General features: G+C 35.9%; 1 protein-coding gene across 1 annotated transcript; it reads left to right on the plus strand.

Annotated features, from left to right (window-relative positions):
• Positions 1 to 10,317: 10,317 nt before the first annotated feature.
• LOC133834635 (probable membrane-associated kinase regulator 6) lies at positions 10,318 to 11,729 on the plus strand. Its single transcript, XM_062264309.1, has 2 exons — positions 10,318 to 11,170; positions 11,307 to 11,729. Exons 1-2 carry the CDS (start codon positions 10,492 to 10,494, stop codon positions 11,312 to 11,314), a joined length of 687 nt encoding a protein of 228 aa, XP_062120293.1. The 5' UTR covers positions 10,318 to 10,491; the 3' UTR covers positions 11,315 to 11,729.
• The last annotated feature ends 60,360 nt before the right edge of the window (positions 11,730 to 72,089 follow it).

Raw genomic sequence — 72,089 nt, forward strand, 5'->3', positions numbered from 1 at the left:
ACCGAAGCCCAGCAGCTCCCCAGGCCCACGGTCTCCTCTTCCTCCCACCTGCTGAGCCCCACAGTTCCCCAACAGTTCCTCACGTTCAGCTCCTTCCAGCTGCCAGCCGAAGACCACTCACTCTCTAGCAGCAAGTTTCGATCCAACTGCTCACCTCACCAGCTTCTGGGCCGCCAGCCACCAGCCTGCCCAATGGGCCTGTTCCACTCCAGCCCGCCTGGCCCAACTCTAAGCTGCCTTCAGCAACTCCCATCTCCACAAGCCCAGAAGCTCCATGGCCCAAACCGCCCCAAGACAGCCAAGCTGCCAACATAGCCACCAAAAGACTAAAAAATCACATTTTTCTTCCCAACATTTGTCTTCTTTTCACTCAAATATCAATTCACTATTTCCTATTTTTCTTACCTAAATAAACATTCCTAATTTTTTTTTACCCTACTTTTTCACTAATCTTCCATCCAATCAAACATTTCATCTTTCCAATACCCTTACACTTACCCTATTTATCCTATCACTTCCCAACACAATTAAATTAATCAATTTATTTATTTTAATTTGATTAATTTAATCTCCATATTTTGCCTATAAATAGAATCTTGTAAGACCATTGGGGGGGGGGGGCTCTTCTTCATCTTTTCAACCTCTTCTACACTTCATATTTTTCTCTCTTCTTTTCACTATTTTCTCTCTACCATTTTCATCTTTTGAAGAGCAAGTCAAGTATGTTATTTTGTAATTTTTATTTCAATCCAGTTATGAGCTTCTAATCTTTTTCAAGATTATTAAGAGGATGATGAAGCAAAATGTAACTAGATAGTATTTTTTTTATTGTATATTGATTTTCCATTTGTGGAACATTGTTTATGGATTTTTCTATCAAAGATATGCATTTTTAATCTATTATTGATTGTTAAAGCATATTACACTTAGTTCTTCATTATGCAAAAATATGATATTCTTTGATTAAATGTTTTTCATTAAATTGTTCACATCTAATTCTTAGAGCATAAGTATCATATTTTGCTTAAACATAATCTTTTTGATTTTTTTTGTAGTTTCATTAGGTTGTAACACAACTAATGCTTAGAAATTATATCTTATATAAGTGAAGAAAAATCCCACATTTTTTAAAGTAACTTGTGCTTGAATAGAAAATGTATTTTGAAAAATATAGTGTGAACTATATCAAAACTTGGGAATCAATATACTTATAAATATTATTGAACTTGCATTTTGTGGATTCTAATATCTTAATAATCTTATTTTACATATCTCATTTGAAAACCATTTTTCTATTTAATCTTAAATCTTTTTATTACTTGTCTCTTATTTTTCTAAAACAAAATCTCATCAAATATTTGGAACTAGGTTAGAATCTTCTTGCTTTGTTTGAAATAGTTTCTTTTGATGTTAGTCAACTCTCATGGGTTCGACCTCGTACTTACATGAACATTATATTCCGAAACGATTCGTGTACTTGCGAGCATAAATATTAAAACACCCTCTTTTGGGTTCAACAACCACATTTTATCTTTTATATATTTTTAGTAGTTATTTTTGATATATTTTGAGATTATTTTTATAATTTTAATCTATTTGTATTATTTTTCATCATTCATATTTTATAAAAATATTTTTTTTACATAATTATTTGAAGAAAAAAAATCTGAGACCTTCATTATCATACTTTTAATTCCAATTTCTTATTTTTTTCTTCAATTTTTTTTAATCAACATTTTATCCACAGTAACTGGTTGTCACTATCAAAATAATTTTGATTTTTTTTTATGATAGTAATCATGTGCTACTGTCAATTTTTGTAGTGATGTGTGATAACTGGTTATAACAATAAAAATCAGTTTTTTAAGTGGTGTTGTAGTAACTAGTTACTACTACAAAATTAATTTTGATTTTTTTAGTAATGTACCACTATCAAAATATCGACTGAATTGTAACTAGTTACTTAGTGAGATTTAGAAGAAAAAAAACTAATATGAAAAAAATAAACTAAATTGATGTAATTGTTACAGCTAGGTTTGAAAAATAAAATACATATGAAAAAAAAGAACCAGTTGCAATGGTAAACGATTTCTTAGCCAAACTTGGAAACAAATAGGATCACAAACAAAAAAACTAAATTGGTCATAATCGTAACTGGTTACAGATTCAGAACTAAAAAAAAAAACCAATCGCCATGGTACCTGGTTACTTAGTCAGTTGTGAAAACAAAATCAGATATAAACAAATAAATCAAGTTAATCGTTATTGTAACTGGTTACAACTAGATCTAAAAAAAAAAAAATCAGATATAAATAAAAAGAATCAAACGCCATTGTACTCGGTTACTTATACAGATCTGAAAAAAAAACCAAGAAATCAGAACACATCATGACTGTAACTTGTTACAGTTAGGTTTAGAAGGAAAAAAAATAAAATATGAAGTGCAAAATCAGATTTGAAATAACAAAACTAGATGTGAAAAAGAAAAAGAAGAACAAAGAGAATAAAAAAAAACTAAATCTGAAGAAGAAGAAGAAGAAGAAGGGCGGAGGTACGTCATCGCCAGGGGTGAGGGCGGAGGTACATCATCGTCAGGGGTGGGGGCAGAAGTGCGTCGTCGTCGTAGGGGGTGGAGGGCTGAGATGAGAGAACCAAATTGGGGAGGAGAGATGAAGAAATGAGAAAATAGAAAGATATTGTGAGGGAGAGAAATGAGAAAGTAAGAAAGAGTTTTGTGTATTTATGATTATGGCAATTTATTTTTTATATACTACAGAATTACCATATTTTAAACTTTTTTATTTTCTTCAAAACTTATTATATTTTGTATAATTATTTTTTTCCAAAAAATATAAAAACTATATTTATTTTTGCCATATTTATGTAAACTTCTCTTTTAAAACATTCGAATTGGTGGGCCTTCTCTTACTTGGTTATTGGGCCAATACATTTTGATTTGATAGCTGCAACTTCGATGGGCCAGCGATGAAGTGTCCAGTGGGCCAATGTGCAGATCCACAACGATGATGAATGGAATTCTCTAGCACCATCATGTCATAAATTATTATGATTAAGTTTATTAATACTAAATTAAATCATTTGTAATAAGTTATATAAATAAACTTTAAGTAAGGCAGAGTCATCTAATTTTTTTTACAACATGTTTATAATTTGGATGGATACTATTGAATAGTACAGTGATAAATGTTTAGTTATGTGATTTTTGTTTTAAAAAAAATTCTTTAGTCCCACTTCCAACTGCCAAAGGTCCACCATTAACTAAAGTCAACTGCTCCTAGCTTGTAAGTAATAAAGGGGTGGAGCCAACCAATAGCGGTACTAATTCATTACTGAACTATGAACTGGACTGTACTCGAATAAATAGAGAAAGAGAAATTAAATATACCCTCTCTTTATTCTATTTTTTTACTGGTTTCGAAATTTTAAACAGAGGTTTGAATTTTTCTTCTTTCAAATAAGAATGGGAGATTTTGAATATATATATATATATAAATATAAATATATATATATATATATATAATATGACAATTTTTATATTGGGGCTTCATTTTAAGTTCTATCAGTGCGACTTTTCAGTGTTCTCGACTACTGAATAGTTTTCAGCACGATTTTTTTTATGACAGTGTATATTATAGTTGTTTAGAGCATCTTACAAATTTTCAGAAAATTTCGAATAGTTTACAGTACCGAAAACTAGTTCAAACATGTTGTTCTCCACGCACATAAAAAAAATTAGCCACACGTGCAACAACATGTTTGAACTTAGTTTTCGGTATTGTAAACTATTCAGAATTTTCTGAAAATTTGCAGGATGCTCTAAACAACTACAATATACACGGTTATAAAAAAAATCGGGTCGAAACTGTTCACGGGTCGAGAACAATGAAAGGTCCCACTGGTAGGGCTTAAAGTGAAGCCCATATATGAGAATTGTCCTATATAGGAGCTTCACTTTAAGCCCTACCGGTGGGCTTTTTAGTGTTCTCGACCCGTGAATAATTTTCGGCACGTTTTTTTTTATGACCGTGTATATTGTAGTTGTTTAGAGCATCCTGCAAATTTTCAGAAAGTTCAGAATAGTTTACAGTATCGAAAACTAGGTTCAAATATTTTGCTTTCCACGTGCATAAAAAAAATTGGTTACGCGTGCAACAACATGTTTGAACTTAGTTTTTGGTACCGTAAACTATTCAGAATTTTCTGAAAATTTGCAGGATGCTCTAAATAGCTACAATATATACGGTTATAAAAAAAATCGCGCCGAAAACTATTCACGGGTCGAGAATATTGAGAGCCCAACCGGTAAGGCTTAGAGTGAAACACATATATGAGAATTGTCCTATATATATGTGTGTGTTTTTATTAAAAAAAAAGTATGTACTTTTCAATAAGAGTTGTCTCACTTCTCTCTTGGACCACCACTGGTCCTAAAAGTTGCTAACTTGGTTTGGTCAGATGTAACTATATCCATAACTTGACAGCAATGTTCATCACCATTAGTAACTAGTTAAGCAACTAACTTGGTTACTATCAGAAACTTAGAGACTCATTTTGAAAAATACCAATCATCGTTTGAAACACTGTAGAACTCAATTATTTGCGGCGAAACTATAAGTTCCACTTAAGTACCCATAGTTTTTTTTTACAATAAAATAATATCTAAGATTAATTTTTAGTTGAATTGTAAGTACTTGCCATTACCTTTGTCAAATTAATTTAAAGAGACATTTGCAATAATACCTTTATCGCTATTTATTTACTCTATTTCATTATTTTATTTTTCAACAAATTTTGATCTTGCTAAAGATCTAAATTCCTATCAAGTTGTAAAAGTCTAAAGAAAAATGTAAAGAACAAAAATTTCATTGAAAGAACCTAAGTTGTGCTAAAAATTACACTTAAGAACCCACCTTTTTTTTCACTGCAAAAGCACCAAACATCAACATGACAGCCGCATGTACTTGCCATTAGATGTTGATGTAGCAAACATATAATTGGTTCAAATAATTAAATTATATTTATTAGTGAATAAATCAATTAAAAATTGAAAATATTATCTAGAAATAATTTTAAATTGATTTATTATTAAAAATATTTAAAATAAAATTGAAAAAATTGGAAATCTCCAAACTTTTTGTCAAAAACTAATTTTTTTTATTTATTTGATAAAAAGCTATTTCTTATTTTAAAAATATTTAAAATTTAATTTGGTTGGAGGGAACTAGGATGATTTTTTAAAATTGGCGAGCATCTAGACAAGAAAAATTTGAGTTTGAGACCGAGTGTTATCTAATTTTCTTTTGGTATTTAAGTGTAATTTTTCGCATAATTTAAATACTTTTCATAGCAAATATCCCTTGAAACTAATTTGCCACGTCAATGTTTAACGGAAAAGCTACCGACAAATATCTACTATGCAACTAAAAGTTAGTTTTAAAGTGTTTCTGCCTTAAAAACCACCAAGTTACTTAATGTACAACTTAGATACTTTTACCACAAACATCTCTTATTATTTTTCTTTTTAAATATATATAAATTTGTGGAAAAAAACCAGAACTACTTTTACTTATGAATTAGATATATATATATTTTTTATGGTGGCTATTGATTTTTTTCTTCAATAAAAGTATATAAATTGATATTATTTCTGCTCCTTTTCATAGTATAGTATCTCTTTCCTCACAAAGAGTCTAATGAGATATTACTAGCTTAGAAGAAAATTGTAGGAAACAAATAAAATAAATAAGGCCAAAAACTCAACGTTCCCCCCCTTTTTTTTTCACCAACAAAATTAAGAATAAATAGAGAAAAAGTTGGCTACTGCTTTAATGGAAGCGGTTGTTATACTACTCTCTTCTTCATATGATTCTGTTAGCGTATTCATTGAACTAAAAAAGTTTTAATGGTTATCATAATCTTATGAATATAAATTAAATATATATATATACATACATATATATATATATATAAATCATTATAGTTATCAACAATCTAATAATTGTTGATTTAATCTAAAAAAAGCCACCACACACACTACTCCTTTTCTCTCATTGATCACTAATCACTAAACACAACACAAGTGAGAAAAATCTTATCCCTTTGTTTTCCATCATTTATAAGCCATCCGTGATTGCATAGTACTATAATTTGATTATTCAATTTTTTGTTTTGGTTAAATAAAGAACATTCTTTAGAGGATTAAAAGAGCATTAATGAGGGTTTGGATTCTCTTGTAATAAGTTGTTGTCTTTAAAAGGGGACATTAGGGGGGAACCAATGGGTTTCAAGTCACTCTCCTTTTCTGGCTTTTGTCACAAAAACACCTCAGTTCATGTCCAAGTCTTTCTCCGACACCATTGGGGACCCCTTGTCTGCTGCTATCTCTTTATTTTTTTTTAATAAAAATTTATTGAGTCTGTAATTTGAAATTTTTAGTCCAAAATTTTCATGAAAGTGATGTGTCTTTACCAAAAGTTTAAGCTTGGTTCAGATTTCAATTCACCACCACTCACATGGATAGTGGTTGAAATTGCTCGAAATTTGCTTACCATGAGAAACTTTGTGATATTTTTATTTATTTTCTTAATTTTAAGCTTTGATTTTTGCTGTTTAATTTGGGATAGATCCATTTTATATTGTTTTTCTCTAGATTTATTCGAGGACAAAAATGTAGATATATGAGTCTGTCTGGCTGTGATACTCATTACTCACTCAGCTCAGGATTGCTTTGATTTTATCTTTGTGGGTGCTCAGTTGTGGAATTTTATGTAAATTTATTTATTTGTCCACTAAAAACTTAATTTGTTAATTTTGTCAAATGTCAAGGTAATCATGGTGTTCCAAACATTCTTTTTCTTTTGTCTTTCTTTTGGGTTCATCTCAACTTTTGGACCCTAATATAATCTATGTTAGTAAATATATGTATATATATATATATTCTTTTCCAAAAAATAAATATCCTCTATTTTTCTTTCTCTCATTAATTACTCTACTTCTACGAGCTTTTGTGGAATTATTATTATGGCTTTTCCTACACTCCTTAATACATTTTTAAGCAAGAAAAATAGTAAAAATTTAGTCAAATACTATATAATAAACAAATTAATTTAGAAGAATATATTATGTACTTGAAAGGATTTCATAAATTAAGTAATTATATAATATTTGTTTTTGAAAATATAATTTTAAATTTGTTGGTGTAAAATGTGAGAATGCGAATGAGATTTTAGGCTGTAGGTTCTTTTTTTTTTCCTCCATTAATTTAAATGTTAATATATAAACATTGAATCTAATGATTAATAGGTCTCCAGAACTTTGATCTTTTTAAAAGTGGGTTGGGACCATACACCTGAGTGAAAATTTAGTAATGAAATGGAAAAATATTGAGAGCCGCCGTAGCGATATATATTTTGCATATAGCTCATTTCGTTAAATAAGATTAGGGAAATATCATCATCAAATACTCCCTTTTCTTATAATTATAGTGATTTAAAAAAAAAACTGTTTCAAATGATCCATTTAGTCTGCAATTTGAAGAGAAATTATAGGAAATGACCCAAAATAAAGCCATCAAGAAGCTAATGTCCTCATTTTTTAAATTGTAGATAAATGACCATTTTATATTGTTGATTACCTAAATTGCCCAATTGTATAATTTATTTATTTATTTAAGACTGTATGATTTTAATATAGTGGTATATGTATATTAATTTTGTTTAATTAGTTTTTATTTTAAAGTTATATTGATTTTTTAAGTTTTTTATAAGTTGTTGGTATATTATTTTTCAATTAGTGTATATATTTTTTGTGGTATGATATATAATTTTTTTTGTGATATTTAATTTCTATTTTATTATACATAGTGGTAGTATGTAATTTTGTATCATGGTATATACATTTTAATAGTAGTATATAACTTTGTTAGCATAGTATATACATTTTTTAGTAATAATTTTGTAAGTTTTGATGGTATATTATTTTTCAACTCAGTATATATATTTTGTGGTATGGTATATCATTCAACAACCCATAAAAAACGAAAAAAAAATTAAAATAACTTTAAAATAAAAACTAATTAAACAAAACTAATATACATATACCATAATATTAAAATATTTAGAATAAAATAGTAATTTTTTAAATGGTGTATTTGGTAATATGTGATATTAAATAGATGATTAAGCTATTTTACTACAAAATTAAAAAAACATGGACATTTACTTACTTTCACACAACATTAATGGTCATTTTAGTTAATTTAATTCAAGGAATGTCAACATTTGATATCATGGGTTTTTGTGAAGTAACGTTTTGGTACCATGTGTTTACAATAATGCTTATTTGGTACCCTGTATTTTAAAATCGTGCATATTTGATACCCAGCATTTTAAAATCATACATTTTTGATATACTAAAATCAAATTTAATTGATAAAATTTTGACAATTTAATCAAATAGCTCTCAATTTTAAGAGTTTCAAATTCAAATTTAACTACCTAATTACATATAATTGATGACAATTTGGTTATATTGATAAAATTTTATTTATAAAATATCTAAGTTTAGAGTACCATATATGTATGATTTTAAAATACACGATACTATATGTGCAATACTTAAAAAAAAAGATACCAAAACAATGCTTTGCAAAAACAAATAATATTAAATGAATAAATTCCCTTAAATTAAATTAACTAACAAAAATTGATAATCAGGAGCAAAATTATGGAGAACTACTAGAGCAATTTCTTTCTATGAATTATTAATTTTGACAATTAGATTGATCCTTAGTCATTCTCGTTGACTAGAGGACATGAGGAGCAATGTGAAACGAATAAAAAAAATAGAATTGTGATATTTCAAATAATGTAATAGTATTTCTTAAAAAAACATTAGAAAATTAAGTATTTTTTAAATGATATATCCAGATAGATAAGATTTTATATTATATGAAATTAGGAAGAGAGAAGAAAAAAAAACAAAAGAAGAAGAAATTATAGGTTTAAGATGGAAGTTGCTATATAATTAGTTGGAAATAAATATATTATAGGCAAATCTGATGTCGACATACACAATTGTGTAAGGCATACGCCCCATATTTAAGCATGATTTCGCTCCCCACTAAATTGGCAGTCCTCAACTTAACTATATATAAAATTAATGCTTATGTCAAATGGTTTCAATTATTCTTTGGACTTTAGACTAAGAGAGGTAGCACTTTAAAGTCCAACCCAACCCAACCCAACCCAACCCAAAAAGGTACTTAATATTAAATATTTATATGCGTTTATTATGTCTTATTCTGATACTTTACTTAAGTCACTCGCATGTTTTTTTTCCTTTCATATTAATGATTTTTCTTCACATACACTTACTTTGGGTATTAATTTTCATTTGTAATTAATTAAGAGGAACATTTCAGTTACATAATGATTGTTCCATATACTTTCTATTGTGTTATGATATTTTAGGTTCAGCTTTGTGCCGTAGTAGTTAGGATGTAGGCATCAGACTGGTGAAATCATCTTCTCAAACGGACTAATCTGCCCAAAAGCATAAAAGTTTGATGACAATAATAATAATAATAATTGAAAACAAAAATCACATTAAAAAGATAAAGACAAAATAGAGCAAGCTAAGCATAAATCAGCATATAATTGCGTACGATAATATATTAAAATAGCTTTATGAAAAAAAAGGACATTCCCAATTGATGTAAGAATTGAATCAATTCCCATTTCTCCTAACTCTAACCAGTTAGGGACAATAGAACATGCATGAACATGGCACCCATAAACCCAAGTTTTGTCATAATACACTTTCCAAATATGGTACGATGATCACAAAAATATTTCACATTTAATTTAATTTTTATTTAATTCAGGTAGGCTTTCACTTTAAAAAAGAGAGTATGCATGAACTTGTTTTGTAGTTCAAACTGAATATATTCTCTCTTCTTTTTTTCTTCTTTTGTCTTAAGGGAAAATTTGATAATACCCAATTGATGAAAATCAATGTACACATATAATTGAGCAAGAAAAAATTATTTACATATTTCTTTATTACATTATAGGAAAAATACGTTTAACAAGAAGAAGTGGGGTAAAATTAATTAGTATTAGTGATGCAACAGTACATTATGGATGCTTGTGGGGACTCAGTATTTTATGTTTCTTTAAATTTTTTCCCCTTTTCAATTATAATAAATTTTAGTGTCTCTTGCCAGACAACCACATATACAATTGTTGGACAGAGAGAGAGAGAGAGAGAGAGAGGTACAGATATAAATACATTAGATATATGTTCCATATATAATAAGAGGGGCCTCAATTACCTTTGCCATTGTCCAGTACCTCTTTCTCCTTGCAGTGTATATATCATAACACTTTTTTTTTATTCCCTTCCTCCTTTCCATACTGCTCTTCATTCATAAACCAAAGTGTACTGAGTATAGTTTTTGGTATAGCTGCTATGGAAACTTCTCATCAATCTCTTTCCATTGAAAGCTTCTCATATAGCTGGCTAGTTAACCTCAAAGTACCATCTCTAGAAAGCTTAGACAACTCTCTTAGGACATCTCTTGATGCATCTGATGAAGCTAATTCTTTCATTGAGATGGACCCTAGAATGCCACCATCCAAGAGATTCTTCAGAAATTCTCAAGATTTCAAATTTGATTTCCCTACTTCACCTTCTCCTTTAACTTTTGTTCATGCTGATGAGCTCATCTCCAATGGCTACCTCATGCCTCTTTTCCTTGACCCTTTAAAGATGGAAGTGTATGAGGCTTCAAGCTCTAATGAAAGCATGTCAATCATCAACTCATTGCATTCTCCCAAACCAGGTGTCCCAGCTGATAATTCTGACGCTTCATCATTGAGAAGGTGTAGGAGATTGTTGTCAAGGAGGATAATTCAAAAGTACTTGAATTTTCTTCGGCCATTGTATCGAAGAATTCGCGGTCACAACAAGGCGAGTGCTAAAGCAGCTGTGCATGTTGATAAAAGGGGAAAGAACCGAGTATATTCTTCAGAGACTGCCTCTCCAAGAATAAGTGTAGCTTATTCTGCTGATAATGATTGTTGGAGAAAGTCTTGTGATTCTGATAGCTCAATTTATGAGGCTGTTCTTCATTGCAAAAGATCAATAGGTACTCACTTTCCCATGTTTATTATTTACTAATCATACTATTTGGTCATTAGCTTTTATGTGCTTCATGTCACTATATATGGAATGCTATTGCTTTAGGGTGTTAACCTTTGTTAAAACTTTTTCTTATTTTGCAGGAAACTGATCATGATTTCAGGATTCTTGTTTGATGAAAAAAGAGGATAACTGAAGAGAAAGAAGAGGAATGATATTAAGAAAGGAACAGATTTGGAGAATCACATGGGAAGAAAATGAGAGGTGATCACAAGAGAAGATCATCCAGCCACTTGTTCTTTGTCACTATCCTTTTTCATTTGTTTTGATGATAATGTAAATTTTTGTCTATCGAACTATCTAAAATGGCTAGTCATGGAAAATTCTGGCCTTAGCTAGAAAGAGGGAAGGGAAAAAAAAAGGACATACATATATATTACAAGATTTTGTCCTTTCTCCATTTATGGGAAAGAAATTAAGAAAGCACCTACTTGATGATGAGAATCTTCCTTACTAATAAACCTGTAAATTTTCAATCTAGTGAATGATCATGATCATTTTGTTCATATCGGCACCTTTCAGTTTCTTTATTGAAAACAGATCAGTAATTATAAACACCAGAACAAATTTCATCCTATCTTTTCTGTTTGCTAATTGTAGTACTCGTGTAATTTTAAGTCTAATAAATGTTCACATTTTGTAACACCTCTCACAATTAAGAATCTTATAATTGGGAAAGGGATATCTTAGGCAAAGCTCCTACACATATGTCCATAATTAAGAGATATATAAATTTTTAAATCATAAAAGCTTTAGTCGCATCATATCATAATTTCAGGGGGGGAGAGAGAGAGAGAGAGAGAGAGAGAAAAGAATCTCATTTCTTGTAAGAGTCCCCAATATAGATCACTATCACATTAATTTATTGAAATTGACTCCACAAGTAGCCTAACTTATGAAATAATGGAATAAAAAAATAATAACAAGTGTTCTATGTGTTACTTCACAATAGTATAGCATATATATATATATAACATTAAACAACAAACTAGAAATTACTGTGTAATTGTCCAAATCTAAATGTCATTCATGTAGTATTATTAGATGGGCTCATTCGTTTGTCATTTCAATTATTTATATGTTTAAGGATCCATCAACTTCCAAGCTTATTACATATATTCCTGGGGTTCTCTACACCTAATTATCTAAACTATGTAGTAAATAGACTTAATAGGATAGTACCATGTCAAAGAATAATTACCAGAGTGCTAGGTTACTATTATATTTGATTCCATGGAGCAATAGAGTGACACATGATTTGTACTATCTTCGGCCCCATCTTACTAATCAATAGTAATATGGTAGACCCCTTATCAAGTACTATCAACAAAATAAACTCTAGTCTATTTCAGTAAACATAATCATATATGGAGGTTCCCTCTGTGCCCATTTCTCCACATCAAATCTCTGTACCAGAAAAAATAAATAACACGTCGTTTACTGTTCTTGCAAATATTCAAAAAACGTGCTTATTATTTCACCTTTTTTTTCTTCCAGTTGTAACACAGTAGTACTGCATCATTTTTGCTCCAGAAGTTTAAAACTAAACAAGATCATATGTTTTAGGTTGTTATTATTATTAATGATTATTAATCAGAATTATATATGAAGAAAACTTTGTTTTTGGATGTAAAGGAAAGAAGTAAAAGAGCCTTGGATAAGAAGAATATTATGGTCCCCTAAGATATGGGGTCCAAAACTGTGATGTTTGTTTGAACTTTAAAACATGGCCGGCCATTCTTGAAATCTCTTGAAGTTCCCTCCCCCCCCAAAAAAAATTATATATATATATATATATATTTATACACAAGCTATTTCTAAATAACATATTTATATAAATTGTTTAGGTGGCCCGATATGAACCATTGGGTGAGTAACATAATGGCTAAGAATGCGAATTTAGTAACATGTCATCAACTATGATGGGGGAGACATGGACAAAATGTGCTAGGAGAAGTGAACAAGTTTTGATAGCATTGCTTCTTGCGTTTCTTTCTGCTTAATTTTGTCCTCCTCTATCCATAGTTTCTCCTCTTCATTGCCAAGGAAGAAAAACCAAGCATAGCTTTATTATATATATATATATTATTACTATTATTATTGTTATTTTGTAGCTATTATATAAATATATCATCTCACTTAGCTTGGTGGGGGACCAAAAACTCGTACATGCTACTTGTCTCTGATATTGGTCTTTTTGTCACTGTAGCAACTAACATGTCACAGCTAGCTCTTTTCATTACTCCGGTTGTCATCAAAATGTTTCATTGTAGTTATTTCGCATATGGGTTTCAGTGAAAATATCTGCAGAGAATATTAATCAAGAAATGATTTTGTATTTTCTTTTTTCTTCCCTTTTGGTTGATAACTAGAGATTGTAACGCAAGTCACTTAAAGATATACATGGACAATTGCTGACCAGTAAATGTAAGGAAAAAAAAAAAAAGAGGTTATACTTGACTTGTTCTGATCTAGTTTTGTTGAGTGGGAATTAAGAATTGAAGATTGTTCTCATCAAGTTGTAATGGAACCAAAATCCTCGACAGATTATTTATCAGACAAGTTGTTTGGAAAGAGAATTATGGTATAAGGCTTAGTTTGAATTTGGAACGACTTGGGGACACATTGAATGGAACAGGCCACAGAATAGGTACCTTGTTATGTGCTGTTTGCTGTGACTTGTCGGAGCCATTTTAGCCTATATAATCACTGGTGCAAGTTCCACGACAATGAATATTAATTGCATGCATATATACGTATATATGTATATATATATATTTATATATGTACATGTGTGTGATAGAAAAAGTCTTGGCAAGGTTCTTTTTTTTGAGAAACAAGCCATGACTATCTTTATGGGACAATGCATGGGACAAGGGGAGTTAGTACAAGTTTTTCATTGTATTGTATCAATGTTTCGATTGGCGCCATTGATTGCATTAATGTTGTATGTCTCGCTAAATGTGTAAATTTAGATTAGATCTGAAAGATGGTATCATGTATGCATGTTATAGAAAAAAAAAAAAAAGAGTGAAATAAAAACAAGTGACAGTATTTCACGGACTCCGCCGTTGAAAAATAACTAATAAGAAATAAATTTATATAGACATTTGTCAAGATTTTGATACTATATATATACAGTATTTACTAGTTTTGCGGTTCTGGAAAATAGAAGAGATGAGTTTGTCAATGTTTGCTCTGCCTGTTCTCAGACAAGAACGAGAAAAGAATATAAATCTTGAAACAACCACAAGAAAAAGAAACATAGAACGAGGACACTTTAAACGACACCGAGAGACAAAAATAGAAAAAACGACACTGTGACCAAAAAAAATAAACGACATTAATATGGAAAAAACGACAATTGCCAAAATGCGTCTTCAAATGAAAACACACGACAACAAAATCAAATAAAAAGTTTAATTTTCTTTTAAAAAATATGGAACAAATTTACACACTTTACAAAAATATACAACAACACTTTTCCACCACAAAAAACAAGACATTTGCTTGCGCGTTTTTGCGCTGGCAAAAGCTGTTTGGCGCCGAAAAAGAGTGATTGCGAAGCTCCGTTAGTACTAGGACTTTTGTCAGTACAAAATGAAATGCGTCGGCAGAAGAAGGACACACTGAGAAAAAGTGCTTTCCACGAAATAGGGGAAAACACTTTCGTCGGCGTAATATTGCACTGACACAAGTCATCACCTTTGCCGGCGCAAAAACACGCCGACAAAAGTTAGACTTCTGCCGGCTTGATGTTGTGTCAGTAAAAGTTTACCCTTTTCCGGTGTGACATTGCGGCGGCAAAAATTAGTGCTTTTTACCAATTCAGTTTTTTGCCAGCGCAACTTTACGTCACGAAAAATAATGTTAACTTTTTATTTTATTAAATTAAAACAAATTATAAATTATTTATTATTTAATCATTTTAATTTCAATATATAATTTATATTAAGTTAAATTAATTAATTATTTAAAAATAATTAAAACTACTCTTAGCATTTATATCAACAATATTTTCATATTTTTTTTTAATTGAGATAAGGTTTCCACAACTAAATTAACTTAACCCATTTATTCCTATATGCTGGGGCAAAATTAGTTACGCACTTTTTCTATCTTGGTCTACAACCATTAATCATAAAGATTCTAAATTTAGTGTTATTATATATATATATGATTTGAGTACAATTGATATCTACTCTTACCGATTTAGGTCTAAATTAATCATTAATTTGAAAGGGATTCGTAAAAAAATAAGACATTTCAAAAAATAAAAAATAAAATAATTTTTTTTATTGTTCCATATTTTTACCAGCGTAGTTTTCATACTTTTGCTGGCGCAATTCGTAGATACGTTGATAAAAGTATTAACGGTAAAAGTCTTGGACTTTTGCATTTGACTCGACTTTTACCGGTGTATTAGTAGTGTCAGAAAAAGTTCTTAGCTTTTGCTGGTACACGTAAGAGATGCGCCGGTAAAAGTACATTTTGACGGCGCCTTTAGAAATTGCGCTAGTATAGATCGGTAATTGCCGATGAGAAAACACGCCGGTGAAGGGCTTGACTTTTCCCTACACATTTAACGAACTGTGCAGGCAAAATTACCTTTCCGAAACGCGCTGGCAAAATTCAATTTTCTTGTAGTGTTTTTAAAAATTTCCATATTTTACAATGAAAATTAAAAGTGGTTTCTACCCCGATACTTCTACTGCTCCGATTGATTACACCCAAACTCTAACAATGGCAGATTTCAAACTTGAATATGTCCATCCTCCATCAAGCTTTGCATGTCTGCACTTTTTGATGCTTCAGCTATTGATTAGAGGGCCTGGTTACGACCCAAAAAAAATTCTTAATATCTTTCCTCTTTGGTGGGAGCAGTGATTTAGTTCTTGCATATGCTTCGTCATTTGCCCAAAATCTGGTTATGAAATCACTGTCACTAGAAAGCAAAGAAGAATTGCTTTGTGCTTGCATATGCTATTGATTAGAGGGCTTGATTACAATTCAAAGTTTTTAACGTAAATAAAGTTTTCATAAATACATTTAAATTATATATATATAATAGTTTTCAATGGTAGTTAAATTTTAATAACCTGCTAGAGAAAGTTTAAACGGTCATAACATAAAAATTTCTATTTGTATACTTTTACTTTAAATATATTTCCAAATATAGAATTGAATTTATTATTTATCAAAATAGAAATTATGTAATTATAAAAAAGATAAGAAATTTATTTTTGTAAAGTATTTTACAAATAAAACCCTTAAATTATTTCACTCAAATTTCCAACTTCCCAAAGCTTTCAAATTATCAATCTAAGTAAAGTCATAAGTGTCACAACTGTGATCAAAGGCTGTGACAGATTTGTAATATCCATAATTTGGGTGATCAAATGTCAAACTTTGACTTTTGTTGGAAAATAACCATTATAAATGATCATTTAGTTTATTCCAAATAGTACCATAATTATAAGTAAGAAATAATGGATTAACTCCTATAATTATATATAAAAATATTAGTGATAGAAGTAGGATCATCTATCATTATACATAAATATTAGTGATAGAAGTAGGATCATCTATCATTATACATAGAACAGTAATATTCCCAAAGATAGTCACCAAACAATTAAATTTAATAAGTCATAAAACATCAAAATAATAATTCGCATCCATCATTTATCATTCCTAACTTTTAGATAGCTAATTTAGAGATACAGACCATAAAGTTCCAAATCAAATACATATATAATGTTCAAAAGATAGGACTAGGACACTAAATAGAACTAGGTTAAATACATTGGCTCCATCATTAATTCACCTTCCACATTCACATCACTAGGTTCCTAGAATGGGAGAGATATATGAGGTGAGCTTATGGAGCCCAGTAGGAAAACAACTTATATCATAGGACCCAAAAAGTTTAATAAAACCCTCCATGGTTAGCTTTGAAAACAAAACATACATCATCACCTATAAATCAAAATAGAGAGAAACCACAAATAATTATAAGAGCGTAGCTACATGTGCACATCATAACGTCCACTAGATCCTTAATTCCCGTTACCCTCCATAGGAAAACCGACATCCTGAATCGAGTAGCCGGACCTGATAACCACCACAAGAGGGAGGCTCATAACACTTCTTGTATACAAATGCTAGGTCTTTATACTTACAGGTGAGTGGACACCAGATCTACCTATGATGATGTAGAGACTAGGCCATGAAACAACAACATACCCAAATCATGATCACTATGGCTCTCATTAGTATAACCAAATGCAGGTAAACATGAAAAGCAAGAAACATATTCCCTTTATACACTACAGGAAAATAGGTCTACAGCGACGAATTTTGTTGTCGCTGTAGATCCAGAAGTCGTCGTTGTATGTCTACAGCGACAACATGTCGTCGCCAAACCGGTGTCGCTGTAGGTCCGTATGTGTAGCGGCTTGCAGCGACGAGAAAACGTAGTCGTCGCAGTAGAGTTTTACTACAGCGACGACATGTCGGTCGCAGTAGGTAATCCTTTTTTTTTTGTTGAACTGGGATATTGCAACGACATATTGTAACTTTAGGTGATTACAAAATTAAAAAACTTGAATTTCAAAGACTCCTACAGCGACCACATATCGTCGCTATAGGTCCGTGGATCGCCAACATCTAGAGTGACGACATGTCGTCGTTGTAGAGTGTCTGGGTTTATATGCCTTCAACGACGACATGTCGTCGCCATAGGGTCATGAAATCTTAGATTTTCGTATTCAACAAGCACCCTACTGCGATAATATGTTGTCGCTATAGGTATATATATTTTAAAAAATATAATTAATTATATTTTATTTTATAAAATATAAAATATTAATTAAATAAATAAATGAAACCAATTTATTTAATTAAATAATAAAACCAATTTAAAATTAGTATAGTCTCCAAAATTTAAAAATCAAAACATAAGTAGTACAGTTTCCAAAATAAAAAAAGCAACACAAAATATTAATAAGTTTAAAAGAATAATATAACCAAACTAAATGTCATCTAAATTAATCCCAAAGTCATCATCATCGTTGGGCTGTTGTGGCTGCTGTGGTGGTTGTGGCGGCTGTGGCTGCTGTGGTGGTTGTGGCTCCAGTGGCTGCTGTGGTGGAAATTGGCCCGAGCCTGGAAAGTTCGCCATCATGGACTATTTCGAATTTGTAGCTTGCATAAATTGTTGTATTTCCTGAAAGTTGTTGTTCTAGGTCATAATGGCTTGACTGAAGTGTTGAACCATGGACTGGAAAACCTCAGCTGGTACCATTGATGGGCCGACTGTGGTGGATGTAAATGGTGAATCCTCTGATTGTGAAGATGATTTGGTGGTGCCTGAGGCAAAGGTACTAGTGCCCTTCAACTTGCGTCCAATACCTTGGTTGTGGCCACGACGTTGACCAAGTACATTTGAGGCGACTTGTGCTCATCGAGAGAGATCACTTCCTGCTAAAGATTCTGATTGGAATTGAGATTGGGATTGGGATTGGGATTGAGATCGTGTCTGGACTTCATGCTGCAAGGCATACTGCAGTTTAGAAACAAGACAATTAATACATAATATAATTAAGTAATAAACATAGATACAAAACTTGGAAAGTTACTTACATATGCATCCTTAGCATTCGTGTTCACCCATCCACGTGTCCGATGATTGTGCATCTCATGGAACGTATCAATAATGTTGGGCAGTTCCTTAGTCTGAAGATTCATCTTTAGAAAATAAAATATAACAAAATATCAGTTAAATATTGAAATTATTATTAAGATAACTGAAAATATTTCAAATTATCTATATATTTTTATTTACCTTCTTAAATCGAGCAGAAGCTTAAGAGGTCGATCCATGGAGACTTTGATACTTCTGTTTTGCTATATTGGTAGCATTTTCCTTTGAGCATGCAATGAACTGTGGAGTGGTGAAAAGGTCAACCAACTTCTACCAACTCTCTTTGTCCATGTCCTCCGGTGGATTCTTTCTGGCTGTCTCGATATCATCATACCCTCCATGTTCATCAGAGTATTTTTTCTTGCAACAAAATCTATCCTTGTAACTCTCGCTCAATTCCAATCTCTACCAGTCACCACTCAGGGGGAGTTCGAGAATTTAAATTCCTTAAAAAAAAAATAAACTGTTTAGAATTTTAAAATTATAAAAAAACATTACATGTGAATAAGTTGATAAATTTACCTCAATCTCTTGCATCAATCCTATCTTATGCTCATCCGGAACACTCTGCCACGAGTCATAATATAATGGGACATGGTGACCAATAAGGTTACCAATAAGTCTCGTGAACCATGTTCCAAAATCACCAACTGCTTTGTGGGTTCCCTCCTTCAGATCAAATTGTAGAGCCAACAGATCTTTATTGTCATTGACGAACTGCTGCAAATTTTTAGATTGAGACCGACCTCTTCTTTTCGCGGCAGCTGCTGCATATTTTAATTAAATAATAAAATTAAATTGAGTAAAGTAATAAATTTTTTTCATTTATTGATAAAACATAAATTAATTATAATATATTACATGTCTCACAAGAAGTAGGCATTCGTGTAGGATCTGGATGAGGATCACCCGCTCCATCACCGCCATGAGAACAAGCAACAACAACAGACATATCTTTATAGTTTATATAATTATTAACTTAAAATCAATTATAAAATAATAGTAATAAAATGTAGAGCATTTTTCATTAAAATTTCGGTAACATTTGAAACTATTGAAAAACAAACATTGTTGAGAAAAGTCATATATTGATTGAAAAGTCTTGAAATTAAAACATACACATTAAACATACAACAAGAATATGCATAAGAAGATATTATTCTTCATCAATGTCTATTCCTACATCATCATCTATACTTTCTAAATCATCTTTACTAATTTCGTCATCATAATCGTCATTGATGAAATCATCATCTACATTCGGAACAGATAGAGACGTTTCCCCAATTATGCTGGTGTGACCAGGTCGATCCAAAGGCATAACTTCTAACTCTCCTAATTACACAGTGAGTACAAAATTTGATGAAGTACTATCATGCACGACATCAACCTCATTATCATCATCAATACTTGGATGATCCCAGATCTTTCGATGATTGACTTCTTCTACTACCCTCCAATTTTTGTTTCTTGAAGGATCTTCCAAGTAGAAAACTTGTTTTTCTTGAGTGGCGAGAATAAACTGCTCGTTCTTGTACCATTCAGAATTAATCATGATACTAATTATGTTATTCTTAGTCACATTTCGACCCTTGCTTGCATTAATGTTGAACCATTTGCAACGAAAAAATACGATCAAGTAACCATGGGAATAGCATAACTCTACAATCTCCTTAAGTTTGCCATAGAAAGTGAAATCATCGGTTTTTGGCATCGAAACTCCACTATTTTGAGCGGTACTTCTTTCTTCACGACTGTTAGGAAAATATATATTTGCCTCAATGGAAATGGTAAGAAAATAAAACTCTAGACAAAATATTACAAATAAATATTGATTGATTAAATAAAGTTACAACTCTATGCAAAATTACAAGTAAATATAGAGAAAGAAGTAGAAGATGATAGAATATAGAAAATACAACTCTTTGACAAAAAGATACAAGTAAACTTGAGATAGTAAAATGAAAGATGTAGATGAGATTACAACTCTAAAACAAAAGATACAAATAAAAGAGAAAAGAAGAATAATAGGAGAAATAAAAAAGCAAAAGAACAAAAGAATAAGAACAATAACAATTAACAAAGAACTCTCACTCACACAACCAAAGTGAAGAGTGTTGGGGATCACCAACTTGAACAAGGTTTGAAACCTTTGTACAAAAGCTTATTTCCCCCTAACTCAAGCACTAAGGGATCTCTCACAGATTTTAGAAATGCTTTCTGGAATAATCAAGCCTCAAGGTGTTTCTAGCCAAATGCTCTAGTGGATAGAAAAGTTGTGTCTTACAAGTGAGCATTAGGCTCCTATTTATAGAGTTTTGAGACACCATTTGAATTTCAAATTCCACCAACCCCCATGTATGTTACCAATGATTAATTGAATGTTTATGAAATTAAAATAGAGATTTGGGAGTTACTTGGCTGTTGGAAACGTTCAAAATTGGATAAAACCGAAGTTTGGAAAATGTTGTCAGCCGTAAGGTCGCGGCCTAAAAAACACAGGCCGTGGCCCACGATGTGTTTTTGCCTCTTGGGCCGCGGCCTGAAAAACTCAGGCCGCGGCCCAAGACATTTTTTCAGCAACCAATTTTCCAACTTTGCCAAAACGTTCCAAATTCATTCCCACTTGATTTTGTAACTTTCATACACATTATGAGAGTTAAAATCACATCTCTAACAGTCATAACTCTTGTGACTTTAAGAAATTCATCTCAATATTGTGTAGCAACAAATTTACACAATAATGGGTAATATTTGGAAGTTACAAATTTGTGATTAAATTTGTAACACCAAATATGTTATATATTTGGATATTTCACATATATCTAAATAATGTAACTCTCTATTATATGTTACAATATGTGACACTCTATGTCATATTTATTTAATATAAAACATTATATTATAAAATAATATAATATTACATTATATTATAAAATAATATAACAACGACTATGTACCAAAAACTTCACACTGTTAACAATGCAAGCAGTGTAGGAGTATGCATTCTGATTGGACCCGTTTGCTAAAGCAAATAATACATCAGTACACTCAGTTGATTGTACTTGTCGCAAACAACCCATCTATAGAGTATGACACATAAAAAAGAAAACATAATGAGATGAGTATTAATTGATTTGAATTTAGTAAGAATTCTACATTTTCGATACTTTATCTTCAATTTAAACCAGCTAGGGAAATATTTTTGAAGATTTATGTTTGAGTTTTCTCGAAGGCATTCACTGTATAGCACGAGAATTAAGGTAAGATAACAGTTGGATATGAATTAAATTTAATGAATTCATATATGTGTTGAGCTACATACTCCATATATGGTTGAATTTCAGGGCAATTGTTGAGTGTAAACCACTCTGCTTCTTTTTGATGAAGATAGTAAAGGGATATGATTTTCTTTTTGCTACTTGGACGACATAGTGATTCAAAAACCGACAACTGTCTTTTAGGAATAACAATATCCGCATTTCTTTATGGAAGATTTAATTTAGTCTCTACATCATGAAGATATTGCCAACAAAAAGTCAAAGCTTCATTGGCAACATAACCCTCCGCTATAGAACCTTCAGGGCGCACCTTATTCCTGATATAATTTTTCAACTACTTCATATATCGCTCAAACGGATACATCCACCTCATGTAAATTGGTCCTCCGAGGATAGCTTCTTGTGATAAATGAAGAATTAAATGAATCATTATGTCAAAAAATGCTGGAGGAAAAATTAACTCCAACTTGCACAAAATTTGTATCATTTGATCTTCTGCATTCTCCATGTCCTTAATAACCAATGTATGAGCTGTTCGTTGCGGCCAAAAAATCATAGATAGTCTGTAATTGTGATGCACGCATTCTGAATAAATTGTTCATTGCGGCGTCTCTGGTTTGAACTCCTTCATCCCACAACTCCTTCAATTCATCTACCACAGGCCTCAAAAAGACATCCATATCCTTCCCAGGTGATTTCAGACCAGGAATCAATAAGGTCAACATGGATGATGACTCTTTCATGCATAACCAATAAGGCATATTGTACGTGCAGAATATTACCGGCCACATGCTGTAAGATAGACTTATGTTACCACATGGATTAAAACCATCAACAACCAAACCCAATTGAACATTTCTGAGTTCTTTGGCAAAATCTGGATATCTGGAATCAAATTGTTTCCAAGCACCCCCATCAACAGTATGGTTCATCACATCATCTTCTTTCAATCATCCCGTACTATGCTAGGTCATATCATTTGTTATATGCCTTGAGACATAAAGACGCTTCAGCCTAGGAGTCAAAGGAAAGTATCGCAACACTTTGTGAGCAACTTTCTATGAGTCTAAGAAAAAGAATGAAGCCAACATCTAATTCTCCTCTGGGAATGCAAATTTCATAAACTTCAAAAGTTCATCAAAGGAACTATTTGTCTATTTATTCATAACCTTCATGTGCATCATCTTCACCAAAAAGTTCAAGGAAGACAACCAAGTACAACTAGGGTATAACTCAGCTTCGACATTTTGAAACATGTCATCAAATTGATTATCTGCACTATTGCCATCACCATTTGAAATTCCTTCATTTACACATTCTTTGTTAGTGTCTTGTTCACCAATAACATCATTGATGATGTCAATCATATCATAAGTCACTGGAGCCCCGTCGCCCACTACTGAAGGCATATCAACTTCACCATGGTAGGTCCACTCACATATCGCTGCAGAAACTCATATCTGTGTATGTGAGCCTCCACCACAACCACTTTCTGATTCAGCATATTGATAAACAGAATGCATGGGCACCCGACTTCTCCCGAAGCATTCACATGATTCTTGGCCATTTTTATAAATGCTTGAAGAGCATTTGAAAACTCATTGGAGTTACGTCATCTATTAGTTATCCAACTCTTGCCAATCGTCATAACTAATTCAAGTGGAAAATAAATTATCACAAAGTGAAAATCATAAAAAACTACCTTTATTTGCAAATAATTTTTTTTATCACCAAAACACTAATTTTTTAAAGTAAATTATGAAATCTTATTGAACCTTATGAATAAATTATTAAATTTTATGCATATATATTATCAAATGTATTATAAAGTTTCATTATATAAACAAATATTTAATTATAATTATTATTATGTTCTTTAATAATTATCAAATTCTTATTATAATTTTTACTTTTTATTTTTTTAAAAATAACAATAAAGTTTTATTATTTTAATTTTAACTTAATTTTAAGAGTAAAGTTAACTTATTTACCTATTTTATCTACATATATTATCAAATTTTATGAATATATTATAAAATTAATTAAATAAACAAATAATTAATTATAAATTTATTAATTTACCATTAAAGATTATTATTTTAATTTATACTTATTTTATAAAAAAATATTAAAAATGTTTTATACTTGTAAAATTATTATTTTAATATTTACTTTATAATTTTTTAATTGATTTTTATTAATTGCTTTAAATTTTTTTAATTAAAATATTTAATCACACTAACTTTAAAACTATTTTGTAATGTTTAGTTTTTCTAAATCTACAAAAATTTCGGCAGCATAACGACTGTAATCTAGCATATCCCAAAATTTAAAATTTGCATAAAAATATATAAACCAGTAACAGAATATACATAAAATTTAATACAATCATTTAAATTCACAAATCAATATATTCTTTATCTAATCTAACATATATATAATTCAAAACACAAATTTTATTTAACCTAACATATATACAATTGAAAACAAAAAATTAATCTAACCTAACAATTTTTCATAACTTAATATCAAATTAATTATAAAATTAACAAACATACAAATTTAATTTAAAACTATTTATGTATACAAATTAACTATCATTTGTTGACGCCGTTTTTCGTCAACAGTGAAAGAAGAGCACGTAAACAATAATCAGTAATGGCCAATAAAAATATGATAATACAAACATGATTTTTTACGTGGTTCAGCAGTTAAATCTGCCTAGTCCACGAGTCTTTGTTATTAAACTCAAGATGATCTCTGAAAATTCTTCAAGGATGAATTCTTCAGAGTTTTTTCTCAAGATCACAAAAATTTCGTCCTTTACAATGGTGCGTGACCTCTCTATTTATAGAGAAGATTTCAGAATACTATCCCACATATTTCGGGTAGTTACTCTATATTTGCAAATAAATTAAATGGCATTAAATGCCTGCAATCCGATATAAAAGGAAACGTCCCCTGAAGACCAGGGGGCGTATAACTGATCAAATAATATCCCTTGATTGTAGGGGATTTACAGTAATAAATGTAGACCGCATCTTGTTATTGATGACTCATTAGGATATTCAAAGTTATTATCCTATATCACCAAGGTCATATTCTCCCAGGTTTCTTACTGACTTTCGAGCTATAACATATCCCGAGGCCACATGACTTCGAGCTCGTACGCGCGTCAGGCTCGGAGCCCCTGATTCGAGGTCATTCTCGAGAACAGATGCACCTCAGGGTCTACCTTTCGAGCTTGTGAGGATTTCGAGGCTACCATCTTCGAAGTCGTCTCTGTTTCGCAGGCTCGATGTTTAGATTTCGCACATATTCCAGACTTTACGAGTTCATTCATTATGACTCCAGCTTTCGAGGTCACAATCCTCATGGCTCGAAATCTGGGTATAACATCTTGCCCCCTCAAAAGTATCTATTCGAATCCTATGAGAAGGAAACTTTTGAACTACCTTCTTCGGGAACCGTACTGTCACATACTTGAGAATGGACACGTGTCAATTGGGTATTGCTTATTCAGGGTACTCGAGTACCTTGGAAATCTGCCCACGATCATTCGTCTGCCACCTTTATGGTACCATCATATCAGTAATCCCTATCCGTTGGATCTTGCAAGGATTTTATTCAACGTCCCAGATTAATCCCCTTTTTCTGTCTATATATAAGACCCCATTCATCATCTTCCTTTTATTTTTTCGTTCATCAGAAGAAGGAACAAAAACAAAACCAGAAACTCTCTCTGAAAACTCCTTGCTTGTGCATGTTCTCTCAGCCGAAGAAGCAAAGGACCGCCAGTTTGTTCGAGATCGTAAGCTCATACCTGCAGCCTCTCCTTCAATCAACGATTTCTCTGCAATCGCCATTATTGTGTAAGTGTCCGATTTTTATTTTCCCTTATACCAGTTTCTGCCCATATTGTTCTTGTTATTTTTGTGAATGTACTAGTTTATTTTCTTAGTACGATACGTTAGGGAATTTTTGACCGATAGGCTTTCACATTTAAGTCTCCATACTAGGTTTAAACCACTGGTTCCATACCCAGTTTTGGTGTTTGAGCAAGATCTCTTTTTTCTGGGTTTTAAAATTTTAAAAGACGTATCTTGCACACCAAGATATTTGGGTGCAAAACCTTGGTTTTGAAGAATGCACGATACCCAATGTTACCTTTTCTGAATAATCGCCACCTTTTTTTCCCTGATAATTCGGGATTTTCAAAAGGTTATGCCCACTCTCCTCCTTTTTCCCGTAGAATACACGTTCTGACTCTTTAATAGGGTCTTAATATCGAGCTCGTTTTGTTCTTAAACTCTGAGCTTCTCCTGTCGAGCTCGTATTTCTTGGACTCTTGCATGCATGGCCCTCACCATTTTTTCTTTCTCGCTAGATGTCACAGAATCTGGAAAGACGGTGGGGGTCGTTGCCGGCAATCCCTTACTCGCCCAAAACCCCGAGTCCGGAGTCGCTGTTTGCTCGGAATCAACGTCGAATTCGTGAGTACAACCTCGCGCGCGAACAGGAGGATATTCGAGCTCATTATCGCCGCCAAATAGACGAGGTCATAGAGAAGAAAAGGAGGATCCCTCGAGAGGCTATTTATCCAGAATCCAACTCAGGGCCCAGGCCGATCCCACTTGACCCTAAATTGACAGTGACCGTTGTGTACAGCCCGGGAGAGCTCCAATTTTCACTCATGGGGGAGCCTTCTACCTCGCAACCGAGGAGAGAAATCTTCGAGGCCGAGCACTATTGGAGCTCGGTTACCTCGATAAATCAGGTAACTGATATTCTGGCTTTCCATGGCCTCAGGTTGTCAAGCTCCTTGAGATGTCGAGCTCCGACCGCTAACGAACGTAGCTGCTATGCCCCAGGGACTGGAAACCTTGACAACAGGCTGAGGTACGCGGCATGGAGTCAGAAACACATGAAGGCAGGAGCGCTATTGCCTTTGAAGTCTTTTTTCAAGGACTTCACAGATTTTGTTGGGTTGGCTCCGTTCCAACTCAACACCAATTCTTACAGGGTTCTATCTGCCCTGAGGTCATTATACCATGAGCTGAAGTGGGAAGGACCTTCGCCGCAAGAGATTTTATATCTCTTTTGTCTGAAAAGTAATCCCTCCCGAGCTCGGGGAGGAGATGGCTTTTACTACCTTTTGAGCTATCCCAAAGAGAAAAAGGTATTTGAGGATCTCCCTAATCATCCACCTGATTTCAAAAAAGCCTTCTTCTGGACAGATGGCCTGTCCCCGTCTTGGTGCTACTCATTCAGGCGGATTCGTAAGTATTCCAACCTTCTTTATCTCTGTGCTCGGGTTCTTATTTGTAGGTTCGTACTTAGTTGCAATGTGCCTTATTTTCCAGCCAATTTTCTCCGCCCTATACCCGACGACGCCATGAAGGAGCATAGGGAGACTCTGCTCCAACTCCCTTACGGCCGGAGGTCTCTCTCGTACCTCTTACACGAGAGCAAGCTCCGAGATTGCAGGCTTTTGGGAGATGGCCAGTCCACCTCGGACTGGTCCAACAAGAAGTATGATCATTGGGAGCAGGTGCCTTTGCCCATAGGCATCCTCCCCCCGAGGAGAGAGGTGAGGCCTCCACCTCCAGCTCGCCATTGGGGAATGAGGCTAATGATGAAGCCTCGAGCTCAGACTCGGATGAAGAAGGTAAAGTCATCCTTAGCTCGAGAATGTGGTCCCCCACCTTATTAAAACATAAACCCGATAGGTTAGTTTTATGCCCGGATGATAGATACCACTTCTACATATGGACTCGGGTAGACGACCGAGTTCATAGGTTTGATAGTTGGCTCGGGAAGTATGACACCATGTACAGTCTAAATGAGGTGTGGAACGGGATAGCCGTCCAATATGGGACCAATGATTATAGGGACCTTTCGAGGTTGACGCCCACCTATAGGGAAGGTACTCCCCCCGCCTCTTCTGAAGATGGGGGGATTTCGTGGTCCCCGAGCTCTAGTTCGAGGGAGAGTTCCAGTTAGGTCTTTCTTTACTTGGTTTTTTTTTTTTTTTTTTTCAAGTTTATTAGCATGATGTCTAACTTCGATTGGAACTGTGCAGGTGCCATGGATCCCGACCTTGACGCAGTGCTCTTTAGTGATGAGGGAGCTGGAGCTCAGAAGAGTAAGCACCGAGAGCCTCGCGGAGGTCCGACCGACCATCCAAGGTCCCCAGACGCTCTGAGAAGACCCCAACGGCTCAGGCTACTGTGAGCACAACCGAGGAGCCAATCGTCCAGGTTGATGCATCTGGTTCAACCGTGCCCATCTTGCTTCCTCCAACCGATACTCAAACAACAGTCGGTCGGCCTCCGAAGAAGCCTTCTGTCTCCAAGGTCCTACTGCCGATGGCCCGACCTCATGTTGAGGAGTTCGTGCTTGATGGTGCTGCTGGGACCCAAGGGGCTGTACTTAGCTCGGACGTCCTCTCTCGAGTGGGTCAGAGTTTTTCAGGCTTCGGCGCCGACCATTGGGACCTTGTGCACAAGGCCTCAGACTGTAATACTCTTTATGATAAGAGTATCGAACTTACTGTCGCGATAACCTTCGCAAATCTCCTTTAATTGTTTGCGTCCCAGCTCGTGATCTAATTCATTCTTTGTATTTCAGGCCCTTGTCGTTTCAGCACAGCTTAATTATAAGCTGACCAACGAGGTGCACACGAGTATCTCTCTGGCCCAAGAGTCGAGGGATCTCCAGCTTAAGATGGCTGATGAACTCAAGGACTCGAAGACCGAATTCGAGAATGTGAAGACCCGTCTCGCGGAGCTGGAGAAGACGAAAGCCGAGCTTGAACAGGCGAAGACTCGTCTTGCTGAGCTGGAGAAGGCTAATGCTAAGCTTGAAGAGGAGAAAGCTGCTACTTTCGACATCATGGAAAGCGAGAAGGCCCGCATCCTGAACGAGTTCAAAGAGCAGAAGGAGAAGGCGGTTGACCAAGCTATGTACAAAATTTGGGTTGACAATGCCGACCTCGATACCAGCTTCCTGGGTCCTCTCGAGGCCAAGTATGTAGAGCGGTGGAGTGCCCGTCTTGAGGCGAGTGAAGCTGCCGGAGAGGCTGCTCAGAAGGATAGTCATGCTATTCGTCCTGGGGGGTCTAGTGCCGTTGACGCTGGAAAAGCCAAGGGAACTGCTCCTTCCTGATCCTCACCTCAGGGCTGCGTCCCTTTATTCTTTGTAACTATTTTAATTTATGCCCGTAGGGCTGATACAATTTCTTTTTATATTAACTTATATATGCTTTACATTTCCTGGCTCGAAATATTTTGCATATTTTATATTAATGAGTTGTTTATGTTTATTTCTTCATACAAACATAGTTTGGATTTAGGCTCGAAACTCGATGCATTCACGCATAGTTTGTTCGAATTATCCGCTTCCGATCTCATTATTCATCAAAGTCGGATATTACTTTAACCACGAACTTGAAAGTACTTGTATGGTGTGTAATATAAATGGTCTAGTTATATCCTATTGCTTAGTTACTTTTTCTCGTCGTCGGTTATTTCTCCGAAGTTATGAGTTCGAAACTATTTTCCCATAAGATATTCCAGCCTCGATCTCGACTTATCTCGAAGTAGGTTTAAATTTCAACTCGTCGATTAGTTTTAGCTGGTTTGTTCCAAACCTATTAAGGTCGTGTTTGGTTTGTAATCCATACACTTGTATTTTTAATCTGGTTCGCACATTTGGTTATATCCAAACGTTTTTATCTGTTGACAATTTGGTTACGTCCAAACTATCTAAGCTCGCGCATCTGGTTATATCCAGACACTTGTATGTATTTCGTGTATGTTATTTTATTTTTTAAGCTGATGGTATATGTACCAATGATGCCCCCTTAATATCCTATGAGTGTGACCATAGGTTAATAAATTAAGAGAGATTGCAAAAATAAAAAGAGATAACATATTGAACGAAATAGATCTTTATTTGACGAAATTCAAAAGCAGACAAATTAATACAGATAGAAAATCATGGTTACAGGCAACACTTTTCCTATACTATTGGTATTAAGGTCTTAAGTGTTCGCCATTCCATGCTCGCGGTACCAGGCTCCCATCCAATCTCGCTAGCTTGTAAACTCCGGGCCGGATGACTGACTCTATCTGGTATGGTCCTTCCCAATTAGGCCCGAGCACACCAGCTGCTGGATCTCGTGTTGCTAAAAATACGCGTCTCAACACCAGGTCTCCCATTCCGAACTTTCGATCTCGAACCCTCTTGTTGAAATACCTGGTAGTTCGTTGCTGGTAGGCAGCGTTTCTCAGCTGAGCTTCTTCTCTCTTTTCTTCAATCAAGTCTAAGGTTTCCTCGAGCTGAGTGTGGTTTGAATTTTGGTCGTAAATCTGAGTTCGGATTGTTGGGATTTCGACCTCAATAGGCAACATTGCCTCGCAGTCGTACGCTAAAGAGAACGGGGTATGCCCCGTTGATGTTCGAGCTGTGGTTCTATATCCCCATAGGACTTGGGGAAATTCTTCGGGCCATCGTCCCTGCGCCTCCTCCAACTTTTTCTTTAGAGAACTCTGAAGAGTTTTGTTCACAGCCTCGACCTGGCCATTCGCCTGAGGATGAGCTACTGACGAGAAACTCTTTATTATGCCGTTCTTTTCACAAAAGTTGGTGAACAAGTCGCAATCGAACTGAGTTCCGTTATCAGACACAATCATCCTCGGCACCCCATATCGGCATACAATGTTCTTTACCACGAAGTCAAGGACTTTTTTGGAAGTTATTGTTGCCAACGGTTCAGCTTCCGTCCACTTTGTGAAGTAATCCACCGCGACTACAGCATATTTTACACCACCTTTGCCAGTTGGGAGAGAGCCAATAAGGTCGATTCCCCATACCGCGATTGGCCATGGGGATGTCAACATGGTCAGCTCGGATGGTGGAGCTCGAGGAATCGTGGCGAATCTCTGGCATTTGTCGCATTTCTTTACATATTCGAAAGAATCTGACTTAATGGTGGGCCAAAAATATCCTTGGTGTATGATTTTCTTGGACAGGCTATGCCCCCCAGTATGGTCTCCACAGAACCCTTCATGAATTTCTTCGATGATCCTCTTGGCTTCGGGTGGGGTTACGCACCATAGTAATGGCATGGAATACCCCCTTCTATATAGCTTTCCGTCCATCATGGTGTATCGGGGAAGCTGATACATTAACTTTCGATCCTGGTTTCGGTCTTTTGGAAGGACGCCAGTCTCGAGATATTCCACTATCGGGGTCATCCATGTTGGCTCGGACTCAATCATACATACGTCTTCCTCCTTCGGCTCGTTAATGCTAGGTGCCGAGAGGTGTTCTATGGGGACAACGTTCAGTTCATCATTCTCAGCGGAGGTAGCGAGTCGAGCTAAAGCATCTGCATTTGAGTTCCGTTCTCGGGGAACCTGTTCGATTGTATAAAATTCGAAACACTCCAATGCGGATTTTGCCTTCTCCAAATAAGCCGCCATTCTCGTGCCACGAGCCTGGTATTCTCCTAGGATTTGGTTAACAACGAGCTGGAAATTTCTGTGGCAATGTATTGCTTTAGCTTTGAGCTCCTTAGCTATACGAAGCCCCGCCAGCAAAGCCTCGTATTCGGCTTCATTATTCGACGCCTTGAAGTTGAATCTCAAGGCAGAATGAAATCTGCTTCCTGCGGGGGTAATCAAAATGATTCCTACCCCCGATCCATTTTCATTGGATGAGCCATCGACGTATAGTTTCCACAGCTCGTGGGCCGGGGTTATGACTTCGTCGTTGGTCATACCAGTACATTCCACTATAAATTCCGCCAACGCCTGCGCCTTAATGGTCGTCCTCGGGTGGTAGGTGATCTCGAACTGTCCGAGCTCAACAGCCCATTTAAGAAGTCGACCTGAAGCTTTTGGTTTAGACAAGACTTGCCTAAGTGGTTGATTAGTCAACACATGGATGGGATGTGCTTGGAAGTAGGGGCGGAGTTTACGAGATGAATGAATTAGACTAAGCGCTAGCTTCTCCATCAGGGGGTATCTCGACTCTGCCCCCAGTAATCTTTTACTGATGTGTAAACGGGTCTTTGTACCTTATCTTCTTCTCGAGCGAGTACTGCGCTTATTGCGTGTTCGGTGGTGGAAAGGTATAGGTATAGTATTTCTCCCGTTGCAGGTTTTGATAAGGTAGGGGGTTCAGCGAGGTGCTTTTTAAGTTCCTGGAATGCCAGCTCGCACTCCTCTGTCCATTCAAATTTGTTTCCACCTCTCAAAAGGTTAAAAAACGGAAGACAACGGTTCGTAGATTTCGAAATAAACCTACTCAGGGCTGCCATCCTGCCGGTCAAACTTTGGACATCCTTGTGTCTTCGAGGTGAGGGCATGTCAATCAGGGCCTTGATCTTGTCGGGGTTAGCTTCTATTCCACGAGCGTTTACGATAAAGCCCAAGAATTTTCCTGATGATACCCCGAAAGTGCACTTCTGAGGATTCAGTTTCATGTTATACTTTCGGAGCACGCCAAAGCACTCTTCGAGGTCATCAACATGGTTATCGTTAAGTTAAGATTTGACAAGCATGTCTTCAACATAAACCTCCATGTTGTTGCCTATCTGATCTGAAAACATCATGTTCACGAGCCGCTGGTATGTGGCCCCAGCATTTTTGAGCCCGAATGGCATGACATTGTAACAGTATAACCCCTTATCTGTTATGAAGTTTGTATGTTCTTGGTCGGGGGCATGCATGGGTATCTGTTTATATCCAGAATAGGCATCCATGAAGGACATCAGGCCATGCCCCGCCGTGGCATCCACGAGCTGGTCAATCCTTGGTAATGGGAAACAGTCTTTCGGGCAAGCTTTGTTGAGGTCTGAATAGTCAATACAGGTCCGCCACGTCCCATTGGGTTTTGGGACCAACACCGGATTGGTTACCCAGTCAGGGTAAAAGGCATCCCTAATGAATCAATTTGCCTTTAACCTGTCAACCTCCTCCTTTAGTGCCTTCTTTCTGTCTTCGTCCAGCTGTCTTCGCTTTTGTTGTTTCGGAGGAAAGCTTTTGTCTATATTCAGTGTGTGGCTTGCTATATTCGGACTTATTCCCACCATGTCCGAGTGCGACCACGCGAAGACATCCTGGTTCTTCTTCAAAAAGCAAATTAGTTGCTATTTTGTCTCATCTTGGAGGTATTTTCCAACCTTCTTCGAGGGATCGGTTTCCTCGAGCTGAATTTCTTCGAGCTCTTCTAAGGGTTCGAGGTCAGCTTTCTCCTCAACCCTTGGATCGATCTCTTCATCAATCTCTAAGTTTGTCCCGTCTTTATTTTGAATAATGACGAGTGTTTGTGCACTCGTCTGTTTCTTTCCTCTCAAGGAAATGTTGTAGCATTCCCTCCCAGCCAATTGATCTCCCTTCAATGTTCCAACGCCGCTTGGGGTCGGGAACTTAAGGGCCAGATGCCTTACTGATGAGACTGCCCTCAGCCCAACCAGGGCGGGTCTCCTGAGCAGAACATTGTAGGCTGAAGGTAGATCCACTACCATGAATTCCATCATCTTAGTTGTCGAGACTGGGTAGTCTCCTAAGGTTACGGGGAGCTCGATGGAGCCCATGCAAGCGGTTCCTTCTCCTAAAATGCCGTATAAAGTAGTTGCACATGCTTTCAGGTCACGAAGGGAGAGTCCCATCTTCTCGAGGGTTGCTTTATAGAGGATGTTAACTGAGCTCCCATTGTTTATAAGAACTCGGTGGACCCTCTTATTTGCCAGCTGGAGAGTGATGACCAGCAGATCATGGTGAGGAAACTGAACATGGGACGCGTCTTCCTCAGTAAAAGTAATTGGTTGGGATTCAATCCTCTGACTTTTTGGAGCTCTAGGTTTGGGTTCGTAGGGAGACCCGTCCCTGATCTTCAGCTCGTTAACATATCTCTTTTGGGCATTTCTGCCCGTTCCTGCGGGGTGAGGCCCTCCCGAGATGGTTATCACATCCTCTCCATCAATCGGCGGGGGCCTATCCTCTTCCCGAGTTCGGGAATTATTGTTTGGTGCGGGCTGCGATGCGGCAACTCTCTGGTTCGCGGTCGCCTGATTAGTACTCTGGTTCTTGACATATTGTCTAAAGTAACCTCTCGAGATCAATCCTTCGATCTTGTCTTTCAGCTGTCGACATTCATCGGTAGTATGCCCGGTGTCTCTGTGAAATCGGCAATACGTGCTTGAATCCCTCTTGGACTTTTGATTTCTCATCGGGTCCGGACGCCTAAAGGGGACCTAGTTTTCATTAGCCAGGTATATGTTCTCCCGAGACTCGTTGAGCTCGGTGTACACTCTATACACGGAAAAATATCTCTCCCCCTTCTTTTTCTTTCCTCCTTCGGTCTCGGGGTTACTGTTGAGTCTAGTTTTTGTTATGTTCTGGTGATGTTTTTAGTAGTCTTTTATTTCGTTTTTCTTTCATTTAGTGCGGGTTTATGCTTTGTTTGTGTGTTTTTGTGAATATCAGGAAGAATTGAGTATGTGGAAGAAAATGCCATAGAAAGGGAAGAAATAATCAAGTTTTTCATCATATTTTGATTAAGAATGGTTCTCAACACAATTTGGAATTGTTGGTGAAATTTTGGGATGAAAACTTGAAGAATTGAGAAATTCCTTAAGAGCCACGGCATGAGCAAAGTGGAGCCGCGGCTAGGTGGGAAACAGAAGCAATGTTTTTAAGGAAATCCTCGGGCCGCGGCATGGCTATAGAGAGCCGCGGCATAGATGGGCACTCTGCCCAGAAATCGTTGATGCGGGCCGCGGCATGGCTTCAGAGGGCTGCGGCATTGAGAGGATCTTCTGCCCAGGAATTATGACACGGGCCCCGGCATAGTGTATGGAGAGCCGCGGCCCGCCTCTTTAAAATCTGAAATCCTAGGTTTTAAATGAGGAAAAGGAGAAGAAAGACATATGTACGGACGAGGGAGAAGTTCTGGTTTTGGAGACTGAAGCTTAGAGTATTTTTACATGTTTTTCTTCTCTTCCTGATGTTATCTTTAATTTTTGTTGTGATTAGCACTATGACTATGAACTAATTTTCTGTTTAGGATGTTCAATTGAATCACTTGAATCTTTGTTATGACCTAATGCAATTTTAATTTTCTTCTTCTTCAATCTTCTTCAATTCCATATAATCTGTTCTTTTAAATTGATTATTGATTGGCCATCTTTAGTCATTTACATATGTTTTTAAGTCAAAATCTGAGAAGTGAGATTTAATTATGCTGTGGTTATATTGGACATAATTCTAATTTAGAACGAAAGTATCTGAATTAATTGTGTAACTGTTATTAAGTTGATTGAGATTAATGCTACCTGCGTGGTTCAATTTACCATAGAAATATAGGAAATTGTCATCTAGGTTGAGTTTATAATTCATAGTATGATTATAGGCTGCTTTATCAACTTGTTAATTGAATTAGGTCAAAAGAAGGAGAATTCACACTTTGCATTAGGGAATAATAGGGAGGATAGTTGATGAGATTAAATATCCTAATTGTTTCTCAGTGATTAAATTAAAAGTTTTTCCATTAGTTGTTATTTTATTTAATTTTCAATTATTGTTTCTGCAATTTGTAGTTTCTTTTGCTGCATTTATAAAAATAAAAAATTTCAATTCATCAAATAGAACAAGAAATTAATTGACTGGTAATTGGTAAATCAGTCCTTGAGGACGATACTTGGTTTTACCATTTTATTACGAGTTTGCGACTGTGTACACTTGCATAGCTATAAATTTCGCAACAGTTACTTCCTTCGTTCTTTTTTCTCTTGGAAGGGTTTTCCACAGCAGGCTTTGAAGCTACTGGGTCCGCCGAGGTTGAGGCAGAGTTTACGTTTATCGTTGTAGTTTCGGGCTGGGAAGTCACATTAAGTGTCGACCTCGCTTCCTCTACATTGACAAACCTCTGTGCTCGTCTATTAAACTCGGTTAGGGACCTCACCGGTTTTATTTGCATATCGTCCCAGAGGGCGCTTCCTGGCATTACTCCGGCCTGGACAGCCATTAAGTGTCCACTATCATCCACATTCCGAGCTCGGGTAACTTCCAAGTTAAACCTTGTAAGGTAACTTTTTAATGTTTCGCCTGGTTGTTGCCAAACATTAGTTAGGGTTGACGCCTCAGGTCGAACCCCGATCATGGCTTTGAACTGCTTTTTGAAGTCTTTAGACAGCTGCTCCCAAGAGGTTATTGAATGTCTCTCATATTTTTCGAACCAGCTTTTAGCTGGTCCTGTCAATGATGCTGGAAATAACATGCATCTGAGCTCGTAACCCACGTTATTGGCTCTCATTATGGTGTTGAACGTACTCAGATGACTATATGGGTCGGTCTTTCCCTCGAACGTCAGGACGTGAGGGATCCGAAACCCTTGTGGAAATGGAGTGTTGGAAATATGGGGAGCAAACGGTTCAAGCTCCTCATCAGAATCTTCATATCGATCATGCTCTTGCTTGTTTTTCAAAAGCCTGAATGCCTTTTCCAGCTGATCGATTCTCTCTTGGACTGGGTCCGCGAGAGGCAAAGTTTGGAATCGGTTGTCATTGATCACAATTCCAGGCTCGCGTCTCCGTAAAGGATCTTTACGCATATTCAAGCGATCCCTCAGGTCCGGATTTATCGAGTTAACATTACCCCGACTCTGATTCAGGTGTTCTCGCAGGTCGGGGCGATTTCTGCGGCTTCCAGTATTCTTACGACCTCGGTCATGCTTGTTGACCGACCTAGTGTCTCCAGAATCGTCGCTGGTAAAACTCGTCGCATAGTTATTTCGAGATGGATTTCTTCCATGCCGCCTCGTCTCCGCCGTGCGAGACTGGGATGTTTGACTTCTTTCTGATGGGGCGCCTCTCCGTTCCTGGAAAGCTTCCCCGTTTCCTTGTCTCTCTCTCGCACGCCTTTCTCCCTGATCTCGAACTGGTTGAGCATTCCTGCGAGGGGGCGAAGGATATCTTATTGGTGATGGAGGGAACCGTATGGGCGACGGTGGCTGCCACCCATTTCGCGGCCTAGGCGGTCCAGAGTTTGCCCGAGATGGGTTGGTTGCGTGTGGTGCATTCCCAGGGGCTTGAGTCCGAGCCTCTGCAGGGGCTCGGTTGTTCTTAGTTCCCCCAGGTGCTTCCACAGGTGGATTAACCGGGGCTCTACCCCGAGTACTTCTCTGGGGCCTAGGGGGAGCGGATGGTTCTGCTGGTGCCGGAGGTTGAGCCAGCCTTCTCGTGGCAGCATCTTTCCGTGGGCGCCCACGGGTTCTACGGGGAGGAACATGTACGTCCCTTGGACGAGGGGCTTGGTTTTCATGCGGAGGCGGGGGCTGAGCCACCTGCGCCTAGCCTTGCCAACTCCTCATTCCGTTTGTTGGCCTCTGCCAGCTGCTGTTTCAGTTGTCGATTCTCAAGTTCCACAATGGGAACATACCGCTCAGGATTGTAATGCATATCCTCATCCCTTGGTGGAGCAGGTGGTCCCCGAGAATCGGAAGATCCACTTCTCTCTTCGACATTTGAGTTTTCCATTGGTTATTTCCCAGGACGTCTTGGGTAATTCTTTTCAGGAGCGTTCTGCCCATGACTTACTCAGGGATGAATGCTTAAGGCTCTCAATGAAAGCACCAAACTGTTGACGCCGTTTTTCGTCAACAGTGAAAGAAGAGCACATAAACAATAATCAGTAATGGCCAATAAAAATATGATAATACAAACACGATTTTTTACGTGGTTCAGTAGCTAAATTTGCCTAGTCCACGAGTCTTTGTTATTAAACTCAAGATGATCTCTGAAAATTCTTCAAGGATGACCTCTCTATTTATAGAGAAGATTTCAGAATACTATCCCACATATTTCGGGTAGTTACTCTATATTTGAAAATAAATTAAATGGCATTAAATGCCTGCAATCTGATATAAAAGGAAACGTCACATGAAGACCAGGGGGCGTATAACTGATCAAATAATATCCCTTGATTGTAGGGGATTTACAGTAATAAATGTAGACCCCGTCTTGTTATTGATGACTCATTAGGATATTCAAAGTTATTATCCTATATCACCAAGGCCATATTCTCCCAGGTTTCTTACTGACTTTCGAGCTATAACATATCCCGAGGCCACATGACTTCGAGCTCGTACGCGCGTCAGGCTCGGAGCCCCTGATCCGAGGTCATTCTTGAGAACAGATGCACCTCGAGGTCTACCTTTCGAGCTTGTGAGGATTTCGAGGCTACCATCTTCGAAGTCGTCTCTGTTTCACAGGCTCGATGTTTAGATTTCGCACATATTCCAGACTTTACGAGTTCATTCATTATGACTCCAGCTTTCGAGGTCACAATCCTCATGGCTCGAAATCTTGGTATAACATCATTATTTATCAATACAATAATAATCACAAAACAAAACAAAAAATATTAAAAATTGGAAACAATACCCAAAAGCTAGAGTTGATATCCAAAGAGTACTCCAATGCAATCTGAAAAAACAGAAAACAACAAAATATTTAACAAACATTTATCAATTAATATACTAATCAATCACAAAAAAATAAAATAAATAAATAAAGATTACAAACAATACCTAGGATGATATCAATGAATTGGGCAAAGGCTAGATATGTTCTAACACAATCTGAAAACAAAAAAATCAATAAAAAGTTTAACAAACTCATTACAATAACATACAAAATACACACAAAAAATCATAAAAAAACTAAATTTAAAAGAAATAACTAGATTATTAGGGTATACAACAACTAACCTTAATAATGGAGCACCAAAATAGAGTTGGGTGGCACTGGGCAGCGGAGAGAAACAGAGAAATCGTCTCTCTGTTTCAGGAAATTGAGCAGAAATGAGGAAGAAAGGCTCTGCATGGGGGTTATATCGTTGTGACTTATAGTGACGACATGTCGTCATTATAGGTAATAAACAGTCATCGCCGAGGTTGAACACACTGTTTTACTCAAATGGTGAGACCCTACAGCGATGGCATGTCATCGCTATAGATAAGGGAATAGTACACGAATCGTTTCGTTTATTACGCGTTAAGTCTATAGCGATGACGTCGCTATACACTAAAATTTTAACTGCTCACTGAATTAAATGAGTCTCTATAGCGACGACATAGGGAGTGAAAATTGACAACCAAATTTGGCGGTCAAGTTCCCTCCGTATCCTATAGCGATGACATGTTGTCGCTATAGACAAAGATATTTCCTTTTTTTTCGACGAGGACTCTATGACGACGACATGTCATCGTAGAGTCAGTTCTCGCCTCTTGTTCCCTCCAAATTCCCGATGCCCTATAGCGACGACATGTCGTCGCTATAGGGCACCAAGAATTTGGAGGGTCTGGTCGTGTGTTGTTGACGACCCTACAGCGACGACATGTCGTCGCTATAGTTTATTTATTTTAATAAATTAAAAAAATAAATTTTTGTGGATTTTGACTACATATAGCGACAACTTTAGAGTCATCACAATAAATGTTGTCGCTGTATAGTCTTTTTCTTGTAGTGATATTTTAGAAAATTAGGCAGCATAATGACTGTATTTGGAAAATGGTATCAGAACACCGAGTTTAAATACCTCGGAGTGTGTCACCAAAAAGATTAAATTTATTTTTAAAGTAATTATTTTGATATATAAAGGCATATGTATGTAGAAAGCATCCATTCATCACTAACTGTTTAGCTTTTAATTCTCAGACCTAAGATAATGACTCTGAGAGGAAGGGCAACAAGGAGAAGGCCTGCAGCTGATGTCCCTGAGGCCGAGGTTCCCCCTCGGCTAGCTGCATTCCAAATGAATGCCATTCTTGAGGCTTTAAGAGGCCTTCTTGCCCAACAAATGGATCCAGCTGCTTGGCAGAGTCATCACTTCTAGATCTTCCACCGAATTCAAATGCCTAAGTTTGAGGGTGGGCAAGACCCTATAATGGCTGAAAGATGGTTAAGGAAGATTAAGAAAAATTTCAACACCATGGGAACACCTGAAGAGTATCAAGTGACTTTTGTTGTATCCAAGTTAGAGGGTAGTGTAACAGATTGTGGGAAACTTTGAGTAGGACCATCGAGACTAGAGGGATGACTTGGGGATACTTTGAAAGGGTCTTCAGAGAGAAATATTTTAACCCATTTCATTGGAGGACTTTAATAGGGTCATTTGACAGCTTAAGACAGAGAGATATGACGGTAAATGAATTCTACATGAAGTTTATAGAGTTATCTTCCTATGCGTATGCTAGTACATTCGATCAACCTCTTTTGATTGAGCAATTCCTGCGCTGCTTAAATCCTTTGATACTTGGTCCACTTGCCCCTATGACCTTCATAAATTTGAATGAGTGTGTGATAGCAGCCTTACAGACTGAGGCCCATCAAGAAGGAATTGGGAAAAAGAATCTGGCTCGAGATAAGGGAAATGGTAGAAAAATAAACAAGAAGAACTAAGGGTGATAGTTATCCCAAGGACAAAAACTTAGTGGGGGTAGCAATAGTAGTGGTTCTTCAGGAAAGACTCAAATTGGGTCATATGGGTGTTTCAATTGTGGTCAACATGGTGATAAGAAGAAAGATTGCCCACAACGACAACAGAGTTTCCAACCATCACATGGAGGACCCATAAAGAGTTATGTTGGGTCTACTCCATTCACAGGACAACCTAGGAGTAACCAGTCTCAATCTTCATTCTATGGTTTCACACCCGCACCAGGGCAACAATCCCAATATCAACATCAGTTCAGGCCCCAAGGTTCAAGATTCAACCAGGGGTACTCATAGAGTTTCCAAACTCCTATTTCTGCTGAGAGTCAGAGAGGGTTCAATCAGGGAGGAGGTTCTAGTGCAAGCACAAGCCATCCTGGTCAAGGAAAGGAAAAAGGAAAAGGAAAAGTATTTGGTCAAGCCTATGCTCTTGGTGGTGATGATGATGTGGAAGGAGGAACATGCCAAGAAGTTGTGGATGGTATGGTTCTTATCTCACAGTCTTGGGCTCATGTATTATTTGATACTGGTGCATCACATTCTTTTATATCATTAATGTTTGCTATCATGTTGGGTTTCAATTGGGAAAATTTCAGTCATACATTGCAGTTGAGTGTACCTATGGGAGGGCATGGTGACGTATCAACCATCTGTAAATCAGTTTGTATGGTGTTTAAAGGGCATAAGTTGTTAGGAAACCTGATAGTGTTACCTATGGGACACTTTAATGTGATTCTTGGCATGGATTGGTTTCTAAGTACCAAGCCATTGTAGATTGCTCACGCAAAATGGTGTCTTTTTAACCCTAAGTGGAAATGTCATTGTATATCAAGCCAACATGAATGCAGTAAGGCAGAATCCTATCCTTAAGGCATGTTTAGGTGGGAAAAGAAACTTAGAGTGTTATGGCAGACTGTTTGCAATTGAGCATGAGTCTAGGCCTCTAGAAAAATTTCCTTGGATATCAGTGGTTAATGGTTTTCCAAATGTGTTTCCTGAGGACTTTCCAGGACTACAACCTGATAGAGAGATCGAGTTTTGCATTGATTTGATTCTCGAGACTCAACCAGTTTCTACTGCACCTTATTGCATGGCACCTACAGAGTTGGCTGAATTGAAAAAGCAATTGGGTGAGCTAATGGGTAAAGGTTACATTAGGAATAGTACTTCCCCAAGGGGAGCTCCAGTTTTGTTTGCCAAGAAAGTTGATGGATCCTTGCAACTGTGCGTTGATTATAGGACATTGAATCAGATGACAATTAAGAATAAGTACCCTTTGCCAATGATAGATGAGTTGTTTGATTAGCTCGGAGGTTCAAAGTGTTTTTCCAAGATTGTCTTGAGGTCAGACTATCATCAATTGAGGATTAAGGAAGAGGATATTCCTAAGACTGTTTTCAGAATGCGTTATGGATACTTTGAGTTTTTGGTGATGCCATTTGGATTGAGGAATACACCTGCAACATTTATGGACCTTATGAATAGGATCTTTAGACCCTATTTTGATAAGTTTGTGGTTGTTTTTATTGATGGTATTTTGGTGTATTCCAAGACACCTGAGGACCATGCAAAGCACTTAACAATTGTGTTGCAAACTTTGAGAGATCATCAATTATATGCTAATAAAGAGAAATGTGACTTCTGGATGACCGAGGTTAAATTCTTAGGGCATGTAATATCTCAAGAAGGCATTACTGTGGATCCTACAAAGATTGATTCTATCTTGCAAGTGGAAAGACCAAAGAAAGTTACTGAGGTTCGAAGTTTTCTTGGGTTAGCAGGTTACTATCGTCACTTTGTGGAGAATTTTTCTCGAATTGATATGCCTTTGATAAAGCTAACAAGAAAGGATTTAAAGTTCGTGGGGGATGACAGTTGTGAAGAAGCTTTTAGAGAACTTAAGCAAAGATTGACTATGGTGCATGTTCTCACTGTGCCTAATAGTGATGAATCGTATGTGGTATTCACTGATGCTTCTGGTACTGGTTTAGGAGGAGTTCTCATGCAAAATGGCAAGGTCGTTGCCTATGCTTCATGCCAATTGAAGTCACATGAGAAGGGCTACCCCACACATAACTTATAACTTGCAGCTGTGATTTTTTCCTTGAAATTTTGGAGATGTTACTTATGTGGGGCAAAGTTTGAATTATATTCTGATCATAAGAGTTTAAAGTATCTCTTTACTCATAGAGACTTGAATTTGAGGCAAAGAAGATGGGTCGAGTACATGGAAGATTATGATTTCACTTTGCAATATCATCCTGGAAAAGCAAATAAGGTCGTTGATGTAGTAAGTAAAAAACCTCATGGCACTTTGGCTTGTTTGGCTCTTAAGGATTGGAAAAGAACGATCATTGTAACACCCTACTACCTAAGGACCGTTCGTTGTGCATTTTAAACAGTGCTAAACTCGCTAACTGAGTCATTTGGCCATAATCGTGTAACTAAATGTGATTAATGGTTTAGGGTTAAAAATTTTGGTTAAAGATACAACGTTTCACTAAAATGTTTACTGTATACATTGGGATCCCAATATATAATTTAAAGGTTAATTACAGTAAAACATTTACAACCAGCCAACCTAAGCGACAAAATAGGGTTTAACCCTAGTTCCTCTTTAAACCCTCGGCCGTGGTGGTCGAGCAGCCGCATATGTACACATCATCACCTAAGCTCTTCAACTCAAGGATGGTCCAGCTTTCTTTTGCCTTTACCTGCACCACATAGCACTCATGAGCTGAAGCTCAGCAAGAAAACCTAATATGCTCATGAACAAGTAATAACGTGTCATTGAATCATAATAGACATGCCTAGCAATAATAACCCTATTCATGCATGCAAGCAAGTCCAAATAAATGATTATGGGCCCTACCCTCCTCTATGGATGACTATCAAGTCAATCCTAAGTGAATATCACTAATAATTCTGGTAATCATGTTGGGGCTTGCAGCTCATTCAGATAAGTGACTAAGACGTCAAGAACTTGAACCAGATAAGTGACTATGGGGTCACGAACTTGAACCAGATAAGTGACTATGGAGTCACGAACTTAAACCAAATAAGTGACTATGGACTCACGAACTTAAACCAGATAAGTGACTATGGAGTCACAATCTTGGGCTTCGCACCCTAAGCCATGTGACGTTACAGTCACCTGAGCCTTTTGGCCCTGGCTCTAAGTAACTAGCCTTTAGACTAGACAAGTGCTTTTGTTTTCATCGAACTTAAGGTCGGTCAAGCATTTCATACTTATGTTGATAATGCTTATGTCGATTAGATCTAATCTTTTCAGCTTGCGTTAAACACGCTGTTCTTGACTCATAAGCCAATACCATACGACCAGTGTTCAGTACTACTGCCGAACTTGACTAATAAGTCACAGCTTCACAATCAATACTGACACCATTGCCGTTTCTGACCATGGAGTCAGTTCCACTCACAAGTAAGCAATGCACCCAGGTGTATATCATATGTCAAATATCCAAATACAGGCATTCAACATGCTTACTCAACAATCACTAGCATAATTATGATCATGCGCATTTACAGAGACTCAAGCGCTGATCAATTCCATATTCAATATTCATGTCATGCCCTAATCACATGAGCTACTATGCCTTTTCAATGCAATCAATGTCCATATATAGAGCACTCAACATGCCTCGTCAATCACCATGCATGTCACATACTAGGTGCAATTTTCTTACCTTTGGTTCAAGCATAGGTTACCAATAAACGAGCCACAAGCATGATCCTGTTTCCAAGCCCCTAATGATAACCTAGTCACAACCATAATATAAAACCTCATTAAAAATGAGTAAATAAATATTTCCAGACCCAAACCTAGCCTTCGGGATGTCAAATCCTACTCAATTGGGTAGTAGGATCGATCCCAGGCCCTTAGAAATAAATTCCCACTATTAAAAACCAAATCTAGGAAAAAATGCCCAAGCCAGTCGCGACTTGGCCTAGTGAGTCGCGACTTGCCCCAAGTCAGAGAGCCCCCTTGCCTGGGCACTAGGGCGGTCCACGACTTGACCCCTCTTGGGTCGCGATGCGTCCCCCCAGGCCTCTGGCTTCATCCAAGTCGTGACTTGCTAGAACAAGGTCGCGACTTGACCACGAAACCAGCCATATCCTTCGACCTTTCCCACTTAAAATCCTCCAAAAACCTATCCAAACATATCCAAATCCCAAAATCAAAGTTCCCAAACATCCTAATTTCCCAAAACCAATAAAACCCAAGCTTCAATTCATCAAAAAACTCATCAAAACATAAAATCCAATCAAAGCTTAAAAACTTTTAAAACTTAGAACTTAAAACTTGGATTACCTCCAATTAAGTTGTTTCCCAACTAAATCCTCTGGCTAATAAGCTTCTAATCTTCCCGAGAATCGCTATGGCTTGATCCTTGCTTGAATCCGAGTCCTAAAACTCGAGCTTCCTTCGAAAATACAACCGGGTGTCGAAAAGGGAACAAGAGGGAGAGATAACGTTCTGAACGTTCTTTTTATTTTCTAACAGGTTACTTCAAGCTTAAGTAACCTCAAGCAAATCCAAATGCTCGGGGTCCTGAAAACGCCCCCGGGGTAAAATAGTCAAAATTCCCAGAATTTCGCCTTGATCTCACTAACTCCCAATTCATCATGAAATATTAATTCCCATTACCCAATATTCTGATAATGTGCTAAATGCCCCTTGACTCACTCCGAGTCAAATATGGATCCCGTTGTGCCTTTCGCACTGGCTTGCCTCCTAGATCATCTCGTTCTGAGTAACCTTAGCATAACCAAATAATAATGAAGCACCACACACATACCACATATATGCCAAATATACCCATAACAGGCTAAATTATGAAAATTGCCCAATTAATTAGAAATGGGTCCACATGCATATTTAATACACCTAAACATGCATATCAAGTCATGTTATGAAATAACTCACACAATCACATAATGATACACATAAATATCATATAATCATAAAATGCCAAAATTTGCCATCCTGACCCCCTAATCAAGGCCCTAAGCCTTATTAAGAAAATTGGGTCATTACAATCATGGTGGGTGATTATGATTTGGATTACTATGAATGAAAAAAGATTGCTTGTGTTTCTAATGTGGTGGTTCACCAGTGCTACTTCAACAAGTTAAGCAATGTCAATTAAAAGATGAGAAATTGAGACTTATTTGGAATAGAATCCAAAACAGTGATCAGCTAGATGGATGGACAACGAATGCTGAAGGATTCTTATACCATAAGGGAAGATTGGTCGTTGAAAATATCCCTGATCTTAGAGAGTCTGTTATGATCGAGGCCCATAGGTCTAAATTTGTTGTACATCCTGGAAGCACAAAGATGTACCAAGACTTGAAAAGACAATATTGGTGGGAAGGTATGAAGAGATGTGGCTAGCTTTGTTGCTAAGTGTATGGTTTGCCAGTAGGTTAAAGCTGAGCACCAAAAACCTTCAGGGTTGCTTCGACCTTTACCTATACCAGAATGGAAGTGTGACAAGATCACGATGGACTTTGTGACAGGGATTGCCATTAACACCATTAAAGCATGACATTGTCTGGGTGACTGTCGATCGTTTGACCAAATCTACTTATTTAATTCCAATTAGGAAGGATTATAAGGTTTCTAGACTAGCTCGACTTTATGTGGATAATATACTTCGGCTACATGGGTTGCCTTCAAGCATTGTTTCTGATAGAGATCCTCGATTTACATCAAGGTTTTGGCGAGCATTGCAAAAATCTTTAGGAACTAAACTTAACTTGAGCACCGCTCACCATCCTCAGATAGATGGACAGTTTGAGAGGACCATCCAAACATTGGAGGACATGCTTCATTCATGTATTTTGGATTTTGGAGGTAGCTGGGGAGAACACTTGTCATTGGTGGAATTCACTTATAATAATAGCTATCATGCCAGTATAGGCATGACTCCTTATGAGGCCTTATATGGGAGACCATGCAGATCACCTTTGTGTTGGGCAGAACCAGATGAGCATATTATTATTGGACCCCAAATTATCGCTAGTGCCACTGAGAAGATCAAAGACACCCAAGAGGGACTTAAGGTTTTCAAAGTAGTCAGAAGAGTTATGCCGATCTCCACCGATGAGAAGTTGAGTTTGAGGTTGGTGATTATGTCTTCTTGAAATTTAGTCCTATGCGTGGTGTGACAATATTTCGAGTGAAGGGTAAGCTAGCCCCAAGGTATATTGGACCTTTCAAGTTTATCAAGAGGGTTGGGGAGGTCGCTTATCAATTGAACTTACCAGCGAGATTGGGGCATGTTCACAATGTGTTCCATGTGTTGATGTTGAGGAAGTATTATTGTTATATTATTTCATATAATATAATATTAGATTAAATAATGTGACAAAATGTGATTTGTCACACCTTGTAACATATTATTGAGAGTCACAAAATTGGACACATGTGTGTGCCTAAATGTGACATATTTTGGAGTTACAAATTTGTAACTCCCAAATATTACCCAATAATGTGTATATTATATGTTACACATTTCAGATTGGATTTCATAAAGCCATACGAGAAATGACTGATAGAGATGTGATTTTAACTCCCATATTGTGTATGGAAGTTACAAAATCAAGTGGGAATAAATTGGAACGTTTGGAAAAATACTAAAAAATTGGTTGCTGAAAATGACCAAGGGTCGCGACCTTGAACAAGCGCCGCGACCCTAGTGGCTGACAGCTTCATACAAATTCGGGTTTTATCCAATTTTGAACGTTTCCAACAGCCAAGTAACTCCCAAATCTCTATTTTAATTCCATAAAACATCCAATTAATCATTGGTAACAACCATGGGGGTTGGTGAAATTTCGAATTCAAAGGGTGTCTCAAAACTCTATAAATAGGAGTCTAATGCTCACTTGTAAGACACACCATTTTTCATCCATAAAGAACTTGGCTAAAAAATACACCTTGAGGCTTGATTATTCCAGAGAGTTATTTCCTTGAGAGATCCCTTAGTGCTTAGAGAATAGGGGGGAAATAAGCTTTTGGACAAAGGTTGTAACGACCCAAAATTACTAATAAGGCTTAAGGGCCTTGATTAGTGTGCCGGGAGGGCATAATTGGAGGTTAAGAGAATTAATGGTAAGAAAGCGTGAATATGGATATTGAATAAGTATGCAGGCCCTGTTTGGCTGGTAATGCATAATGGTAATCTTGGCCCGTTAGGGCATAAATGTGAATGTGTGTGATAATTGTTGAGACCACATTATTATGTGGATTGATGGATAAATATATGTGCGTGTACAGGTGTGTGCGTTTGTAATTAGCGGCACGAGGCGATCCTAGGGAGCAGGTAGCGGGGAAAGTCACAACGGGGCTTAATAGTTGACTTTGGATAAGTCAGGGATATTATAGGTATCAGGTAATTATTTAGACTATTGGGTTATGAAAATAAATATATGGAGATATATTTGAGTTTAGGAAGTCTAGGTGGGAATGTTGGGGAATTTTACCATTTTTCCCTCGGGGACGTTTCCGGCACCCCGAGGCTCGGGATTGACTTAACGGGATAAAGGATAGACTTAGTTAAAACAGAAGCTAGTGGAAAGAAATATTAGACCGACTCTTATTCTCTCTCCCTCCTCTCTCTCAAGGAAACTAAGAAAAACACAAGGAAAACAGAGGAAATTTGGAGGATTTAGGCTGGGATTTCAGAGGATTTCAGTGGGGATTTAAAAGCTTAGCTCAAGGATTATCTAAGGAACATTTAATCAAAGCCAAGGTGAGAATCAAACTGTGTTTTTGAGGTTAGAAACTCTGAGTTTTCTGAGTAGTAAGATAATTGTAATTTTGATGTTTAAGGTGGAATTGAAGCTAGAAACTTGGGAGCTAGCTGGGATTCTGCTTAGAAAAGGGGTTCAGCTGAAAAGGTAAACTTTAATTTATGATTTAGAAGTTTAAATATGAGTTTTGAATGGTTGGTTATGGTGTTTGATGTTCTTGAGTTTCAGAGATTGAAACATGGATTGCAATGAGTTTTAGATTGGGTTTCTTGTTGAATTATGATGTTAAAGTTGTCTTAAAAGTGTTGGGAATGATTGATATGGAAATAGGGAGCTTTGGGATGGTTTTGGTTAAGGTTTGGAGGTTGAAAATGGTGGAAATTCTGGGTTCGACAGGAAGGGTCGCGGCTCTGTTCTAGAGCGCCGCGGCCCTAGCTTGCAAGGGAGCCAAGAAGGCTCGGCCAAAGGCAAGCGCCGCGGTGCCCAAAGCAAGGGCCGCGACGCGTGTCCCCTTCAGGTGTGGTGTTGGCTCTGTTTTGGAGAAGGGCCGCAGCTAAGCTTCAAGGGCCGCAGCCCTTGGTTGCACACATGAGTTTTTGAGGGTTTTAAGCACGGGAAGGTAATCTAGTGTGCTCGGGATTGGTTTCACCATCGTGCTTGGTGGAATTTGGTTGCCCGGGAGTTAGTTTTATAACCAGAAACCTACATCTGAGTATTAATGGAATTCATTATCTTGGTTGTGACTAGGTGGTAAGCTAGGGCTCGGGAATGGATCGTGCTCGGGGGCCGTCCTCTCTAATTAAAGCATTTGGACTTAAGGTAAGAAAACTGCACCTGTGTATGTGGATAGGACGGGACTAAGTGTTCCCTATATCTGAATGTATTGTTATGTGATTGCGATACACCATGTGAATATGTTGGGACTAAGTGTTCCCTATAATGGTATGAATGTCATAAGGTGGTATTATGCCACGGGGACATGTGGTAACGGCCTAAGGGTGCCAAAATCCACACTTGCGCACAGGGCGCGGCTCAGACACTGGTGTCCGAGGACAACTTATTATGCACTGAGCTCGGATTAACCAGGCCGGAGTCAGTGGGCTAAACAGAGGGTGCGGCCTAAGTCGTCGGCCCTGGATATTATGTGGTATGAGTGTATTATGTGATTGATTGTGTCTTGAATCTGAATGTATGTGCTGAATATCTATTGTAGAATATTTTCTATGACTTAATGAGTATCTAGAGCTGGATTATTGGTTGTTGACTAGTGTGTTGTCTTGAATGGACTTAATGGCTTGAAAGAACTGAGTAATGCTTTGTGGTTATTGAATTATACTCTGTGAATTGTTTAGCTGTTAATACTGTTATGATATGATATTATGTTTTCTTGCTGGGCTTTGGCTCACGGGTTCTACATGGTGTAGGTAAGGCAAGTTGGCCATGGGTTGGAGAGCTCTGGGGGCAAGGTGTACATTGTCAGCTGCTCGGCCGCCACGGTCAAGGATTTGTACAGGAACGGGAACCTAAAATGTATATTTTGCCATTAGAGTGGCTTGGTCATTTATTTGTAATTAAGAGTTTTGTATTTACGTTATTTAAACCCTAATTTGGGATCCCATGTAACAAACATCCGTTTTAGCAAAGTTTAACCGTTTATAAATCAAAATTCTTTTTAACCTAATCTTTTGTGTCATTAGTTACACAGTTCCAACTAAATGACTTGATTAGCAAGTCTTGCACTATTTCAAACACACAGTGTAACGGTCTTGGTTATCTAGGGCGTTACAAAGGTTTTGAACCTTGTTCAAGTTGGTGATCCCCATTACTCTACACTTTGGTTGAGTGTGAGTTTGTGTTTTTCATTGATCTTTTCATTCAGTTGTTCTTCTTGTATTATTATTGTTTTGAGTTTGTAATCCCCTTCTTCTATTTCTATTTACATATTTATTGGTATCTCTTGTTTTAGAGTTTTAGTTCCAATAATTCTCTTCTTTCTCTCTTTTCTTCATTTACTTGTATTGTTGGTCATTGAGTTGTAAACATATTTATCTATCATCTTGTCCATTGTATTCTTTGCATAGAGTTGTATTTTGGTTTTTCCACTTTTCCATTGAGCAATAAAATATATTCTCTAACAATTATAACGTCCCAAATTACCTAATAAGGCTTAGGACCTTGATTAGGGGGCCAGGATGACAACTTATGAGAATTATAGTTATATGTGATGAGTATGCTTGTAATTATGTGATTATGTGGGTTACATGATAATATGACTAGATATGCATGTTTAGGTGTATTAAATATGCATGTGAGCCTGTTTCTTGTTATAAGGGCAATTTTCATAATTTGGCCAGTTATGGGTATATTTGTCATATATGTGATATATGTGTGAGACCACATTATTATGTGAATATATTTGGGTTACTCGGCACGAGGCGATCCTAGGGAGCAGTTTAGCGGGAAAGTCACAACAAGATCCAATACCCGACTCGGGGTGAGTCAAAGGGTATTTTTGGTATTTAGCACATTACCGAGATATCGGGTAATGGGAGTAAATATTTGAGGATATATTTGGTATTAGCAAGATTAGGAGGGAATTCTGAGAGTTTTGACTATTTTTCCCTCGGGAACGTTTTTGGTACCGCGAGCCTCAGGATTTGCTTAAGGTTACTTAGAGTCTAAGTAAACCTCACAAGCACACACTCACTCAACTCGACTATCTCTCTCTCTCTCTCTCCCTCTCTCTCTCCCTCTCTCTATTGTTGCTTGAGGAAATTCTCTGAATTGTGAGGAGGAAATGCTGAATCAAGGGGAATTGAGGGAAGTTTAGGCTTGGGATTGCTTGGGGAAAAGCTTAGCATCGCTTAGGGCAGCAGAGGCAACAATTTCTAGCCTTAATCCTCTGTATTTTCTTTGGTTTTAGTTAAGTTTCAGAGTTTAGAAACTCAGTTCTAAATTTTAGGATTTGATGAGCTTTTGATTGAAATGTAACATGGGTTTTGATGATATTGGATTGCTAAATCGTTTGGGAAATTTTTTTTGGGGTTGGGCTATGTTTGGAAAGGTTTATGGAGGGATTTGGTCTGAGAAAAATAGAGGAAAAATAGAGTTTGCAGGTCAAGCCACGACCCTGTTCTTGGGGCGTCGCGACTCTCTTGAACGAAGGAGAAGCAGGTGGCTTTAGGGCTTCTGAGCCGCGACGCTAGTGCAGGCAAGGAAGAGGCTCGGGCCTTTGATTTGAGCGAGCCGTGACTCAAATATTTGGGGGTCGCGATGCTTAAGGGATTTTGGGCCTTGTGGAGGTTTTGAGTGCAGGAACTCAAACCTAAGGGCTCGGGATCGATCCTACTACTCGGTTTAGTAGGATTCGATGTCCCAGAGGCTAGGATTTGGTTTGCAAGCCTTTATTTACTCGTTTTTGACGGGATTCTATAATTGGTTGTGACTAGGTTATCACTAGGGGCTCGGAACCAGGATCGTGCTCAAGAGTCTAATGAGGCAGTTTTCATGGACATCCAAGGGGGAGTGTTATAAATATTATATATATGGATGTCCATAATAATGAAGAATCACTAGGTTACCCAAAGTATTATATCAGCATTAATTCTTGATTGTATTCAGAGTAGTTACCGATTTCCTTAGGGCTTATGTATCTGTATAAATATGGGTCCTTCCTCTATTGAAATAACATAAAAGAGTTTAACTCTCTCTTTTCATCTCTCTATTTCTTTATCAATTTCTTTTCTTTATATTTTACATTTCAGTATTCTATATAGTTTTATAACACAAATGAATATTTTTTTCCTTAAACTATATATATACTAGATACAATTATCGTAGAGAATATAATATTCAATGGAATATAAAAACCAAAATAAAACTCTAAGCAAGAATATAATAGTGTTTGATTAAAGTAATGTTACAACTCAATTGCATAAAATACATAGAGAGATGTAGAAGAGGAAGATCACAAACTCAAAGCAATAATAATACAAGTAAAATAAGAAGAAGAAGAAGAACAAAAGAGTGAAAAGAACAATAATAAGAGCACAAACTCTCACACAATCAAAGTGTAGAGTAGTGGATATCACCAAATTGAACAATGAAATTTCATTTTTAGTAATTACCAAATTAATAAAATGAAGTATTTTAATTAAGATTCGGAATGGTAATTGAATGTTGAAACAAATTTCAGATCTGTCGTGACAGAAACTAAACACAATAAAAAGACAGTGCAAAAACAATAAAATAAAGAACACACAGATTTTTACAAGGTTCAGAAACTCTTTCAAATAACCTACTCATTGGAGCCACGCCTAGAGAATAAAACCAATTAATAAAGAATTACAAGTACAAAAATATTGACTTAAACAAAACAAGACTCTCTCTTGAGATTTGCCGCAACTTTGTTGTACTTCTCTTCACTAATCTGATTTTGATTGAAATGCCTAACCACTTGAAATCCCTTCAATGGTCAGCGAGTGCTTACATCCTCCTAAAGCAAGGCTTGTAAAAATATCCTCCCAAAGACCTTAAGAATTGTTTTCAAATTACAAGCTGCATCCGCTCATGAATGTGATATAGACACTCCATAAAACTAAACACTCGGTATACTACAAGATCATGTGAACAGTGTGATCTTGAATACAAACTATGAACTCTCACAAATATTACAATTCACTCAACAAAACAATACACCAAGGAGTTCACTTTTTCTCAAAGCCCTAGTAGCTTATTTATAAAGACCATTTCGTGCTCAGAGTGGCTAAGAAAGAATCCACAATAAAAGCAAGAATATTTGATGATATTCTTGATTGATGAAGATTTGCCAATCAGTTGACTCTGTTCTGACAGCCACACAAATTGCGGAGACAACTTATACCTTAGTCAAATCAGAATTTTCTAAAATAAAAAATAAGCAATAACCTCTCCAGAATTTTTATTTCCTGTAGTTAGCCATCCTTAGAGAGTACGAAAAATTAACAAAGAAAATCCATAAATAAATTTAGATAAGTCACATAATATTTTCCTCATAAAACCAAGATAAAAATTCATTTTATAAACGTATTGTGAATATAAATATAAATAAGGAATATTCGCAAATCCCACCAAATAATCCAAGATATTTAAAGCCAAAAATTACAATAAAAAGGAATTTAAATTAGCTTTTAAATAAAAAAGATATTGCCATAAATTTACCCATTTAGGATATTACAAACAAGGTTCAAGACCTTTGTCCAAAAGCTTATTTTTCCTTATTCTCTAAGCACTAAGGGATCTCTCAAGAAAATAACCTTCTAGAATTATCAAGTCTCTATGGTGCATTTTACAGTCAAGTGCTTTATGGATAGAAAATGGCGTGTCTTACAAGTGAGCATTAGACTCTTATTTATAGAGTTTTGAGATACCCTTTGAATTTCAAATTCCAGCAACCCCCATGGCTGTGACCAATGTTTAATTGGTGTTAATGAAATTAAAATGAAAATTTAGGAGTTACTTGGGATGTTAAAACCGTTCAAATTAGAGAAAAACTAAAATTGGAATTGGTTGTCAACACCTTTGGCCGCAACCAGGAGTATCAGTGGTCGCGACCATTGGTCACTGTCCCCCAGGCCGCGACCAGGGATGATAGTGGTCGCGGCCACAGTTCATTTTCAGTTTCCAAAGTTCACTTTTCCAAAAGATATCACAATATCTACCCACATGATTTTGTAACCTCCATACACCTAATGAGAGTTAAAAACATGTCTTCAATAACCATATTACATAATTGCTCTATCAAATTCAAACACAAATGTGTAACTCTCTATCTACACATTATTGGATAATATGTGAGAGTTACAAATTTGTAACTTTTTTGTAACTCCAAAATATGTTACATTTGGACACACATGTGTTCATTCTTGTAACTCTCAATAATATATTACAAGGTGTGACAAATCAAATTTATCACATTATTTAATCTAACATTATATTATATAAAATAATATGACATTCCCCCACTTAGATTAAATAATCACTTTTTGTAACACTTATTTAATCAATCAAATATTATATTAAAATATAATATTCCCCATCTTGATTAAATAATTACTCTCTCTATAGGAACCATTGCATTAGTGCATAAATTAAAATGTCTTTCGATTTGAATTTTACCTTAGTGTAATTATCACAAAGTTTGTTGAAAGTATGGCTGCCGAAGCATTGAACCGCTATTCCTTGATAAAGAATCGGTGATAATACACACACCTTTGCAATGTTCACTTGAGACATCAATGTCTTGCTTTTGCGCTATTAATTTTCATGTGCACATTCCATTCATAGACTTTTCTTGAGAATGACTCCCAATTCTCATGAGGGGCAGCACCACCCCTAGGTCTATATATGTAGAACTCTTACAGTATTTTGTTACCATAAAATACTTGTCTTTTCAAGATTGAGTTTTAGTAAAAAAGCATTTCGGTTTTAACCCTCATTTGGTAACACTCTAGTACTCATATCTCAGATGGGACACAATTTGAGTACTAATAATATTCACTTGATTGACTTGTTATTGCCTATTGAACCTAATATTAGTTTGGTTACTAGTATTAAGATAGGTTACCATAAACCACGAATCTCTTTAGGGAGTCTATGTCCCATCCCTTGAGATGTAGAAATGATTCCATTTGAGTCATTTCTTTTCTCATGTATGCATACTTAATCATGCTAACATTATTTTATTCAAACATTGCTGCTAGCTATAGTTTGATTAAAATAGTTACACCAGTAAAATAGTGATTTTGACCATAATCAACACCCTCATTATTTTATACTTTAATATCCAAGATAAAATTTTCTTGAATATTAATTCTAGAAACCTCTTTGTTTCTAAAATTTTCCATTATGTTTTAAATTGATTCCTTCGTGAATCAAATATTTTATAAACAATAACTTTAGACATCAAGCATGTCTAGATTTATTCAATCTATACACATATAACCAAAGTAATTTAGAATGTGAAATTTCAAATCACCTATTTGATAGGATGACCAAATTAATCAATTATTATCAACAAAATAAATTGATTAAACTTTGGAGCATCACCCCCACATTTCTCACATAAAGTGATAATAAAATATCTTCAATTCTATTAAGTCATTTACCCTCGGAGAGAAATCTAGACTTATAATTTTCAAAGTTCATCATGAGTCCTCAAGCCACATGATAAACTCACAATAGATCAAATTAAAAAAAATATCAATGTTAGTTTATTTTGACTCATCTCTTGCAAAAGCAAGACGCATTTCTTTGAAAGTAACATTTACTTGGTTTGCTTTCTTTTATATTTCATAAAATGAAATAAGTAAACATAGATACCATGTGAAAATTTCTCAAGAAAATAATCACTAATTTTCACTTTTAGTTGTCTAAATAATCTCAAAATCACTTAAACAACTTTTGTGCATCTTTTAACAGTCTTCTTGAGATTCTTTTGAAACACCACTTTGACATCCGTTGATTTTCTCATCAAAATCAATTTGAAGATGCCAATTTTTTAAACACTTTAAATCAAAGAAAATAAACCCTCATTGATTTATTTAAACACTTTGATTTCTTATGCTTTATTTTAAAATTATATCATCATTGAGATTAATAAAAACATATCACCATATTTAACCAAAATGAATAAAATTATCTTCAATATGTTCACCATTGGTGTAAAGATTCAAAATTACTTCTCAAATTTTTTAATGTCTTCTCATTGAGACATTGAATATTTCAGAATTATTGTCACTAAATAATTCTCAAATATTTTTCATTTTAACACACTTTAGACCCCAAGTCTAATGGACAATATGCTATCTCAAATTTTGGATTCACCTTGATCCATTTTTCTTGCAATAGCAAGACACTTCCACCAAAATATGTAACTCCCTTATGTTCATCTTTTCTTATCTCATAATATGAGATGCTCATCTCTTTAAGTGGGAAAATTAAAATTTCCAAGTAAATTTTATCCACTAAATGGTAACTTATCACAATATAGTAGAATAAACACAATCCTATTAGCATTATTTTAATTATCATATAACACCACATTAATATGATAACTCACACACATATATATTGATTAAACCCAAGATTTTGAAAAATATTTTATTCTAACTACTATATTTGCAAAATCAAATGAGATTAGAAAAACAATTAACCTCATTCATAAAAAAAAATTCTTCTCATTTCTATCACCACATGAGAGCCATTAGATCTTCTAAGAAAAACAAAGAAGAACATTACTTTATCTTACCATATTTTAAAGTTGGATCCTCACAAAATCTTTATGGTTTCTCCTTCCATTGAAAAGGAAAAAAAATAAGCTTTTGATTGTTAGAGAATATATATATATATTCAATGGAAATATGGAAAAGCAAAATACAACTCTATGCAAAAATACAATAGACAATGTGTTTGATAAAGTAATGTTACTTCTCAATTGCATAAAATACAAGTAAATAGAAGGATGTAGAAGAGGAAGATCACAAAACTCAAAACAATAATAAGAACACAAACTCTCACACAACCAAAGTATAGAGTAATGGGGATTACCAACTTGAACAAGGTTCAAGACCTTTCCCCAAAAACTTATTTCCCCATATTCTTTAAGCACTAAGGGATCTCTCAAGGAAATAGCTATCTGGAATTATCATGCCTCTATGGTGTATTGTGGATAGAAAATGGTGTGTCTTACAAGTGAGCATCAGACTCATATTTATAAAGTTTGAGGTTTCCTTTAAATTTCAAATTCCACCATCCCCCATGGCTGTTACCAATGTTTAATCAAATGTTTATGAAATTAAAATGAAGATTTGAGAAATACTTGGGATGTTAAAACCGTTCAAATTGGAGAAAAATAAAAATTGAAATAGGATGTCAGAGCCCCAGGTCGCGACCAAGAGTATCAGTGGCCACGACCACTGGCCTCTGTCTCCCTGGCCGCGGCCAGGGATAATCAGTGGTTGCGACCATAGTGCAATTTCAGCTTCCAATTTTTTTAGTTTTCCAAAAAACGTCTCAATCTCTTCCCACATGATTTTTGTAACATCCATACACCTCATGTGAGTTAAAAAACATGTCTTCAACAACCATATTGCATAATGGCTCTATGAAATTCAAACACAAATGTGTAACTCTCGATCTACACATTATTGGGTAATATTTGGGAGTTACAAATTTGTAACTAATTTTGTAACTAAAAAATATGTTACATTTGAGCAACCACATGTGTCTAATTTTGTAACTCTCTATAATATGTTACAATGTGTGACAAATCACATTTTGTCACATTATTTAATCTAACATTATATTATTCAAAATAATGTAACAATTAATTCAAAAAGTTTGATTTATCTAAATTAGCTAAATTTGCATCTTCATCAGTCATATCTTCTTCTTAAGGTTGAGGTTATAACAGTGGCGCTTGTGTTGAGCGTGTGCATCACTTGATCAAGGTTGTAATATATTGTAGGATTTTTAGGTATAGCTATGTTGTGTGGCATACAATTCTATATAAAATTCATATCTTGTTGTTGAGTCTTCATAGTCAACACATATAGGTGAAATCCTTGCATACAAGGACTCACAGGCTCGTGACATAAGGATAAACACTACAAAAATCCAATGTCGAGAAGAGGTGAATGCCTCCTAAGAGAAAAATATCATATCCCCACAAGCTCGGGAGATTTCTACAAAATAAACAATTGTCCACTGACCCTGCAGTCATAAGGCATAGAGTACGACCATTACCTTCACTCGTCGCCTTATTAAAAATAAGTAGCGCCTAGTCAATCCCAACCACCTCCTTGTAATCAGGCCTATCAATGTTTAACAACTAAGAAATAATGAATAGACATGTATGTTCACAATGATATTTTAGTAATTCATCATGAAAAATAAAACTTGTAAAGGGGGAGAAACCTTTCATTATTTGTCATTCAATTTTCTCAAATACTATACTGGCATCCTTTTGTTATGAAAATATGTATTGCCTCAATGGAAATGGTAAGATAATGTTACAACTCTATGCAAAATATTACAATGGACAAGGTTGATTAAATAAAGTGTTACAACTCTATAACTGAAAATACAAATAAAACAAATGAAATGAGATGATGAAGAAGAAGAGAATAGTAAAATACAACTCAAAGCAAAATGTTACAAATAAAATAAAGTGTTTGGACCAAATGAAAAGATTACAACTCTTAAAAAAAATATACAAGTAAATAAAACAAGAGAATAAGAAGAAGAACAATAGAATAAAGAGAAGAACAGAAACACAAGTAAACTCTCACTTACACAACCTAAGTGAAGAGGGTTGGGGATCACCAACTTGAACAAGGTTTAAAACCTTTGTCCAAAAGCTTATTTTCCCCTAACTCAAGCACTAAGGGATCTTTCTCAGATATTGGAAAAGATTTCTGGCATTATCAAGCATCAAGGTGTTTCTAGCCAAGTGCTCTAATGGATAGAAAAGTTGTGTCTTACAAGTGAGCATTAGGCTCCTATTTATAGAGTTTAGAGACACCCTTTGAATTTCAAATTCCACCAACCCCCATGGCTGTTACCAATGACTAATTGAATGTTTTATGGAATTAAAATAGAGATTTGGGAGTTACTTGGCTTTTGGAAACGTTCAAAATTGGATAAAAACCAAAGTTGGAAGAGGCTGTCAGGCACTAGGGCCGCGACGCTTGCTACCAGGCGCCGCGGCCCTCAGTCAGTTCCAGCAACGATTTTTTTCAGTTTTTTCAAAACGTTCCAATTTATTCCCACTTGATTTTATAACTTCCATACACAATATGAGAGTTAAAATCACATCTCTATCAGCCATTTCTCATATGGCTTTAAGAAATTCATCTCAATATTGTGTAACAACAAATCTACACAATAATGGGTGATATTTAGGAGTTACAAATTTGTGATGAATTTGTAACACCAAATATGTTATATGTTTGGATATTTCACATATATCCAAATAATGTAACTCTCTATTATATGTTACAATATGTGACACTCTATGTCACATTTATTTAATCTAAAACATTATATTATAAAATAATATAATATTACATTATATTATAAAATAATATAACACCTTATCCCCATAAGAATTTTGTCATTGATGAAATTCATTGCCTATATTTTGACGCTTTCATTGAGATGAGATTTCTGTAATCCATAAAAAAATTTATTCTAACCAAAACATGCCTTCTTAAAGGTACACAAGATATGCTTATGAGATTTCAACAACACCTGTGCCAATAGTGAGTGTAAGGGACCCAAGACCTTCATGGTGTCCAAGGAAGGATATATTAGTGCATTAGGAGTATGATTCGACTAATTCTCTACCAATGTCACCTTATAGCATCGAGTAGGTACAACAAGCCTTCACCAAAGTATAGGAGGAGCTCCTATATTTTATCAGGGACGTAGTGGAAGGGGTGGTGGTTTTAAAAAATTATTAATATAGAGTCAGGATCAATACATATATCTATATATTAAATCAAAATCCTAAAGGAAAAGGAAATTACCTCTTGTAGCCTATCAAGATTCATTGAGTCTTTTTTTTATAATAAAACAATCTTCTTATCCACCGAAGACTCACACCTTAGTCTTCCAAGTCATTCCTCAAACACACTAGGACGTGTGTAGGGATGTAGGATTCACATGTTTGATTATTTAGGATCTCTAGATGTTCTCAACACATGAGATCTAGAGAGTTTGGAGAAGAGGGAAGGATATAGAGAGTTCTAGAATTTTTCAAGCTTAGGAAAAATTCTATCGATACTTTTTTATCTTATTGATGTTTTTCTTTCTATATTTGTCATGCTGGCTAGGGCTGCAGCTCTTATCTCCATCTCTAGAGTGGGTTCTGGTCGGTACCATGGACCTAGGCACAATGCAAAACGACTAAGAACAAGGAAAAGATACAAAGTGACTAGAAGAATGTCAAATAGAGATTAAAGAGTCTACCTCCTTGCGTGAAAGCCATGTTGTCTGTGACCAGGTCGGTCATGAGGAAGTACTCTTGGAAGTACTTTCCCACGTTGGATTTATAAGTTATATCACTCAGGAATGTGCGACCGGATTCCTGGTGATATAAATGGAAGAACCCTGTGTTGCTTTGGTTGGGGTTGGATTTGAGATCGAACATGTAATTGATCTCGTGAGGAGTAGGCACATGCCACTTTTTATTATTATATAGGGTATAGAGTGCTGAAAGCACTCCATATCTGTTGGGAATTATTTGGAATGGAGCGACCTCGAAATAATTGGCTACCCCTCGGACAAAGTCGTGCAAGGGAAAAATTGCCCATGCTTTAATGTGGTACCTCGACCACGCACTATAGGCACCTCCGGGCACGTTTTCCCTCTGGTCGGGTGTAGGATTATATAAAGTAATCCCAGGAAGCCCATACTTCTTGGGATACTTTGCCACCATCCTGGTCGATATGGCGCTTGGAGGGGCGATGTACCAGGGCACTTTTGCTTGTGGGCCTTCATGTGGACGAGCCTTTGGTTGAATCTTTGGTGGTGCAACTTTCAAAGATTGATGGTCGTTTGAAGGACCCTTGGTGTTAGTAGATGGATGAGTTTTAGGTGAGTTTGTGGTTTTTCTTTTCCTATGAGCAATGTGTTTGACACGACCCATGTCTGGTTGCCTCTTTGGAGGATTTTGAGAAAGGCTGGTCATAGGAATTGGAGGTGGTGTCGAAGGCTCTAGAAAAGGCAGATAAGGTTATTCCTGATCCTCCAATAGTAGAGCAAGCAAGTCATTGTCTATTGGTCACTCACCTCCCCAGAGATCATGCATGAATATCTAAGAAGAGCAAAGGGGAAGTGAGAATCTACGACCAATAGAGAAAGAAGAAAAAGAAAAGTAAGGATACTGCTCGTGTATAAAAATTAAGATTTTATACGAGTAGCAGCATCCTAATAAAAAATACAATAAACATACGAACGGGTTGGAAAAACAGATCAAAAAGCGAATATGAAAAGTTTTTTCAACTCCGAAAATAGGCAGGAAAAACCAAGTTTTCTTGAAATACCCAAAATCGAATTTTCACTTCGATTTTGGGTCCGAAATAAGTGTAAATAAACCCCATATTCCTACTAAACATTGTTTTGTTCATTATATTTCCTAAAACCTCTATTCTAGCATAGTTATTCTATGTGTTTTTTCCTAAACCCGATTTACCCAAAAACTCACCTAGAACAGTGTAAAACTAGTTACGAAAATCGGTAAATCAAAGCCAAAATGCATGAAAATTGCTATGAAGATAAGAGGATGGGTTCAAAAACTTACTTGAAGTACGGATTGTGGAAGAAATAATGAAGGTTTTGCTTGAAGATGCCTCAGATCACATTGGAGTCTCTGGGTTTCTTGGAGGTTTTTTCTAAGTGTTCTTGGAGAGAGAGAAGGTTTGGGTAAAAAATGAAAATGAGTGAAGGGAATTATATTTATATTGCTCGGGGCATTAATGGTGAGTAATGATGAAAATAGGGTTTTGATGCATGGGGAATCACAATAACCGTCAAAACGTGTCTGGGGAACTTAAAGGGTAATGATTACTTACCTTTACGAGAAAGTAAGTACTGATAGATGTGATGGGTCAGTAGGATTGTTGGACGAATAATTTTATTAAATGCTGATCGCATTAAAATAAACTTGGGGGGAAATGTTTCCCTAAAATATTTGCATGATGACGTGACATTTTTAAGAGACACATGGACATCATGTGACTGGTTATTGATGAAGACCTGGTCGACCAACGATCAGGATGTCGAGAGGAAATTGAGCTGTTCATTAGGCGCAAGGAATATGCGGAGAAAAGAAGATGTGCTGATATATGCGATCAAATCTGCTCGTAGGACCGAGGCAAGCATTCAGGGATGGTTAGGAGTTAGATATTCCCTAGATATATTGATTACGTTTATGTGTAAATATCATTATTTTTGTTATGCTTGTAACAAAGGTTAAGGACGACCCATAGGCTCATATGTACATCCTTCAGCCTATAAATATGACTTATGGGATTCATTTATTTCATACGCAATATTTTGTATTCAGAGAGAACAAGTGCTTTTATACACGATTCTTTGTATTCAACACCAGAGCTTGTGAAACTTGGTGAATCATACTTCACTGATCGTAGGTTTTGCAGTCTACATCAATAAGAACACTAAGTGGAAGTAGGTTATTACCAATCCCTGGGGCCAAACCACTATAAAATCATTGTGTCATTTTAGTTATTGCATTCAGTTGTATAATTCTTATCATTTTTAGTGACTTCATGTCGTTGACTAAATTGAGGGTCAACACCGCTAAAACTATAAATTCTGATTCCATGGTTGAGTGTGATATACAAGTTTGATTCTTGGAGCCCCATGAGATTGAACATCCTCCAAGAGTAAACACCTAACTGGTGGTGTAGAGATTATCTCTAACTTCCGATATCCAATTAGTATCGGAATATCCTTCAAGTATCTTTGGAAAGTTTGTATAGTGAAGACTATACTCTTTGGTACCCTTAAGATAACCAAGAACTATCTCAATAGCTTTCCAATGCTTGATACTTGGATTGCTAGTAAACCTACTAAGTTTACTAACCGCGTATGTAATATATGTTCTTATGCAATGAGCGATGTACATTAGGCTTCCTATTACACTTTCATATTCCAATTGAGCCACCGTTTTCCCTTCATTCTTTTCAAACTTCATGTTTAAATCAAATGGTGTGTAGCCTCTTTTATTTTGAGATGACTAAATTTATTGAACACTTTCTCAACATAGTGGGTTTGACTCAACACAAAACCCTCACTATTCCTTCTAACTTTGATACCTAGAATGGTATCCACCTCTCGAAGGTCTTTCATTTTAAAATTCGAAGATAGAAACCTCTTCGTTTCTATTATTCCTTTCATGTCATTACTTAAAATTAACATATCATCTACATATAGACACACTAGTATGACATAGTCACCACAAGTCTTAGAGTATAAGCATGTGCACACATTGTTGTGTCTAAATCCATTAGAAACAATGACTTTATCAAACTTCTCATGCCATTGTTTTGGAGCTTGTTTCAAACCATATAATGATTTGACAGGTCTATACACTTTATGTTCATTTCCTTGAAGAACAAGAATCGGGTTGTTCCATATAGACCTCCTCCTCGAGATGCCCATTTAGGAATACCGTTTTGACATCCATTTGGTGAACATAAATGTTATATATAGAAGATAACACAAACAACAATTTTATAGAAGCAGTTCTTGCTACTAGTGCATATGTTTCAAATTAATCTATTCCCTCCCTTTATTTGAATCATTTGGCTACTAACCTAGCCTTGAAGGTTTGTATGGTGCCATCGGTATGGTATTTCTTTCTAAATACCAGATTGGTTTGGGCCAAATCGGTATGGTATTTCTTTCTACTAACCCATTTGCACCAAATTGGTTTGGACCCTTTTGGAAGGTCAACCAATTCCCAAGTGTCATTAGACATAATTGAATCCATTTCATCATTAATTGCCTCCTTCTAAAAAGCGGATTCTCTTGAGGACATTTCTTCTTTGAAAGTTTTGGGAACATCTTCTATTTGAAGTACTTTTGGATGTTTCCAATTAACTTCCTCACTATCACCTTCAACAAGGTATAGTGTCTCTATTTGAGAACACTTCTCACTTGATCCCAAATCCTTGAGCTTTTGGCTCCTTCTAGGCAATTAAGGGTGCTCGCCAACTATTCTAGGAATCTCCTCTTGAGGCTCTCTAATTTAAGTTGGTTCTAACTTATTTTCATCGCATGACATGTTCTCAAAGAACTCAACCTCTCTTGATTCAATTATTACATTAGACTCCAAGACTAATAATCTATATGCTTTGCTATTTTGGGCATAACCTGCAAATGCACATCTTATAGCCCTTGGACCCAACTTGGTCCTTTTAGGATCGGTTCTCTTGCAATAAGCAAGACACCCCCACACTTTAAGATAAGCAATGTTTGATTCTTTTCCTTTCCATAACTCATATGGAAATATATTGTTTTTCTTCATGGGAATACAATTCAAAATATGACAAGTGCATAGCAAGGCTTCATCCCACAAACTAAAATTCAATTTAGAATGTAATGACATAACATTAATCATCTCAATAAATGTTCTATTTTTCCTTTCTGCTATACCATTTTTTTGTGGAGTATAAGGGGCTGTACATTCATGAATTATTCCATGCTCTTCACAAAACAAGTTAAATTCATTTGAAAAATATTCACTATCTCTATCACTTCTAAGCACTTTAATTTTCCTTTCAAGTTGATTTTATAAACTTTAAACACATCAAATGCTTCATCTTTGTTCTTAAGCAAATGTACGTATGTGAACCTAGAGCAATCATCAATGAAAGTAATAAAATATCTACTTCCTCCTCTAGTCAAAATTCCATTGAGTTCACATAAGTCACTATGTATCAAATCTAACAACTTAGAGTTTCTTTCAACATTTGGAAAAAATTTCTTTACCATTTTAGATTTAACACATAATTCACATTTATCATGCTCAACATTATCACAATCAATTAATCCACATCTGATAGCCCTTTTAATTATGCTAAATCCTATATGTACAAGTCTAACATGTCACAAATTAATAGAATTTGAGTTAAGCATATAATAAAAAGAAGAAGAACATTTATTGTTCACATTATCAATTGAAGTACAAAGTTTGAACATGCCATCACAAGCATATCCCTTTCAAACAAAAATATTATCCTTAGACAAAATAAGCTTCTCGGAATCTATCACAACCTTGATTCCTGGTTTGCCAAGTAAATTTCCACTCACAGGGATTTTACTCATTTCTGGTACATACAAAACATTGGTGAGTAGAACCTTCTTGTCGGATGTGAAGAATAAATCAATGGTTCCTTTTCCTTCAACCTTTGACATTTTCTCATTTCCCATTTGTATCTCATGCCCTTCCTTTGAAGATTTAAAGGTCTTGAAAAGAGTTCTATCATAAGTAACATGAATGGTGGCACAAGTATCATACCACTACCCACTCACCTTTCCATGAATGGCATTGACTTCGCTTAGTGTTGCCACTAGCTCATCTTGGGTTGAATTGACTTTTGTCTCATTGTTTTGGTTCCTCTCGAACCTACAATCTTTAGCAAAATGGCCATTCTTGCCACACACAAAGCAAGGTCCCTTGGAACTTTTGAATTGTCTCTCATTCTTCTTGGGCCCTAAGGGTTTTTTTATCCTTGCCCTTGTTCTTACCAATTCCTTTGCCCTTGTTAGGAGGATTAGCCACTCCATTTGCCTTGGAAGTCTCTCCATAAGAATCCTCCTCATTCTTATCTCTAGAGCGAGATTCCTTCTCAATTCTCAAGTGTTTGAGAATTTCCTCCAATGAAATATCCTCATGCCCATGCATAATTTTCTTCCTATAGCCTCTCCAAGAAGGAGGTAACTTGGTTATAGTGGCACCAACAAGGAATTGTTCCAGCAATACAATATTGAGTGTAGAAATTTATTCACAACAATTTTCAACTCATGAATTTGAGGGAGAAGGGGTTTATTATCATGAAACTTAAATTCCATATATTGAGTAATGAGGAATTTCATTGTACCTTCTTATTCCGCTTTGTATTTATTTTCCAAGGCCTCCCAAATCTCCTTAGCGATCTTGGTGTTGGTGTAGAGATCATAGAGCCTATTCGAAAGAGCAATGAGGATGTGCCCCCTACATATCAATTCATCTTCTTCACGCTTCTTCCTTTCTTTGACAACTTCTTGAGTATCATCTTCCTTGGGCTCTCCAAAGGCTTTTAGGTCTTTGTCCAAGATGTAGAAAACCTTCAAAGTAGTGAGCAATAAATTAATCTTGTTTTGCCAACGAACAAAGTTAGTCCCATCAAACCTATCAAATCTTACAAAATCTTGAGTCATAAATTCCAATGCCGAAAAGAGTTAGATTCTTCCATGATATGCTATCTCAGATTATATAGTATTAGAATGTTGGAGGAGAGTGAGATAACACCACCTCAAAATCTAGAATCTACACAAAAATTGGATTGACAGAGACTAAATAAAGATTGAGAAAGATTATGCAAACCCAAGTTGGTGAATGATCTTCTTCAGCTTTGATGAACCTTGAAAACCCTTGTAGAACTAATACTCTGAGAAAATCCTTAGAACAAAGAAAAACCACAAATCTAAGGCTTATGCATGTTTCTTAACACTGTCCTAATACTCTATTTCCTAGTCATCATTGATACTTGAGGCCTTTTCTAGGAGGAAATGAGGATTGAGATTGAACAAGCCTTAAACTCACAAAGTCAAGCATTTTCTTTATGAGTTATTGGAGAAAAATTGAGATTCTTGGAGCTAGAGAGAGAGAGAGAGAGGGTAGAGAGAGATTGGAGAGAGTGATCAAGTCATCCAAAACTTTGTTTTGACCTTTCTATAGAGTAGGCACCATCATTAGGTACCAATAGGAATAGACTTGTAAAACACATGTCATTTAGAGCAATTTACGTAATTTGTACAGATTTCAATAGGCGATGCGTTGCCTGCATGCAGGCGATGCATCGCCTGCTAGGGTTTTTTGAAACCCTAAGCATCAGGAAATGCTACGCCACTTGGGTGGCAACATATCGCCACCCTCTTTGGTTTTGGACCCCTCCAAATATCAAAAAAAATGCTCCAAATGCTACCAAATTTTTTGGGGACCCTTAGATACCTTCATGCATCACTTTGGACCAAAAAAACACAATATAAAGTGCCAACAATTGAAATTCAAATTTCACATCTTTACTATGTGAAATTCACTAAGTGTTTATACCTTGCTTGTATTTTAACACTATCTTTTTGTATTTAACCAATCATAACACATTTACCAAGATGTTTATCAACATCAGTAATCTGAATATAGATTACTTGCATTCCATATGCTTAGTAAATTGTACTAACAACCATGGATTAAAGATTCCGTACTTTAACATGTTGTTGACTATTTTATTAATTATAAATAATATTAGTTCTCTCGTACACATACACGATTATATTCTTATAAATGAATATAATTTTTTTTTGATATTTATATATAAATTATTCAAAAAATAATTTCAATATTCAATTATAATAAAAATGTACTTTTATTTAAATCAACAAAATTTCTTTTCATATGCTTTTAGGACACCAACTCTAACACTTGCTTTTATAAGAATCTTGTTTTTGACAAAATTCTTTGTCAACAACTTTTAAGCCTTAAAGGGTTTAGCATAATCTTTAGGTTAAAAGACAATATCTTAGCAGTTGTACTAAGTCAACATAGATGCATTATTTAATTCTATATTGTGAGAAATATAGATATTACATATTATTTTGTCAGTTGTTACTTTGTGATATGGTTGTAGTTCAGCTCATGTCAATTCATATTGATTCTATTTGTTACCCGTCAACCAATTTAGTATTATGATTGTTGGATGAACATTTTTCAGTCAACTGAACAACAATACATAGGAATGTTGTATGATATTAGTTAATGGTTATCATCACATAAGAAAAAAAACTTATTTTGAAAGTGGCAATAGGTTACCTACCACTCTAGTCAATAAAAAAAAATACTAATTTGATAGTGATAACTGGTTACCCCAATATCATTAAAAAAAACATAACTATTTTGAAGTCAAATACCTACCACATTAGTGAATAAAAAAAACTATTTTGAAGGTGTTATCTTGTTACCACCGCTTCAATTATTATATTTTCCTAGTTTCATATTGTATGGTAATCGATTACCTATATATGCAGTAATATGGGTAACTAATTACCCATAAATTAAATAAATATACAAGGTTAATTAGTTATTATTTTTCTTAATTTCAGATTGCATAATAATCTATTACTTATATTTGGATAATCGATTATCTATATATTAAACATCGGTAATGATATGTGTATATAAAATATATACAAAAACATTACAAACATCGACATGACACAATATACATGCCAATTTTGTGTGCATAACTCTCATATTACTTTATGCAACATTAATATGTGTAATATTTTGATGCTTATTTTGTGTGCACATATCATTCTCATTAAACACATACTAGACTAACCAATTACAATTTTTTTTAGTTTTAGATTTGCATAAATATGAAAAATATTCTTATTTGCATAAATATGAGTAACTATAATCTAGAAATTAAACATATATAAGAAATCCTAGAAATTAAACACATAAAAAATTGTGATAGAAACCTGCTGGTAACTTGTTAAATCCGAATTTGAAAAATAAAAATAAAATCAAAATTAAAAAATTAAGATAAAAAAAACTATTGGAGAAGAAAAAAATATCACAAAAAAAGATCGAAAAAGAATATTGCAGAAGAAGAAGATGTTGACAACAAAAACAAATTTGAATAATATAAAATAAAATTAAAACAAAAAATAATTATCAAATATTAAAATTTTAAAAACACACATAATATATGTGAAATGACGAAATTAGCCTTAAAAATAAACTGTAATGATCTTGACCTAAAAAAATAACACAAAACTAAAAACAGTGAAGTTTATTAAACACATGTATATAAGCACCCAAAATAGATTTATAATATATATATATATTTAAAATCTAACGAGGATAATTAATTATTTCAATTTATACCAAAATAATACATTTAGTAATAATGAATTAATTAGAACGGGTGAGTACAACAAAATGAATGGAGAAAATAAACACACTAATTATTATCATGTACATATTTTAATACATTTCATAATTTTATTGCTGTTATCCCCAAAATTTCAGTTTGATGACGTGGCAATCAGAAGTGACAAGTGGCAATGCATGGTCAGTAAATGACACATTAATAGTCAATAAATGTATTGGCTCTTTGAAGTTGTGATATTATTGGTCATGAAAATTATTTATCTCGTTTAGAAGTGATTTGACCGACCAGGTAGAATTTTTGTCTGACTAGTAAAGATTTTTGACTGATCAGTAAAATGTTCTGGACAACCAGTAAAATGTTATGGCCGACCAGTGGAGTATTTTGGTCGACCAGTCATTTGTTTTGCTAGACCAGTAAAGTGTTTTGCTAGACCAGAAATGTGTCATGCTAGACTAGAGAAGTGTCATGCTAGACCAGAGATGTGTCATGTTAGACATGAGGTGTGCTAGAGGAGTGCTTTGCTTATGCCGACCGGTGAGTTGTCTTGGCTGACCAATCACTTCAGGGATGGATTTGGTTGGTCCACGGATCACAACCGTCTAGTGACTCTTCAGTAAAGCCTCAGTAACAGCTTCAACCCAAATCATTCTCAACTGCCGCGGGAATCTCTAAGATATCCCGCAATAATAGCTATAGTATTGTAATTTAAATTTATTTATATTTTAGTTAACTAAATTTGGTTGGAAGAACCAAGGACCCGGTCAAAGGGATATTTCTGATGTACGATTCATGAGCCTATAAATAAATGGCTCATGGGATCATTTAGGGGGACGGGTCTTTTTGAGAGAAAAAAGGAACTCTCTGGTTTTGAGAACTTGGGACTGTTACTTGGGGCATTCTTGGGGCATTTTCTGAGAGCTTAGAGAGATAAAGCTTGTATTCTCTAGAGAGAGAAACTCTGTATTTTTCTACTTACACTTAAGAAACTCAGTTGGCTCAAGTTCATCTGATCAAGTGTAGGCTAAATATATCACAACTCCAAGTGGATTAGGCTATTACCAATAAATTGGGGCTGAACCACTATAAAATTATTGGTGTCGTATTTTTTATTCAAGGCTTATTGTCATTTTGACATCTACTTGTCATTGGCCAAAATCGTGGTCAACATTTTGGTGCTTTCATTGAGAGCCTGAAGAGAAGAAACACACGACTATCATATCAAGATGGTGCCCAAGAATACCAATGTGGCATCCAAAAAGTCAGGCACGTCAAAAGAGCCTGCCAGATCAAAAGGTCCTGGACCGCAGAACCCAGAGACTGAGCCTAGGGTCTTTCTCGAGGAGACCACTCCAGAAGTTGAACAACTCCAGGAAGCAATAGGCTCTTTCCAAGAGGAGATGAAGCAATTCAATGCTTGGCATGAGTCTTTCGCTAAAGAGATGGCCAGGCAGAGAGTTGCGTTAGAGCAGCAAAGGCGCGATATGGAGGCCAGAAGCGAAGAGTTCAGACAACGACAGGAGGAAGTCAATCGGAGACATCATGAAGCACCACTTGCTCTAGAAGCGGCTACCCAATTGGCCCAAGTCAATGCTCAAGTCGCGGCACAAGCAACCACCCAGGGAGAAAGAAATAATAATGCTGGTCGGAGTACCACTGGCAGAGCCAATTCTCGGGGGCCGGACAGAAGCAGGAGTAACCCCCTTGGTCGGGAAGATGATGGGGTCCGATCTGGAACTGCCTCGACGCAAAGGGAGAACTTGTAACGACCCAACTATACTAGACTTTGGACCATTACTAATTTCTATACTAATCTTACGAAAACATACATTTGAAATAACATATCTTTATTTCAAAACTGTAATGGTAAAGGTTTAAAACTATATAAAATTCATAAGTAGGACATTAGGATCCCATTGTTTGAAACAAAACATAACTTTGACATAATGAAAACTTAATTAAAACTTATTACAAACCAATTGCGGAAAAATACATAGAAAACCATAATTAAAGAGACTTCATCCTCGAATCGAACGCTCGGTCCATCGATTCCATCCCGCCTCAATAGACATCCCCAAGCTTCCAAGAACCCTTCCCGCCACCAAAGCTATTTTCCTCCACATATAAACATAAATGAGTAAGCCTAATGCCCAACAAGGAAAACCTAACACGCAAATCATATACATAAAATTCATATCGCAACATACACTAAAACATATCATAAACATATGTCACATATACTATAATGGCCATTATTACGTGGGGCTTGTAAACTAAACAAGTCATATGCCCATTAGATTTGTGGGGCTTGCTAGGTAAGCAAGTCATATGCCCATAAATTTATTGGGGTTTGTTAGTTATACAAGTCATATGCCCAAGTCTACAAACATACATAATATAACATATAACATAACACATAAATCATAAGATAACACATAACATAACATATAAAATCCTATCCTATTTTCCTTACCAAAAATATCGGGATATGAGAACAGGATTGGGACTTTGGAACACTCCTAAAAACCATCAAAGAAAGGGTGAGTATACTAAAGAAAAAGAGATGAAAAGAATATACGAACTATATCATCAAGAATATACTTACCAAAAATCTTATGTTCAAGATCTTAGATTCCGAACCAAGAATAGAGAATATGAGTTAGGATTTTGAGTAGAAAAACTTATAAGAACTTAAGGAAAACAATACCAAAATGAACTAGAATTTGGAATACCTTGAATGCTTCTATGACCGATCTAAACCTCGAACCGAAATGTGCTATAAACCTTACTTCCCAAGTGTTTGATAAGCTTATAATCCCCAACCCAAGTGTTTACACTCTCAAGTACTCCTAGCAGCTTGTAGGCTCTGA

Source organism: Humulus lupulus, chromosome 5 (genome assembly GCF_963169125.1).
Source record: "Humulus lupulus chromosome 5, drHumLupu1.1, whole genome shotgun sequence".
Taxonomy (NCBI): Eukaryota; Viridiplantae; Streptophyta; class Magnoliopsida; order Rosales; family Cannabaceae; genus Humulus; species Humulus lupulus.

What these genes read in the sequence shown, in the direction of transcription:
- LOC133834635 (XM_062264309.1), top strand. Translation starts at nt 10,492, where the DNA reads ATGGAAACTTCTCATCAATCTCTTTCCATTGAAAGCTTCTCATATAGC.